We start from the raw sequence: 72,089 nt of genomic DNA on the forward strand, positions 1-72,089 counted from the left end.
AATATCTGGTTTAATACAGTGCAAACAAAAAGTCTTAACCAAGACACCAAACATCCCTCACTGTTAGGTCTAAATTCAATCATAAGAAATACATAATTATGTGACATAACTGTATATGAAATGTGTGCAATGAGGATACTAAATTACTAGAGAGATAATTGTGACTTGCAGGGTTTATTTTTCAACAAGTCTAAACATAAAATCAGAGCTACACAGGAGAGTCCAGAAAACTTAAACCCACTTATCATTAAATTTGTGGCAGGGCTTTCTATTGATTTTCAGCCCGATGAAACTTGAGAGATGTAGAACAGTTTTACACATGGACTCGGGGTTGTGTGGCTCGATTTATACGAACATTTAACTTAATTAAAACAGGAAAGCAATATTTACTAGTATTAGTTCTCGGATACCAAAGGGAATGTTTTTTGTTTTTGTTGTTGTTGTTTTTGCCTTTTAAGTTGCATGATTTAAACCCCACCAAATATTTAAAATTTATGGCTCTTCTTGTAAGCATTTCCCTACATTTCCACACAATAGTTATATATGGGGGGTGCTGTTATAAAAGAGCAGTGTAGCGTTATAAATAACTAACTTTGACTTTAAAAAATAAGATATAATATTTTTCTATTGTGGTTGACCAGTGTAAAAAATTATCTAGATTATCTAAAGTCAAAACAAGAAACGACGCATTTATCACATCACGCTTCTGTTAGCTAATAATCATCCTGCGTCACTCTGCAACTTAGCCGGCTAAGCTAACCTGTTAGCTGTTAACATTTAACGTCTGCTGGACTCTGGTACGTTAGAGATCGAAACATCACACAAGCATTAAAAAGACAAATGCGAGGACACAACACTGTCACAACTGACAAACAGGTAAACTTACGGACGCGAAAGTCTTGCTGCAATACCCAACAACCTGCCGACCTGCCTGTAAGTCGCCATGTTTGTTATGATTATCTAAAAGGAGCGGAAATTATCTGTCCTAATTGCGGAAGTGACGCAATATTATTGTACGTCTCCTAAATTTCCCCCCTGCACGTCTGTAACCATTTGCTGTGGTCAAACGCAATTTTGTGAAATCTCTGAAATAATATTGATCAGCATTAAAAATGCCGAGTGGTAAAAACTTTAGGAGGAGACAAGACTCGTCAGATGAGGAGGAGGATGAGACCACAGAAGAAGTCAGGTACAGAACTTTACTGAGACTCTAACATGAACAAAAACGCCACATAAACGTAACGCTAGCTAACGTAGCTAACTGCTCTATCAAAGTTTTAAAGCCTCTGTTTTGTCTTAGGTGTTTTATATATTTTTAGCTAATGTCATTTTATTTCTATGTATTTCTTGGTCCTTTAGATCAAAATTAGAGGAGGCTAAAGAGCTTCAGAGTTTACGGAAACGACAGACCGGAGTCAGGTAACGTGAACGTAACACTTGTGATGCTGTTTCTCAAGAAATGAAAACGTTTAAAAAGTTACATTCTTTGAGGTATAGCATGAGATATGAATTGATATTCAGATTTCTCTTTTGTTTAGTGTGACCGCCCTCTTGGTAGGAGAGAAACTGCCGCCAGAGGCAGAAATTGATGTAAGTGACTTTGTTAAATATTAATTTATTTTGCTCACCCGGAATATGTGTGTGCTCTTATTATATTTAACCTTTTATTACACAAACAAAAAAGTATAACATCTTCAAACAAACAAAAACCACAACCCACATTCAAAAATTAATTGTTTGACATTTTTGCTTGAAAAATGGCTGAAATGATTAATTGATCATCAAAGTAGTGGGCAGTTTCATTTTTTTTCTTTTTATGGATTAATCGACCAATTGTTGCAGTTCTACTTTAGAATAACGTAACCTCTGCATGACTTTGAGCTGAATCAGCTGCAACTATAGCGATTGTTGCTTCATCATTCAAATAAACATTTCTTACAGAATGACCCGTTTAAACTGAAGACTGGAGGAGTTGTTGACATGAAGAAAGTGAAAGACAGGAATAGGGACATGTAAGTAAATCTGTGACTGCTTTAATTATTTTGATGCAATGCTATTAATGTATTTTATATCTACTGGTGTGTCATTACAAAATGAAAAATGTCTCACATATGACACTGATGACCTCTGTCCAACATGCAGGACAGAAGACGAGACGGACCTCAACCTGGGCACGTCCTTTTCTGCTGAAACTAACAGAAGAGACGAGGATGCGGACATGTATGTCTGATTTTTTTCACTTGTCACATACAGACATACACATTAGGTAAAAAGGTTCACCCAGAACCTTGACTACAACATCTGTTTATTAATTTGTTTTTTACAACGTGCTTTCTAGAATTCTTTTCCATGAACTTGTCCTCACAGGATGAAATATATTGAGACAGAGCTGAAAAAGAAGAAGGGTTTGGTGGAAGCTGAGGAGCAGAAAGTTAAGGTGAAGAATGCAGAGGATCACCTGTACGAGCTTCCTGAGAACATCCGAGTCAATTCTGCCAAGAAGACAGAGGAGATGTTGTCCAATCAGATGCTGAGCGGGATTCCTGAAGTCGATCTTGGCATTGAGTACGTAATGAAGGTTTTCAAAATCATCCTGTAGATTTATCTTTTGGACTCTTCAAGAGTTGTCTTTTTCTGCAATTGAGAAAAATAGGCTGACATCCGGTTTCTGTCATTTCTTTCCCAGTGCAAAGATAAAGAACATCATCTTCACAGAGGAGGCAAAAGCCAAACTCCTGGCAGAACAAAGGAACAAGAAAAAAGACCACGGCACATCATTTGTACCCACCAACATCGCTGTCAACTACGTCCAACACAACCGCTGTGAGTTCTGTCAGTCTGTAAGCAAAGGGGTTTAAATGGTGAGAGGATACCAGAAGGTAATAAGAGGTGAGAGGTTGATTAAATTTGTAAATGTCTTTTCTCAGTCTACCATGAGGACGTGAATGCACCACAGCGGCACCACCGACACAGAGAAGAGCCTAAAGCGAGGCCGCTGCGTGTGGGAGACACTGAGAAACCAGGTCCAGAGGGTAAGACACTGCACAGCCACACTCTCATGAAAGAACCACACATACAAACAGATTAGTTCTTAACTGGTTTGTACGAGTGATTCACACCTCAGAACTTTGTTCTATTTTTAATTTTCTCTCAGGCAACATTAGTCTGTTTAACTCTAAAGTTTAAATTATAATATAATACTGTATTTATCCATATAGCCTGATGACATTGTTTACTAATTTAAATTGGCTACTAGCATCAGTATCAGGCGTGTTGGTCTTCATGTCCAAGTTGCTGCTTGTCTTTTTCTTTTCAAAAACGTGTTGTTTTTTTTTAATGAGTCAGCTTTCAGGAGCAGAGTTGTGTGACATCCCAGGTCAACACTGATAGTATGAATGATGTTTTTATTGGCAGGCAATTAGAAAGATGGACACGGAAATTAAGATTCCGATATATAAAATAAAAAAAAAAAAATTGCCATTTTGCTGAGGCCCCCACTATGAAAATCACTGTATTATGGCACAACAGTCCGTCCACCTCTCTGATTGACTTCCTCTTCCCGTTGCAGTCAGCGATCACCTTGCTATAGATGTTTTTTTTAAAGCCATTTTCATATGAAACCAGTTCTTTATATCAGAGACAGTACGACCCTTAGGTGACACAGCATAAACAGCACTCTTTACTGGCTTTAGCAGGTCCCTTAATTCCACTGCTGGCACTATTAAAATAATCGACTGGCTCTCTCAAAGCAGGACCTCAATCTCCAACACGTTCTTCTTTTTACTCTTTGAGGATGTTTTTATGATTGAACTCTTCCTAACACATGGGGCAGGATGTGTAACCTTGTATAATATTATTGGGCTGTTAATTGAACAAATTTCTCATAAACATGCACTCAAAGACACACACAGGAGGCATTCATGTTTACGAGGGTAATTTACAGTCATCTGAAGTTAAGGCGTGTTGAATCTGAGGTGGCAGACTCATACAAGCCTTCTGTATGAGAAAATTAAGACAAAATGTTTTTGCGTGAGGCCCATTGTTCACATAAACAGTGGAGTAGTTGGTTGTCCTATAATCTGATTTATACCTTCATCTGTTCCTCCACAGCATCGTCACCACCCAACTACCGCAAACGTCCAAACAACGAAAAGGCCACAGATGACTACCACTATGAGAAGTTCAAGAAGATGAATCGACGATATTGAGGAGCTGAATGTTTTTTTTAAAGGATAACTTAATCAACTTCATGTCCATCTTTATAAAAGATGAAGCCTCCAGATGAGCAGACTGGACTTCCAGGACAGTGTTGTAGTTTGTAAAGATTGTAAATAGCTCCCTGTGGTGATCTGTATTCAGTACATTTGCTTTGATATCTGTAACGTTAAAGGAAAATTTCACATCATTGACAAAAACATGTGGCTCAGGATTGTCTGAGGACCAAGCTGAGTGTTCTTCCTCCTGCTCTGATTCGTGAGAGACTTTGCTTTTTAGTTCACTGTTAAATGTTTTTTATAAATAAAAACTAGACCACAGGACTTAAGTTGTTCTTTAATGTGACCAGTGCTTGGATGAGAAAAAAAAAAAAACAGAAATAAAACATTACAAAAGTCATACTAAACAAATCTAAGAACATACACTCATATTCAATACTTAAACCAAGTCCAACATAAGAATATAAAAAATGTTTAAATGCAGCAAAGGTACACTAAAAATTCAGTTGTCAGCATATTGTACTTTAATCCAGACTTGAATATACAGTATGTAAGTCAGTGTCTGATGAGAGGTTCATATCTAATGAGTTTTAGATGATAGACTATCATCGTAGGTTCCCAGGAGTTCCACCAATCTCAGCAGACCCCTGCACAAACGTCATACGTGTAAGTCTAAGTGAACCAACTCAATGTTTTATTATTTAGTGTTTTTAGTTTGTCACGGGTGCTGAAAAAAACACAAGGTTTGTCAATTCATCCTTTGTGCTGTTTTGACTGAGTCTGAGTGGCAAAAACATTTTGCTTCCTTGTGCAGAACCCCCAGGTGCACATATTTTTTTTCTTTTTTTTTTTTTTTTTTTTTTACAAGAAAAGCATATTTTTAGGGCAATAGGGAATATTTTCATGATTAGTTGCTTGATCTATAAAAGTGGTAAAAACATGTTGATCAGTTTTTCCCAATGTCCTCATGTCTTGTTTTGTCCACAAGCCAAAGACATTCAGTTTACTGTCATACAGGAGTAAAGAAACCGTAAAATATTCACATTCAAGAAGCTGAAATCAGAGAATCCTGACTTTTTTTGCCTTAAAAAAATGACTCCGACCAATCAGTTACCAAAAATAGTTTACAATTAATTTGATAATCGATTAATAATTGCAGCTTTATATATTTTGTAAGATTTTTTGTAATCCTGAGCCTTTTTGGTAAGGTTACTCAGAACAGAGAGTAGTTTAATTTTTCTCAGGACAAGTTGCAAGTTTCACTTGCTCCCACAATTTCATGGCAGAAAACGCTTAAAAACATTGCAGCATGCATCACATTTTTTGTTTTAGTAAAGCTGCCATAAAATCAGGCATTTTAGGCTTCAACATGAGAAAAAGCCTGCAAAAACCTGGAGGGGCTGTCCAATGAGCTTTTCAAGTATTTTTTGTTTAGTAAAGTTTTATTTTACTCTTTTCCTTTAATACCTGTTTATGCAAAAGAAATCCTTAATACTAAAGTTTCAGTCCACTACACAGTGGCAGATGTAATCAGACACTAGTTCATAATGTCTAATGGAAACTAAATGAAACCACTTAAAGTCCAAACTGAGCACACGTGTTCCACTAAGTGTCCACTCTCCCCCTCATGGTTTCTCTATAGAGGACGTCCCGTGTCCGTTGAGGTGGTGTTGGGGGTTTGTCTCCTGTGAAGGAGGTCCCTCCACGTCCTCTCGGTCCCCCTGGGTAGAGCTGCAGCTGCTGCCCGGGGAGGCCCAGCTGTCTCGGCGGCGGTAGGCCTCGCACAGCGGCAGATCAGTGCTGTCCCACTGACTGTAGCTTTGTGGAGCGGAAACCAGTAGGAGGCAAAGAATCAGCGCAGCACAGAAAGAGAGGAGCAGACAAGAGCAGGAGGTCAGAATAAGCACATTCATACACATAGAGGAGCACATGAGGGCACACATACGATAGAAGGATGGAGGTTATGCAGAAGCACTGGAATCAACGCATAAACCAGCTGTTTATCAACTAGATACTGCAGTCAGAGGGGTGACTTATTAATTGGTGATTTTAAGTTCAGCAAAAGGTGCAATTAGTTGCTGATGGAGGAGAAAGCAGAGCGAGTGCAGCGAGGAAGGAAGGCCCACACCCAGCATGCTCCAAACAGGACTGAGAGACACTTCTTAATACGTTCTCACAGAAAACAAGACAAACTACCAAAGTGTTTTGTCTCTACTTTATTTCTTAATCATTCTGGGTCTGTTGGAACAGCTGGGACAAACTGATCACAAACTGGTACACATGTACAACCATGTACAACCACTCTGTGTGTGATGGTATTCATGGTTACAGCTTGAGTCACTTGGGGGACGGAATCAATTTAAAAGAACCTAACTGCTTTTACAGAAAATCTTTTTGATTTGACCTTGAATAAATAACAAACAGTCGTGTCTCAGGCTACGTTCACACTGCAAGCCTCAGTGCCTCAGTTCAGATTTACTGCTCAGATAAGATTTTTTTGTTGACATTATGATGTAAATGTGGCCAATAAAGATTCCAGTGTGAGCTGGTCACGGTCCTGAAATGACCCACATGCACAGTAGAACAACAACACTTCATATGGAGCTGAAAAGATTAGCCGATTGAAAGAAAATTAGTTTCCAGATATTTTAATAATTTCTTAAAGCAAAATTGCCAAACATTTGCTGGTTCCAGATTTTTAAATGTGACCTCAAGCGACTCTGATGCATTTTTGACTTCAACAGAAACACTCTTTATTTTAATCCATGCAGCTGTTCACATCAGCACCTCAGCTGCGTCTGACGGGCGTAAACACGAGCTGAAGCATTCATTTGGTGACAAATGCCCAGTAAAAAGGCACCGAAAATGTATTTTATCCACAATTTGTAACCTAAGCAGACAGACCCTCTTCACCCAGCAGCTGAGAAACCAAACACGATAACTTCTTAAACTTTTTCTGTAGCGTTATTGTGGGCAAACTGTACATTTTCTGCCAACAGACAACTTTATTGCTATACTTTAATCCCTCAGGTCCGAACGCCAACATCTGTTTGCTGTACGGCACTCTCTTTTCCTTTCTCTGTTTGGCTTATCCACACCCACCACGCACGTGGATGCTTCAAATGCACGGACAGGCAGATCCTATATATACAGACACTTCAGTGTGGCGTGAATGGCGTTGAATTGTGAGCATGCTGCTGATGTGACGGCTGTGGTCTAGATGGTGGGTAAGGATTTGCTGCTTTGGAAACAGAGAGACAAGTTTTAAATTCTGTCTTTTTGTGGAGCAGTGGGTGCTACTTTTGTAAGGAGGTGCGTGTGGATGTGGAGTCGTAGCCAGGAGTGGTAGGATTGTAATGTGAAAAGTTTCACAGAAACAGCTTTCATCCAAAATTTCAGGATGCCCAGGGTTACTTTACACTACATCTGTCAGCACCTCTTCACTCTCCAATCTTACAGCAGGACACTTTAGGCAAGTGAGGGATGTAAACGCATGACTGTTCAGACTGAGGTAGAACTGCTAATAAATCAGACCTGCGTCTGATTTAGGACCGCATATGAAAGTGTCCCACAACAGAATTAAAAAGATCAAATTCCATGTGACTTTTGCTCTTCACACTGTTAAGACAAAAAAAACAAAAAAAAAACAGATCTGAGTCTCATATGAGCAAAAAACTTGCAGTCTGAACATAGCCTAATTTTACAGTTTGTACCAGAACAATCATCCACAGTCCATCCTTAAAATCTATGATATAGGTCATCAGAGTTACATTAGGATTTAAATATTACATATAAATAATCTTCAATCAATGAAACATTTATAAAAATCTATATTCTGATAGTTTTAGTTCATTCAATGTGTAATTCTTCTTTCTCTACAAACTTTTGTGTTGCAAACCCCAGAAGCCTTCAAAAATTCATCTAACAGTCCATCCATGGATAAATTTAAAATATTTTAGCTATAAATGAAACAGGAGCAAAGGTCTCTTTACTTACATTACACTAAACCATGCATCTTCTCCCTGACAATATTTGTCAAGACCTCTCTGAAACCTAATGGACGCTGTGAGAGCCTGATCACCATTTACAAACAAACCCTGCAGAAGATCAACAAATCAATCCTTATCACCAGAAAATCCTTTTGACTTTTATACTGCATGACTAAAGTGTAACAAAAGCCCAAAAATACATACATGTAGTTCAAGGGCTCCAAACATTTACACTGCCGATATTCAGTTATATACCCCTTTAATGCTAAAATCTTCTCCACTTACTAACCAATAACAAAATTAAGTCACTTAGTGAGATGAGCTCCATCACAACAACCCTCAGCAGTGCTTTGTGTTGATGAATGGTGCAGTTTGGGTATGACGATGGGATAAATTCAACCCAAAATGTGTCACATTTAGATGTTGGCAGAACTAAACTCTGCATTGAGCTCAGCAGTGAATGGTAAAGGTGAGACAGTACATGGTGCTGGGCATGGGACAACAGAGGGGCGGTGGGATGGGGTCAAGTATGAGCCTACTTGTACCTGGAGGAGTAATATTCTTCCTCTAGCTCATACAGGTCGATGGCGATCTCGTCACGGAGCGACGTGAGCTTCTTGTCGCATTCCTCCTGCAGCGAGCGCAGCTGCTGATTCTGGAGGCTGATGGCGTCGTTCACGGAGGGAAAGTCATTCAGGATCAGGAACTGCTTCAGATCAGACACCAGCTTCATCAGGGACTCACCGGCTCGTACCTGAAACAACACAGGAGAACTGATTCGGACATCTAATGTTTTCTGTATCTGTTTCTGGACTAAAGACATTAGGGCTGCCCCCCAGAAAAGCTGTGTCATTGTACACAGAGCAAGAGCAAAGGCATGGCAGGCTATAAGCTTTAGCAACCGAGTCTGAAAATGACCACAAACCAAAAAACTAACAGTGGTAGAAGCAGAGGCTCTCTTCGGCTTACAGCACTGAAGCAGCCTGGCAGGAGAGACACTCTACGCTGAGCATGACGCACTATTTCAGTTTCTTTTACTGTGCGGAAATACTCAAAGGCTACCCTGCTTTGGAAGCAGATGCAACCCTCTCTTGCTGACCCCACCTCTCATATTTCCCTCTCCCTACTAAACAAAATACTAACAGTGTGCCTAAGCAAAGAACAGTTAAAAAAAAATAAAACAACTGATTGCATTGTTTATTCTGGACAACTGTGCTTGAATACTTACAATGTTGGCTGCTCTAACATGCATCTCATAATGGTCCTGCTCCGCTTGGGTTGCTCTGGAAACCTGTGTCTCATCCTCTATCTGGAGAAGGAAAACAGCGTGAGAATATTACATATATTTATGTGTTTGGAGGGCAAAGAGACAATAAGTTGAGAGAAATAAAAGGACAGGAGATGAGAGTGATGCTGGTAACAGCAGGAGGCATTTATGCTGTAATATCTCCAGACTTCCAGTTAGAAGTAATACACATACAACAGGTGGAGAAGTGCAGAGAAAGTGGTAGAATAACAGAGAAACAGTAGCTGCGTACCTTTGCAGTTTTGATGATTTCTGTGAAGTTGTCCAGGATGGACTTGATATCATCCTTTAGTCTCTTGTTGTAGTTCTGCAGCAGAGTCTCTTTGCTCTGAGGGAGAACTCTCTGAGTGGCCATGATGCTCAGAAAAAGGCAACTCAGCGACGTTACCTGTTCACATTAAATTAACACAGAGAACAACATTCAGGTGCAGAAGTTTATAGTAAAAATAGACAACACCATTCGCGAGCAACTAATGCTAGCTAGCATGAAAAGCGCATGCTTTCACTACAGGAACTGGTGCGAAAAAACGTTTATCTTTTGTGGTTTTAATATCTGTAAAATTTACTAATATGTTTTAATACATGTTCCGTAAAGGATATCACTCACTTTTTACCGCATACTTTGTAAACAATATCGCTATTGTATAAAACAACAGCCGCTACATTAGCGCCTCCTGTGCTTCTTCTTCTTGACATTTAATGGCGGCTGACATCCGCTGTGCTCGGTGCATCAGCGCCCCCCGGCGGAGAATCACTGACTTACAAAGAAAAACACTACGTGTCGTTTTCAAAAAGGAAAAAAACAGGTTTTATCCGTGTCATACTTTTTTTTTGCATAAAGAAATGTTCTTATTATAGCTCATATCAACGCATACAACGCTGAAAATCAATCTTCTAAGCACTGTTCAAGTGCTTTTTTACATATGAATATTTCTGTATATTTTGCAATGTTATTTTTAAACATTTGATTTTATCCATGTTCTTTCTTACTTTCTATCTATTCTTATTTATATGTTGAATTTGTTTTTCTTTATATTTCCACATTTTTACTTATTTTTTTCTCTTTATATTTCAATATTTATTTATTTTGTATTTTTACAGATTTACTATTTTTAATGTCACTCCTATAACTCCTGATAAAAAGCACTGTAAAGTTTGAAAAGTTCTCATTATGTAGTTGAATGCTCCCTGTCAGTGGTTGTTAAATTGGATTATTATTGTTGATACCATTAACATATAAGAAGCATGTTAATGTTGTAGTTTGCTAAGGTGATGCTATTATCAACTTCATGAACATGTATTGTAAGTAAAATCTAAATCTTTAAAGCACAGGAATAAGTTTTCAGATGAATTAGTGGAATAAAAAGTACAATGTGTCACACTGAAATGTGGTAGAATAGAGGAATAAGTTAATGTGAAATAGAAAATCTGAAATTAAAAGTGCCTCAATTTGTAGTCAAGTGCAGTGCTATGGTATATGTACTTATTTACATCCACAATTACGTTTCAGTGATGACAAATAACAGCAAAAATGGTGCAAAAAATTTGATTTACATTCATTTAATAGATTTTATTGACTTACAACATAGTTTTCAAAGGCAGGCTGTGCAGCATAACAAGTATTTCGAGTGCTTTTTATTTTTGTCCAACATGTTGAATCCTCCAAAGGCCTCCTTTACAACACTGGTCGAAATACATTTTACAGCTGTGTTACAATCAAAAAGACATTCTTAGGGAACCCTGACTCTGTGTCAGTGACTATGTGCAACCTTCATGTATACAAGTTGGGTGCGAAAAGTGAGCATTTATAAAAAAGATTGTACACTTCAAAAAAGAAAACTGAGGATTTTTTTTTACATTGCAACAGAGGAATACATGAATTAAACTTTGGGTTGAAACAGGTTGGATCCCCTTTCTTAAAAAGTGCCACGGTGGGAACCAAAAAGCGTTCCATGATTTTACAAAGCACAAAGACAATAAAATATTCCCAAATGGCGATGGAAATAAATTTAAAAAGGAATGTCATCAATCAGTCACCATTCAAGACCTCACTTACAAGATATTACAATCCCTGACTGGAACTGCGAAGCATAAGTGCTGTAGATATTTGTGTGACTGCAGGAAAGCATTTCTTTAAAGTTGCAGTGTTTAGTTTTCACTTCAGCTGTTCATAAGTCACAGTTAGTACACATTTGGAGTTTATAGAGGCGTCAACGACAGAGATGCATTAATGAACATCTTGCTGTATTAGCAGACTGCAGACAGCAAAAGGAAGATGTACGTGACAATACACAAGTATTTGGTGGTGAATGCAAGTGCAATAAAATGATGTAAATGCAGCAGTTTCTTTCAGGAGGGCACGAAAGGCAAAAGTGATTTGTGCTGTCTGATGTGGTCGGAGGGAAGTACTGTTAGAGTGTAAGGCTTCAGAGATATCATCAAATCAAGAAAAGTAAAACATCTACATTTATATAACATAAAAACTACTATAATGTATTTTCTATGCCTAAAACACTTATATACGGTTCGTACGTTACGTGGAATAAACACTGATATTCCATTTTTATCAGACAGGACAGTGACCACAAACATAATACATGTGGAAAAAAAAGCAAACATTTTGGAACAAAAAAAGTTACATTTTATATCAATAAATGTTATCATTAAAATGCATCATTATCCAGCATCTGCTTCATAACAAACGGTCAAGCATGAAGACCAAAAGGCCCAAAACTGTTTCTTTCAGGACGTAATTGTAAGGCCGTTCACACTGTTTGATGTAATTAAAGATAAACTCCTCGTCAGAAAAATTTCACAATAGTGTTGAGAGACTGCTGATGTGCTCTACTGTACAGTGTCTTTTCCTCTTTCAAGCTTCTGTGAAGCTATGATCTTGTAATTCAAGCTCAGCTTCTGAGAACTAAAACAATGGAGGAGTGAGGCGTTATTATCGGATCATAGTTTCACAGTAATGCTCAAACATTTTGGAAATGAAACTGCCAAAAAGCTGCTGACGATCTACAAACCCCCTCACTGTGTGGTGTTTTCGCGCTGACACAAAAAGTAACTGAGGTAGGCAAAAAAAAAACAAAAAAAACAATCAAATGCTTGACCACCATGTTGTCTTTGTGTAGATGTACGTACCAAACGGATTAAAGGGATAGTTTGGTTTATTTCAAGTGGGTTGTATGAGGTAGTCATCCATAATTAGTGTGTGACCCACAGTAGACGGCGGTCAACACGCTCCCAGTTTTGACAAGTCCCAATTCAGTATCAGTATCAGTTTAAGTGTACGCTATATTCAGAATATTTTAACCGCTTTACCTTGCCATCAGGCACCCTTTTCAGATATCTGCCAGGTTAGGCAGGTTAGTTGCTAGATTTAGATTTAGATTTGCCCATATTGGCATTTTACTTGACATGGGCAAATGGGAAAAAACGTTTTGTTGAGCTCTCTCCAAAGCGACCAAAGTCCATTGGCAAAAACAGTCATTTTACGTTGCAGAAGAAGTTGCTGATCTACCGCAGCCTTGATTAGTTAGTTTGTTTGCGTTATTGTGTGAATTTGGTGTTTAAAGGGTTAGTTTGGAATCACTGAAGTCTCACAATAACATAACTAAACTAACTGGTTGAGGCAGAAGTAGACGAGCAAGTCCTGTATTCTGTATGGTACAATTACTGTTTTGCCAAAGGTTGCTTTAGAGTGATCAATATTTGGCTTATAAGACGGCATGCAGTCCAATGGCATGCATCAGATAGTCAGATGCATCAGGTAGTGAGGAAGGAAGTTGGGGAATGTAATTAAAAGTATGTGCACGTTTAAAGTGTGGAAAATATTCTAAATATAGCATAAACTTATAGTAATTTTTTTTAGGTGGCTAAAATATGTTTTGATGCAGACTGTCCACAGTAGTACATTGTTTAGTTTCCTACACCAGTACTCTCCAAAGTGGGGGTGTGTCGACCGCCATCTACTGTAACATAAGTAACTGACTATAGATGAGTATCTCATACAATCCCACTTCAAAAATCCAAACTATCCCTTTACGAATAATTCATAAGGAAAAAGGAAGTGACGGTAAAAATGAAAAGTGAACTGGAGTCTGGGAATGATGTCAGTTTTCTTACTCTAACGGAGCATTCAAGTGTGAAGATGACGTTGCACTATCAGAACTAATTGGAGCCGGTTAAGAATGAGATCCATGCAGGCCTGCAGTCCAGCTGCAGCGCTGGTGACAGCATGCAGTGCGCCTGGTATAGTTTGCATAATTTAGTGGCCCGCTGCCCTGCCCTTTGTGTGTGTGCATTCAGGGCTTTTCTTGAGGGGCCTTGAGGTGAAAGGGCGCAGAGACGAAAGGGTCCACAGCGCTCACTTCTGAGGTCCATGAGTGAAGAGGTCCAACCGGGACTGACGCCACAGCGGCTTGCCTGCTCACGTTAGACACCACTCTGTGAGCTGCTACTGGCTGCTGCGGCACAGGTCCCTCAAAGTGTCGGGAATATTTGGCCAGAGCTTGCGGGCGGAACGGCTGCTGGGCGACTTGTCCCAACGCACCTTGATCTCCAGCTGCGTGAGGATACGAGGTCTTGGGCTGAGCTCCAGCAGCCTCCTTTCTTTTTCCAAAGGGAGCCTGAGAGAACACGTCAAGCTGCTGCTGAGCTGAAAGCGGGGCGCGTGGAAACGGGGCATTGGCAAACACGTCGCCGGCGTCTTCTTGCCCGATCCGAAAGGGCGCTTTTGAGAACACATCCGCGGCGACTTCTGCCCCCTGTGCTGGCTCATGTGCATGCTGGGAGTGATTCTGAGCGAAGGTGCTCGGAGCAGGTTGGTGGAAGGTAGTAGTTGGTTGTGTCGGTGCCGAGTGGAGGGCTAACTGAGGTTCTTCTTCGTCCTCAGAGTCCATCAGCAGAGGTCTGGAGCCGCTGCAGTCATGGGCTGCTACATGACTCTCAGTGGCTCCTTCCCTTTCCTGCTGCTCTTCCTTACAGGCTTCTTTCTCCTCGTCTTCATCGCTGGAGTGCACACATCTCTCGTTTGTTTGAGATTCTCCTTCAGGAGGTTCAGTCTCCTGTCCTTCACCAAGCACAGAGTAGCCATTAGTCTCCCCTTGCACATCTGTATCAGAGAGCAGAGATAGAGAAGAACATATCAGAGGTGAACAAAAACGTTAAAGGGATGGTTCGAATGTTTCTGAGGTGCGGCTGTATGAGGTACTCATCTATAGTCAGTGTATTAACTACAGTAGATGGTGGTCGGCAAGCTCCCAATTTCAAAAAGAAGTAGGGGTACTGGTGTAGGCAGCTGAACAGATTATTTTCCCCACTTTACCTCGCTGTCTGACAGTAAACCACAATTATGTCAGCCAGCATCTCCTGTGTTCTGTGAGATAAAATTATTGTTTTTGCCAATAAAGTTTGGTTGGTTTGTAAAGAGTGATATTCGGCTCACATAATAGTAGTTTACCATTGGAAAAGACTGTGTGACGGCAACGTATAGTGATGAAAACATCCTAAATATAGTGCACTCTTGAACTGGTATTGCTTTTTTAAGTGGGACAATTTTTAGGTAGCTACAACACATTTTCCCACTGACCCTATCCACAGTAAATTGCTTGTCTTCCGTTCTGGTGCCCCTCTCTGCTTCTCCAAACTGCGAGCACACTGACTGCCATCTACTGTAGGTAAAACACTGTAGATAAGTGCCTCATACAACCCCACTTCAAATAATCCAAACTATCCTTTTAAACAGTATATATATTGTACCAAAATTTTTCCACCTGAGGTCCAGCTGCCCGTTTATCTAGCAGACCATCAAACCTCAGTCACATGACACACTACATGACCAGTTGATCATCTGTAACATCTGTAACCACTGAAGAATCAATGAGAACGACCCAACAGTGAGAAACCAGCACACGACTACAACAATACGGACATATTCTACTCTGAACAGGTCACATTAGACAGACAAAGACTAGCCAGCTCTACCATTACAACATCAAATAACCTTGTTTCCACAAATTATTCCACAAATCGTTTCCACAGCTGCAGTAGCATCCTCAACCTCCAGAAACATATGAGGAGGGAAACAGTGGCAGCAGTTTTTGCTTTTGGTTAGAAATGACTGTGTTGAGGTAGAGGGAGTTCAGAGGGAGTCAGTGAGGTCTGTGGAAACAAGGACAAAGGGCCTTCACAGCAAAAGTAGAGGTAATTAGGGACAGACAAGGTTTGCACAGATGAGCAGAGACAGATCAGTCTTACCTCAGCAGTGTCGACAGCAGCTGTTAACTGGCAGCTCTTGGGAAGATGTTAGTTGCAGCCATTAAAGGAAAACACCAGCTTTTGCTTTTGTTTTGGGGAATTTTTCCTCCATCACTTGTCTGTTTTAAACTGTCCACAGCCCATTTCACAAACTATAAATTTTTCTATATGCATTGAGCCAAACTGAAAACGGGTCAGAGCTGACTACCAAAACAACAACTGACCGTGAGACTTCTCATGTAATCATGTGGAATAACAGCTATCAGTTCTTCACATTACAGCTCATAGACTCTAGGGTCTGTCTGTGGTACAATCCAGCAAAAAGGAACAGGAACTCAAAGTCCTTTATCAAAGCTTCTGGCCTGTAATCACAACATCAGTGAACAGTAATCAGGGTTCAGCATTAACCCATTTGTGGCCATGGTTAAAGGGACAGTTCACCCAGAAATTAAAATTCAGTCATTATCTACTCACTCTCATGCCGATTGAAGGTCAGGTTTAGTTTTTTAATCCGTAAAACACTTCAGTTTGAAAACTGGTCACCATTTACTTACACTGTTCGGGAGATTCTGCAAGGCTGTTTTCCTGTGAAACTCTAGCCGTGTTTTGTAGACTTAAAAAAAAACAACTAAACCATACTTTCAACCGGTATGAGGGTGAGCAGACAGCTCATTTTCCATCTGAAATTATGCCTTAAGGAAACACCACAGCACAATTCACGGGAAAAAAGAACGAGTGTCAAGTGTCACTTTTAGTAAGGCTGTATTTAGTTGCGCCTTTCTGTGTTGTTTTTTACCTATGTTTCAATTTGGGCCAGGAAAAATTAACTTTGTCCACAAAGTTTACAGGCTTGGTGTCTAACAACATCAGGGTCCCAAGCAGCTATGGATAATAAATGAATGTCTACCAACATTCAGGAAGCATAGAACATCTAAGATATGAGAGGCTCACAAAAAAGCCCAGAAACCCTAGAAAACACTGGAATAGTCCTTTAAAGTAACAGTACTAGGTGGAAAACAACTGTGCTAGTTGTCAGACAGACAAATGTCTGATGAGGTTTGTAGTAAGAGGTAAAAACATATCTCCATAGCACAAGACACAGTAAATAATGTTTCACTGACTGAACTGAAATCTGAGCAGAAAGGTCTCAGTGAAACCATCAAGTTAGATTACATCATCTGTGATCTAATTTGGCTCCCAGAAAGAAAAATGATCCGTCCGCTAATGAAAATGATGAAAATGGAAGAATGAATCTTCAGACTGCCAATAAAACCACCCGGCTCTTATTTCTTCTGCGCAAAAATCAAATAACGTGACCCAAACACTTAATTTACATTCACATTAATGAGTTTTATTCTGTCTCTCTCTTTTTGAACCTTAATTCATAAAAATAGAAGTACACACTCCATAATGGTCCTGCTTTGACAAATGAACATCTGCCAAACATTTTGATATAATCAAAGTCATTTTTACACCTGCCACCATAATCAACCCAACCAGCACAACAAGTACATCAGTTTCACACGGCAACACAAGTAAAAGTCTACGGCCAAGGCGAGAACTCTACAGGATACAGCACTGTAGTGTCTGATAAGAACATGAAGCATTATTGTAGGATTGCATAGATTAGCCACAGAAATGCAAATGACTTAACTGAACACCATCAGATGTAAAGAATAAAAGCATAGTTTTATTTACCCATGCCGGTTCTTACAGTACTGTCGATGTCTATGACTTACATTTACAATATGTCATACTGCAGGGAGGAGGAGGAGAAAGCTAGTTATGCCCCAAACTGTTTACTGTTTGTATGTACAGATCTAAGGTGATATGAACCCTAGACAGAGACGTGTGCCTATGCAAAGGACGTTCTTTGGCTAGAGAAAAGCCAGACTGAAAGGTAATACTTGGCTGGATTTTGACAGTAAAGGTGTAAAGTCAGTTGCACTGATTGTGATCAGATGTAATACCAAATTATGTGGCTGTTTTTCCAAGTCAAATAAGCCTTTCGGTTACACTTTCTATGATGCCAGTGTTTCTAATAATGCATTATAAACACACTAATAATGCATTAGAATATGTACATAGCACTGTATAGTTATAAGCACTGAAATATTCACAATGATTCATAACAAAAATCTTAACACATTATAAGACATTTTTATAATGACAGCCATGATACAATTTCTATTTGATTTTAACTGAGAGGACTGCAGTTAATATCAGATGAGAACATACGTCCATTTAATGGAAATTATAATGAATAAGAATTATTTTACATTATATTTCCTGTTCACTCACTTAAGTTTTTTTTTTGGCAGGGATCATAAAGTATTATCATAAGTCATTATAAAAAGCTTCATACTGAGTTATAATTACTGTCATAAAACATTGTGAATATCCAGGAGTGTTTATACCTATACTATACAGAGCAATATAAGTGCGTTTAAAATGCATTACAGGCCTTATAGAAAGTGTTAACAACCTTTCTTGAAATGAAAGAGACCTTCACGTATCAAAGTGAAAGGTGCTGCAGAGATATCAGGAAATAAGTTCTGTCATTAGCTCTGTGTTGCTGCCTGTTGGATGAAATCTATCCCAGTAATATTCATTAACTTACAAGAACCAGTAGTACGTGAAGAACTGCGGTGGAGAGATAGAAATACTACCCAGTCAGGTAAGTCATAAGCACTTCGTTTCATGTATCGATGGTGACGTCTAAAACAGAAGCTGAATGTTTGACATGGATGGAGAGAAAAGACAAGAGGGACTCTAGAGAGAGGAGAGGGTCAACATCTGTGCACTCTTAAATACAGCTTCATACACAAATATTTGTTTTATCTATATATCCTTATAAATTTTACATTTTTCATAATGGTACTCATACATTCATTCTAAAGCACTATCAATAATAATCACATTTATTCATACCATGATAGCTGAAATGCTTTTAAATATTACACACTAAAAAAATCTACTTTTACCAGTGCTGACAAGAGCGAAAATGAGAAGAAATTAATGGTGATTTTATGTACATATAAAGGAGTTTTTCTGAATTTCTCCCATGGCTGAGATGAATGTCACACTGGCCACATGTCCTCATGTATGTGGGAGGAACAGACTGGATAGATTAGACAGAGATATTTTCATGTAAAGCTTATTTGTATCTACACTGAAATCTACACTGTACCTCCCTCTCTGAAACAGCTGTATGCTGCTAAAAATCTGCTCATCTTCACCGAACCTGAGAGCAGACTGACACATGGCAAACATACCATAATAATAAAGTCTTTCCTTTAGCTTTGGCTTGGCTACAGGTCGAAATTAGCGGAATCCCTTTTGTTTCTACTGTGCTTATCTTGACAATGTGATTTTACGTTCCTGCACATAAAAAGATGTAATAATAAAATCCACACATGTACCATTAACGGTGTTACGAAGTGTTGTAGATAATGCTGACAGCGAAAGCATCCTGCCGTGGCGACGGAGCCGAATAAATCAGCCATGTTAACACTGACTTCACCAGTTTTGACGGATCTACAGGTGGAGTTTTTGAAGAAGTAATACCCTGCTTCACATCCAGAAAGATGTGACAACTACAATTAAGCTGAAGCTGCAGCTCTTAATACAGTACATTTGCTATGTTAGCTTAGATAAATAGCTGTTAAAACATGGATACTGGTCTCTGTGGGAATACTAGCACAGAATTGACACAGAATTTGGCTTCTTAAATTGCTGCAGACTGAGATTAGGGATGGGAATGAAGAACCAGTTCAAAATTGTACGATCCAACAGAATTGTGTGCCTCCAATCTTTTTTTGTTTGTTTGTTTGTTTACTGATGCAGCAATGATTTTCCTTGTAAATTACAAAACAATGATATCAAACATGTCTAAGCTGCCTGGAACTTGAAACAATAAGGATTCGTGGCAAATTGTGGCTTAATTTCACGATGAAAGATGATAGAAGTGCTAGTTGAAATGTCTGTAAAATTATCCTTTCAAGTGTGGAAGCACCATTAACACAACCCAGCAGCTTGTCTGTTACGAGGGTAAATATTCTGCTCTAATAATATTAGCCCCATGCAGGAAGGCTTACCACATTTTTCTCTTTGACTGAACCAAAATTAAAACAAACACTGTACAAATATTCTCTAATTTTAGAAATCAATAAGGTAATTGGAATCGATAAAGAACTGGACTGATGAGCTGAATCAATAATAGTGTTTGCATCAATAAAATATAATCAATTCCTATCCCTAAAACCCAGTTCAGACCAAAGACTCACAATGAGATGAAACCATTTTAGAACGCTGCCCCACTCAGCTTGAATCAAACCGACTGATGGTGTCGTCTGCCACTCAGTTTGTCAAATCGCCAGCGGCTGGTTTTAGAACGCTCTTGTTTCAACGGCCAATCAGCTCATAGCAAAGTCAGTAAACTGTCAGTAATGGCAGAACTTTGAAGGAGGAAAGAGAGGATCACCTCCTCAACTTGTTTGAGGAACAGCTATATCTTCAGGCCACTTTCAGAGAGAATCAGGCGTTGTGCAGTGGCCTGGCAGGTTTTTACTTGTGCTGAGAACATAAATGCTGTGAAATAATCAGAAAATAACTTTTTATTTCTCTAATTCACTGGCTCTCTCTTGCCAGTGCTCACTGGTCTGATAACCCACAGCTGCTTGGTGTATCTTAGTCATGTCTAGACGGGAACTGTGCGAAACTCTCACGAGATTTGTACGCATTATTTCTTATCTGTGCACCTTATACAAACAATTCATCTTTTATAATGTGAGAAAGCTGTGGTTAAGATCTGGGTCGGTTCAGGGACAGAAAACACTTGACTAGGTTTAGGGAAAGATCATGGTTTGGGTTGAAATGATCACTTTCATGAGATCTTTCACAGGTCTGGGATTGCATTTGAGACACAAATGTCTGTTTCTGTCTCTCCCTCTGCACACAGCTTGTATGTTTTGCCTTTAATCAATACCTGGGACTGCAGCAAGTAACTCACTATCACTGTGTTCATTTTTATTTTAAGACCCTACAAATTATACTGAGCTAAAAAAAAGAGCTGAAGGACAGACAGCCATTGTGATGGCTGTGACAGACCGTCTCATCTGGTCGTATTGGTGTAAACTAGCACGTTTTCAGAACATTGCAGACCAGTGCATTACAAGTAGTTGCAAGTTTCAACCCCTCTTGTCATGAATCTTTGGCCTGAACTGAGCGTAACTGAGATCATATCCAAACAAAACGTTTGGAAAAAGGCAGCCTAGAGGGCCATCCAAACCAAGAACTATAAATATAAAAATATCGATTTAAAAATCATTCAAACTCAAGAGGAAGGCAGAGTCCAGACCGCAGTTTTATAGTTGGAGTGTCGACTCCATCCACTTGAATTAGAATGATTTTTAAACATGATTTGTTATAGTTATAGTTCTTGGTGTGGATGGCCCTTTATTCTCCTTTCACAACTGTAAACTATAACAGTTATAGAAATCTGTACAGGCAGCCCAAAGCTGAGATTTTTTTTTCTTTACAAACTGGTTCAATCAGTGCAAACAGCTCTCAGTGGTTCCCTCAGGGTGCGTCTTTGTTTGATCAATTGTTTAGTTCAAAGCGTTCACAGGAAAGTGAATCACATGTCCTGCAGGTCTACAGCATTTTGGCTCTTCACTCTTTAGTCAGACCCCTGACACAAATGAGCATGCCTGAAGGTGGCTTGTTTAAATAAAGCTTCAACCCTGAACAAGTACACAAAGTGAGCACGATGCAGCTGTGATCAAGCGGTTTTACAAGTGCATACGATGACAGTCGGATCACCATGGCAGTGCACTCAATGGGGATATTAATGCAGGTATGAGGAAAGCATGAGGAAGACCATGGTGTGGCCGGCGGGAACAAAAGCAGACGATATGCTCAGGCGTTAATGAAAAGATTTTTACCAGCGTGGGAATGTCAACGGCCAGCAGAGATATATGAAACCAGCTGATCAGGCAACTAGAGATGGAGCTGAGGCCAAGGAGGCACATAAACAGAACGGTTCCACTGAACCGATCTATGCTGGCTCCTCTGTTTCACTTCATAAGGTGCTACATTAAGTGCCTCTGCTTCCCCATCTCTATCCCCCACCCTCCCTCTCCCTTTGTTAGGATTGCACACTGCCCCTTCGACCTCTCCCACCCCCTCTAGAGGTCGATGAGCTGATCCACCAGCAGAAGGGAGCGGGCCAAGTTGGGGATGCTGGACTCTGAACTGCCACTGTTGCTGCGCGAGTGACCACCTGAAACGTGCCAGAAAGAGAGAGAAAGAGACAGAGATGGACATGGAAGAGCCGAGGGAGAAAAGTGAAAAACAAGCAAAAGAATAAGTAATATTAACAAAGATGGTATGGAGAAATTAAGAGCGAGGGGTTGATGAAGATGAAAATGATGGCAGAGCAGAGAGGTGCATGAACGGGGGCAAAAAGAGAAAGAGAAACAGGCAGAGAGTGAGCTGGGATCATCTTTACACAGCTGCATCATTACAGGGGGAGAGTACGGGAATGCCTTTCTAACATGAGGAGTAGGGATGGGCGGATCGATTCTCACAAGCTACTCATTTTGTATTGATGAAAGATAATAACACTACATAAATATAAAATGTGGGTGGCTGCATCACTTCCAAATGTTTTCAGTAGCTTTGCATGTTTGAATCAGACTTGAGAGATGGCAGAAAGGAAATGTGGCAGGGTGTGGTGCTACTTTTAAGATGCACTATTTGTGACAACAAAGTCCCACACAGCAGCAACATGAGCAACCGATTAAAACATTCAAACAACACTGCCTGAGTCATAAGTCATAAGGAGGCTGAACGAAAAGAAGACATCCATTTTATTATCATTTTAGCAAACTATTTTTGTAAAATAAACTATTACTCTTACCCTTATCAGCACAAATATTTTTATATAATTGTACTATTTGCTTTGGAAATGAATTTGTTATTAAAGGGATAGTTCAAATTATTTGATCTTGGGTTGTATGAAGTACTTGTCAATAGCCATGTATTAGTACCGGTGTAGGAAGCCAAGCAATGTACTATTGTGGATGGGGTCCGCACTAAAAAGTATTTTATTTTGGACAGAGTCGTATTTTTCTTTTATAATGGCAGTTTCCTGTCAGAAAAGGCTGTCTGACCGCAAAGTAAAACAGTGAAAACATTCTAAATATAGCATACACTTATAATATATATATATTTTTTGTCTGAAATATGTTTTTCTACTGACCCTGTCCACAGCGGTTCATTGCTTAGCTTCTGTGCTGCTACTCCTCTCTGCTTCTCCTAACTGTGATTGAACTATTACCACTACTGTAGGTCTTGGTAGCAATGGATTACATGTAATTGGGATTATTTAATGAGATTATAAAAAATAAGTAACTATAATCAGTCTAGTGTCAAATATTAATTGATTACTTGATTGCATACTTAAAAATTGTGTTACTTTTTTTCAGGAGAACACTAGCAACTGATTAAAAGATTTCTTAGACAACTGTTCCACAAAAAAAGACCCTCTGCAAAAATCCACTTTATTTGCACTGGAAATATTGAGGTATTTAAAAAGAATTTTTGTGGAAATTTCTTTTCCCCCATAAAAATCACTATTATTTAAAAAAAAATTACATACCCATTTAAAATGATCAGTATCAAATATCTGTAAAACTGTTGCAAAAAGTATCATATCAAATTTTAAAGGTTTGGTATCGCCCATCCCTAATGAGGAGACTTTCAGGGTAAACTACAAAGAGCCAAGCACCTGCAAGGCGGAGAACCACTGGCAGTGTAACATTAAAAACAAAAGAGAGAAAGATGACTAATGTGAGAGTTTGATGGGATAAAAAAGCCTCAATGTGACAAGCACAGCACACCCATACAAGGTTTCTCACATCAGCAGTCAGAGGGAACAGCTATAGTGACTGAATCTGGGTGCTAAGTCATTCACCTCGGTGGCTAATGGTCTGGGCTTCAGCAGGTGTGAGTGCTCATCTCGGGGATTCTGGTAACCTTACCTTGATTTGAGTTTTTGGAGATGAGCACAGGAATAGGGTCAAACTCGTCGTCATTGCCCTTCTCCCCACACGACATGAGGAAAGCAGAGTCTGCGGTGAAGGAAGAGGAAGTGAAGGAATGATGGAGGGGGGGAAAGAAGTTAACTCAGCCAAAGAAAAGAGCAAAAAGAAAGGAGGATGCAAGTAGATTAAAAATAGATGGAGCCAGGGCAGTCACAGTATTTAAAAGCCATGCACTTTAGGTGGCTTTTGGCTCTTCTACACATGAGTCAAGGGTCTGTAAAGCCGTTCTGAATGTGTCTATATTTTATTCCATTTGTCATGTTTTTTCTCTGTTTGAACAGGCCCTCCTGTTTTTGGAAGGATCTGTAGTCTGTGATGGTTTCATCACGAGCCGAAACACCCAGCAGACATAAGGTTAGCTGAGGAGCGCTGCAAAGGCGGGAAGTCTTACCAGCAGCTGTCTGACCAGGCGGCAGCTCCTCCAGACAGGATCCAGAGCCGGAGCCAGGAGGAGCAGAGGAGGAGGAGGAGGAGGAGGAAGGGAGAGCAGAAACAGGCTGGTTTCCGTGAGGAGAAGTGTGAGATAACAGATCGCAACCCAGCAGAGAGTCCTCCCCAGTGAGAGAGTCTAAGACAGGATGAAGCAAAGCCAGAGAGACAAGGGGTCACAGTAAAAATAAGACTGTTAGCTTACAGAGCAAAGGAAAATGCATTTTGTTAGTTAAGACAGTTCACTGTTTTATCTCTGAAAGCTTATAATCAACAGCATCACAGGGAAGTCTTAGTGGAAATCCTATTTCAGGGGTTAGGGGCAGGAACTACAATTTAACCCCTTGTCTAGACTGCAAACGTCATGTCAGCATCACGCTCACATGACGACCTTGTTCACACCACAATGACACGTCTGTCTATACAGGATCTGTCTTGTAGCTGTCTGATTGAAGTATCAGCAGTCTACAGTTTTCTTTCAATATGTATGAATGCTCCCGATGTATTTTACCATCAACATGATGCATAGGCACTGCAGTGTGTGCATGCAGTGAGTGTGGATGAGCAAAAGAGGAAAAGGAAAAAAGGGAACACTGGTGGCTGCACTCAAAGCAGACGGGGGTTGGTAATCAGACCAGAGGGACTGAAGTTCAGCAGTGAAGTTGTCTAGTGACAGTAAATGTACAGGTACTGCAGAAAAACTTCATGGAATTCCCATGTCTTCTTTCATCTATTGGATCACAAACTGGAGCAGAGTGAGACATTGGCTCCACCTTGGTAACAAAATATGGGTAAAATATGTTTGTGCATTCATACACATATTGTTAAAAAATAAACATTTATATTTCAGACACAGCTAAGATGCGAGATGCACGGAGCTTGTGCAGACAGCTGCATAGTTTAAAATGAAAGTGTTCCAGATAGAGAACTAGAGAGCAGCAGCAAGTTTCATCACGATACGATATTATATGAATTCTTTGGACAACAATACAATATTTTCTGGGATCACAAAGTCTGTCACGATACGATTATGATTTGATTCAATTCAGGAGCCTGCAACCAATATCAGATAATATTGTGTGTCCATTTAACACACTGAGTTACATTTATGACCGAACTCCAGAACATTGAATGGATATATTGATCCAGAATAATGCATTGTAACACGCCTATTGTTCTGTGTCTTTTTATTGGACATAAATGTTTATGAGTGTATTGTTGAATAAATGGCTTCAGGTCGCAGTTACGCCTGTGAGACACAGACACAGTTGGGATTCGAGCCTGCATTGCTTTATCAGAGGGGAATGTGTGGCCATAAAAGAGCCGGTAAGATCCCATGAACCTGAAGAGACACATAAAGGCTCACCACAGATAAACTGAGGTAGGGTAAATGTTAAATTGTTTTTGTTCTTTATCTATATGGATTCAACCAGTAGGGCAGCGGTGTTTGGCTGTGTTTTGGATCATTCAACCTGTGTTTTTCTTCAGATTACAAAAAGATATAATCTTAAGGCACTTAACACAGGACTGAGACTAAGACTACATTAAAAAATAATGGATTTACACTACTTCACACTATGGAAAAGCCCAGGATTATGGTCCATATCTCTGTGCTACAACAACTGTTCCAGTCACTGAAGTTGGCCACTATTTTGAAAGAGCGACATTTTGTTCTGTTGTTGTTTTTGCCAGGACAGTGCCTGCAGTTGTAAAAAACCCTCAATAAAAACTTTGGGTCAAGTTGAAATGAACGAGTGACAAGGGGATCATGACCATAACTGGAAACAATTACTCCTTGATCAAAACACTGCAAAGAATTATGTGAAGATTTCCTATTCTGAGGTCCAGGATGCTAACCTGGCATGCTGGCAGGGATGAGCTCTGGCTGGCCTGCATGTCGCTGAGCCTGGGGGGCTTCCAGACCAGGAATCAGTGAATCCACACAAATCTCTGCCTTTGCTACAAGGAGACAGCAAGCGGAAAAAACAGTGATACAAAGACGTTAAAGAAAACAGATTGCCTTAGTAAGGATAAAGCTGATGAAGGCCATCTTTACTCCTTCCCCCAGTGGGTCTTTTTCTGACTTCATGCAAGTGAAAGAGGAGAAGGAAGGCAAGGAAGACGCATGCAGGGCAGACGGGGAATTTTAGGGCGAGGCAGGGGACAAAACAGAGCTAGTACCATTGGTGGAGCTCTCTGCATAACTACTGAGGGGGTCAGCCGGGGTTAAAAGGTCGGGGAGCAGCAGAGAAGTTTCAGAGGACTATAGTCCCCCAATCAGCTTCTCTGTGAGCGAGCCAGGGGAAGAAGATGGAGAGAGGTCGGCGACAACAGATGGTGAGACATACACAAAAGGCAGTGAGGGAGGATTTGGCATACGAATGAAGAAGGATCAGAAAAAAACGGTTCAGCGTTAATGTTCTTTACCACTTGTGGTCAGGCAAGTGGGCAACCCTTATTGTTGAACCCTGTCATGTTACTATACATTCACATCACTCAACAATCAAGTTGCTTGAAACGTCAATGAAATCATAATATAATGAGTGGAATCTCATGCATCCAAAGGACAAAACTCCACCAGCATTTACCAAACAATCACTGAAGAAGACATCAGAGTGTTTTTCAGGCCTCTGAGGTACAAGTTTTAACACCAGACATTTAATTATACAAAACAAGCCACAGCAGTCAGTGAGTCATAGATTGCCCTGATGCACTGTCTCTGTCCAACATTCTCAACTCATGTTTGGACCAGTTCAGACAAATGAGCAAAGGAAATCTTTGTTAAGTTGGCCTTACCAAAGCCTGCACATATATATATATATATATAAAAATGTTATTTTCTGAAAACTATGCAATTATAAAAAATTAGTGATTTGATTAAGCTCAAATAAAGTCCATGCATGAAACAAAAAATTACTTTTCGACTTTTCACTGCAGCTCATACTTACAGGAAACTGCTATGGGGTAAAATTGGGTGGAGGGCCTTAGACAAGGAATGTGTTGGCTCAGAAAATGGCACAGCAGATGTGACCTTTTGCCCCCCTCACTATAGGAAAGAGGCCAACACTGATGAAAAGCTTTTTACAAACCCTAAATGTCAAAAAGCTAATTTCCACAACTAAACTCAATAGAGAACATATGCAGGGCTGCAACTAACATTATTGATTAATCTTCCAATAATATTTCTAGATTAATTAATTGTTTGGTCTATAAATTGTCACAATAGTGACAAATGTTTCATGAAGTCAAAGGTGATGCCTTTGAATGTCTTAGAATTAAATTTAATGTCAACTTTATGACCATATTGGCAAAAGTATGAAAGATGTAATGGAAGATAAGTGTGGGTTTTAAGCCCTAGAAAACAATTATTTACCAAGTGCTTGAATTTAGTACATTACTGTAATACTCACATATTCATTTTGCCTGAAAAAGGCACACACAAATTCTGGATTCTGCTGCCACATTAAAAGGTTCCTTTTCATTACTAAATGACTGCCTTTTGAAAAAATATGTTTTTTTTCAAAAGGCAGCAACAATGTTTACAACAACAGAGGAAGAAGGGGAGAGGCTTCAGCATGACAATAAATTACGCCAAAGTGATACACATTTGACAATTATTTATGATGTTACAGTATATTATATAGTATATAGTATATAGTATATAGTATATATATAGTATATACTTATAATGCCTTACTTCAGATTTTTAAATTCAATATATTTTTTTAAATACTTTTAAGACCCCACGGGTACCCTTTACATATTTTACTTAAATCCAACAAGGCTGTCTTTATACTAGATGCTGCTCAGGTGGGGCTCTCAGCTCCACCAGCAAAAGGCCTGCCTGTGTTTGCTTGTGTGCATCCTATTTGAGTGAGCGACACAGAGAGAATCAAAGAGACAGCTTAGGCTGGGTGGAGAAGATTAACCACATCCTGATTATGTAATAGCCTCAACATTTTTATCCTCTCGGTTCAGGCCTTAAACAGCAACTTCACAAAGGTGGTTACACAGCTAAGAAGCATGCACATCCAAAAGGGCAAAAGGCTGAACTGAGGAGAACATAAAAGGCTGGGTCATCATTTTAACAAGGCAGCATGCTTAACTTTCTCTCGTTCTTAGGGCCACTGGTAAGCAGGCTCCTCCAGCAGTAAGGCAATCCAATTAACAAAGGAGAATTTGTCCTTCGTGTTGCCAGGCAACAGCAAAAGCACAGATCTGCAAATGAGATGCGATCTAGCTGTAGCTACGGACGGCCTCTATTCATGGAGGCTGACAAGGAGCCACTGTGAGGCTGCTTGCTATGTCAACAAGATAGAACCATGTACAAATTCAAACCACAAAACTAGACGTCATAAACTAACCGGCGGGAAGTGTGATATCCAGGAAACTACTTCGGTAAATAAAAAAATGACTCATGAGTACTGAGAATATTTGTTCAAGAGCCTATAAGGCCTGAGAGAATCAAAGGCATGGCCCGTTCTGTGTCATGTTCCAACATGAAAATTACCTGTGGTGTCAGAGAGGGTATTAAAAGAGTCCAGGACTGTCAGCAACACTGAACCTGCACTCATGATGTCTGCAAATCTTTCAGTTGCACAACATTGCACAGCAAATAAAGATGGAGGAGAACAAATTAAGGAAGGTGAGAGCATGAACAGAGGAAGACAAGACTGGGTGGAACATGAACTAAATACTTCTGATGTCATCAAGACAACAACACAAGTGGACATAATCCAGCTAAATCGGCTGAATTCCACCTCTGTCAATATGGCACGTAGATGAGAGAAATGTCCACATGATGACTGATACACTGCTGGAGAGAAGAGAGAGAGAAGAATCAGGCAAAGCCTCACCTGGAAAAGCACTGAGCCCTGGAATGAGGTTTTCACTGGAGCCCACCATCTTTTCTCCTGGTGCAGCAGCTGTGTACAAAGAAACAGCAGAATAACAACAATTTTAGAGATGAGCCCTAAAAGTTGCAGATCTGAATCATCAGTCAGAGACCTCTCAGTCAACTGAGATTCTTCAAGACAAGCAGTCGTGTTTTTGTTATGTTTTGTGTTTTATTGGTCAGTGTGCAGTGCACTTCTGGGGACATTTGGGGCCCTGGAAATAGCTGCAGAGTGAGTTGCTTTTTCTCTAAGTAAATTCATTCCACTACGTCAAGTTGTCCCACGTGCTCTAGGGGTGCGCCGATCAACCTTGGAATTGGACAGTTTTCAGCTTGACCAGACATGACTGGTGACCAGCCAGTCAGCATTAGATATCCAATGTACTGGTCAAATATACACAAATGCTTCCCAAGATGGTTACGACATGTACACAGCAACAAAGATGGTAACATCACTGCCATATTCAACGCCACTGGTCACAGCCACATATACTAACATGCTAGCAAGTCATCAGTGTTAAGAGGAGACCTCAAGAACGGGATAAACAGACAAAATGTTTCTCATCCAGACTCGTTTAACCTTCTACTTTTGTTTTTTTCTCTACGTTAAGCATTTCTAAAGCAGTACATCAGTCCCTGGTTTGTTTAAATCTGCTTCCCCATGAGCTCAAGTGAAATCAAGTTCTTCTTGAAATCACGCAAGACTGTGCTCTGTGTAATCTGGAGCTATTAAAATAATTTAAAAGTCAGTTTTGTTATGAACATATAATTTAATTTCCCATCAAAGAAAAGGTACAAAAATGTTTGTGTATTCTGTCAATTATAGTTCTTTGGAAGAAAGAAAATCAGAATTGGCCGGTTAGACTTTTGAAAAAAAGATGAGAATCTGCCAAGAACAGTGCACTCTGTGCATCTCTAGTCCACTCAGTGAAGATGTCTACGATGTGTGTAAAGGCAGCTGCAGACCTGGACCCAGGGTGAGTCTGAAGGCCTGAATACAGTCCCAAACAGACACGTACATGGATCACTGCAGACACCATGAATGCGTGGTAGTGAGTGAGACCAAAGCTGCTGCCTGGAGGAAGAGAGGCCTTTCCTGTTCTTTCCTGGTAATATGATGAAGTCTCTGGCTTTTGTTCGCTATGTAATTTTGGCAAAAAATGTACTTGGCTTGTTTATATATTACGTGAACATCACTGTCACCCTGGATGTCCTGCTGAACCCTGTTCAAAAATCTGGCAGTTCAATAAAGCGTTCAATCCAAATGTGATTCACCTTGAGTTGGGTACAACGCTAAATGATTTTTATCCAACAACGCTGCAGGTGTGTAAGTAAAGCTGAACTTACTCTCAGCAAGCTTTGCAAAGTCTTTGTTGAGCAGCTCCTCTGCTGTTAGTTTGGAGAAGTTGTCATCGCCAAAAGGGTTCCAGCTGGGCTGAGTGCTGGGCGCAGTGAGGGCTGCTTGGGCGTCACCATCACCTGGATGATACACACTCTGTTGGGACGAGCAGGGGGAGCCAGAAGGAGTAGTGCTGGCTGATCTGCAGTACACAAACGTGTAAACATAAACAAGAGTGCACAGTGAAATTTGATCATGGGCATTAAGTCTGCGGATACTGGCCTACTGATGTATGCAAATACGAGTGAGTGAACAGAGCTATTTAAAGACTGAATCGAGTGATTCTTCTTAAGCTGGATTCTCTGTGATGTAAAAGGGTCGTTTATCCTCCTTTGGGGTTCTGTCATATGAATGGACTGTCTATTGCCCTTCTCAGCTCACTCTGTGCCATGAATGGACAGTTCATCCTCAGATCACTCACTTGGACTTGTTGAGGCTGGCCTCAGCCGCGGCTGCCTGGAGTAGCTGGGTGGATTTGCTGACCGGGACCCCAAACACAGCACTGTGCGTAACATCGCTCAGGATGCGTCTGTGGCCGCTCTTCGGGGCCATCTTTGGTGATGAGGGGGGTGTCAATGAGCCGACTTTGTGAATCCCTCGGCCAGTCGTCTATAAGGAGAAGAAAAAGATGCAGAAACATAAGGGAAAATGTCTTTGATGTCAACAGAGAGAATTTCAGTTCAATGCATAAAGAGAAATAAATAAATCAGATCCCGAAAACAAAGAAACCAAGATCTACAGGAGAATAGACTCTGAAAAAGAAGATAGATTATATACAAAAAACAACAAAAAGAGAGAAAAACTGTCAAGGAAAAGGGAAGAAAGTATTCCCAGAGCAGAGATTCTGCAGAAACAGACCACTGCTAAGCCAACAAAGTTTAAAAAAATAATTTGAGAGGTGAAAGAATCAGTAAAGGATTTGGTTATAACATGATTCATACAGCAACTAACCGCAGTGTCTTTCTAAGAAAGACTGCATAAAAGGAAGCATTTCTAGCTACATGGCATTCACATTGTCTCAGATGTGATTGGTTAGAGACAAGCTGGTAATCAACTCCCTGGCTCAAAAGAATGGCAACAGGAGTAGGATGTTACCACGACCTCCAGGTTAGCTGCAGGACCATCGACTGCAGACTCAGGGATGGGGGTCAGATGAGAAGCTGCTGTTTCATGGACAGCAGCTACATGCTGTTGTAGTTGCAGGGTAACAACAGGAGGAACAGGCTTAGCTTTGGCGTGAAGCAGGGAAGACGCTGTTTGATGTTGCTGCTGCTGGTGAAGGTTCTGTACCAGTTGATGCTACATAGGAATACCACACAGCCAAACATGAGGAGGGCCCAGTTTGTCATGATTTATAACTCTTTAACAACTGCAGCAGTCTTTTATAGCATACTTTCATGGTTTATTTTCTACCTTTCTGATAGTACACAATGGGAATCAAGAGAAAAACAGGACAGAGGGAGGGAGACACACAGTGAGATAGAAGTGGAGGAGAGAGGGTGAAAAGAGATTTATTTTAGCTTATAATAAACAGTCTTTTGTCCCTAAAAGCACAGATTCCATCTGCAGAATGCACCAGTGATGAACAGTATTGTATGTATGCTAGGTCTGCACAATTAATCAAATATTAACAGCAATCACGATTTTGGCTTCCCACAATTAAATGAACATGATCAACTGTGATATTGTTCACCGAGATGTACAAATACTGTTTTTTCCTTCCTGATACTGATTCTGACATCTGAACTTTATGTATCAGCTGAGTACCGATACAATTCCAGTGCTTTAAGAAAAATATATATCATTATTTTCTAACAGCTGTATACTACTAGCTGTATGGATGTGATATGATTGCTATCATTGTTGTGTGGCCTGGCTCAGGTTGAACCCTTTGTAAAAATGAACAAACACATTCAAAGAACAGAACACGACTTGCCCATCATGGGTGAAAAAATGTATACAGGACGATGCTGTTTCTGGATTAATAAATCACATGGTTTCGGATTGGTGGACAGACTTTGCCAATATTGATACAAGCATTGTAATCAGTATCAGAGGCATTTTCCAATACTGGTATCAGTATTGGAGCAACCCTAATTATTAACATTTAAAATGCGTGCTCCACTCATAGACAGACAGGCAAAATGAAGATCAAATGTCTGTAACACAAGGCAAATAGATAATCCCTAAGGTAATCATCTGTTGTTTGGAAGGATTTTGGCTTTAGGGCGAGTGATGATAAGCAAGAACAATCATATGCAAAGAGTGCATGAGACTTGTCTGTCTGACGTGTCTACACTGCAACACAACACAACTAAATTGTTCAACCACTGGGAAAAAACACCACAAAATGAAGCACAATCAATGCATGAAGGCCATAAAGAATGAAATCACTAACACCACCTCATTGAATTCACTGCTCAAAGTCAAAGTGTTGTCAGAGTGCATTTAAGGTAAAGTTTTGGTCTGTATTTATTAATTTATAATTTGGGTCTAGGAGATGCACTGTGAATAAGACCCAGACTTATTTTAATGCCCAGATTTGTACATTAGCAGGAATGAAACATGGGAGTGAAAACATTTTTCTGTTTGTTTAAATGTGAAACTGCAATAAAAATGTTTTGTTCCTAAAATCAATCGATTATTATGATAAAGAATTGTGATTTTAATATGGATCATTTGCTCCATTTAGTCACAATGGTGCAGCCATAATGTTTGTTATAACTACACTAAACCACAACCTTCAGAAGAAAAGTCTTTAACAAGTTGGCTCAGGCTAAAACCATTAACCAGTAAGAGTGAATAATCAGAGTTGTCTCCTTACATTCATGGAAACTTAAATTAAAATGCAGTCACAACAAAGAAATCATAATAACTACATTTTACAGCCTAAACCACAAGATAAACAGATTCCATGTTCAAACAAATGCGTAGGCCAACAGCATGTGTTCATATGTTTGATGAGATTATGGCTCATTACCAGCTCAATACAGCAATTTGTCTGTGGTATTGCATTGCACATGTAATTGCATGGATAATGATATTGTGAATTGAAGCAGGAGGAGCTGAAGAAACTGATAATCCAAACTCTGTCTGTATTGTGGTCAATGACAGCTAACTAATTATGCAAATGGTCTAATACAAAGGTAAACACACAGCAACCACAAAGACTGTTCTAGGAAAAGGCATGACTCATGTACTCTACCTGCAAAATGCAAAAATTATATCTCAAACTAACCATTGCTTTTTAATCAGTTATTGGTCTAACACAAGTGTGATGTGTTGGAAAATAAAACATGACTGCTAAAGGAATAAAGGAACTTTTATTCCCCAATTGCTTAAAAAGCTTTGATTCTGGTTATTGGTTTGAAAATTAGACCTTCAGGCCAGAAAACGACACCGTCACACTCCATCCGACACAATTCCTGACTGAGATTTACTCAGTGTGGCCAAAAAAAATCCATTCTTGTTCTGCCAGGACACCTACCTGCTGGTTACTCTGTGGGCTTAAGAAGGCTGAAGCTTGCTGCTGCTTCATGAGGAGCTGCTGATGCTGCGGTGTAGCCTGTGGCTGCATGCTGGCGGTCTGAGCTTGCTGCGGTGCAGACTGTGCAGCAGGAGCCTGTTGAACAGGTTGGACAGCAGCTGCAGCTGGAGGTGGGACATTGATACCAACGCCTGGAAGAGAGAAAAATGAGAAGAAAAAGAAGAAAAAGGACACAGATCATTTACCTCATCAAAATGATCTTTTTTAAGATGAAACCACAATTACGGTGATTTGAAGAATCTGTGCAACAACTGCAAACCCCCACTGTCTAGGCATGTTGCTTGACAACTAGATATGATTGAAAAGACTGAAATCTGCAGGAAGGGCAATCATACAGAGCCCCCGCATCACTTAACAGTCTTGGGGTGTGGGAAGACATAAAAATGAGTTGGTTTTTTTTGCTCAAAACATTACCATGAAGGTTCTTGACATGTTTTAAGAATGAAAGATTAATTAAGTGTTTGTGTAATTGTAGGCTTTCGTGAATGTCAAAAAGAACCTCCAATTACTAAAAAGGAAAGTAAAAAGAAAATAGCTGGTAATATTTGGGCAAGCTGATGTTTTGGGCCATTCATCTGGAGACAAGAACAAGGAAATATTCTACAATGTTCAAGTTACAAAGCAACAATGAATGACAAGAAAAAATAGCATAAACATATGATTTATATTAAACCACATACATTACTTAGTTGAAGACAGAGACCCACCAAATGAGAGTGCTAGAACTGCATGTAAAAAATATGAGAGCGTGCTGCTTTAATTAATGAGACATCACGTCACCATCTATTCTGTCTTTGGGCCACAGACGGATCGCCTTGTCAAATGGTGAGTGTCAAAGGACTCATAAAAAGACAATTAAAAGCCTTTTAAGAATGGGATAATTGAACCACTGGGAATACAAGACCTTGACAGACTTTAGAGTCAAATTCTTGAGCAGTTCCCTATGCTGAAATCAATACAAGATGTTACTTTGAGTATAGTGTTACCAGGCTAACTGTTACCATAAACACAGACCCATATTACCCAGTAAGAATGACCTTAAACCTGACACACAGAGGTGTCACAGAGGTACTCATACCTATGGCCTGCGGTGCTCCAGCAGCCACATTAGGTCTCTTGCGAGGGGTGAGAGCTGGCTGGATGGGAAGCATCCCTGATATCGGCTGCGGTTGAGCCTGGCCAGCCTTGGGTCGTTGCCGAGGTGCAATTGAGGTTTCCGTGGTAGGAATGGGGTCTGTGAGCCTGAAGAAAAGAGATAGCTGACTGGTGATGTGGAAGTTTCTTGCAATTATTACAACATTGAAACGCTTTGCTTTTCACTCACCTGGCTTTGGTTTGACTCTTTTTGGCCACTGCTTCGCTGGCTCTGATAGGCTCAGGAAGTTTTGCAGGAATAGGTGAATTCTATAATAAACCAAACAACCAAAACAAAGAGTTAAAATTTCTTAAACAACCAAGGCAACAGTAGACCAGCAAATCCCATGTTCTTCAAGGTAAAATGATTTTGCTTTGTTTAGTTGCTTTGGAGAGATTCATATTTGGCAATATTTCTAAATATATCACGTAGACTTAAGACCCAGAGAAAATGGCCAGTCTTTTCAAGCTTTTGTGACCTAATTTCATATACTTAGCCATTTTTTTTTTAAATCATTCACATTTGTCTGAGTGCTTAATAACACATGTTTCTGTGGTGTGACAAACTCAGAACACACTTTTATTGTTGCTTTACACACTTTAAGGAGTGAGGTCAGAATTTTGGCTGAATCAGAAGTGCTGAGCTGCTTTGTGCATGCAACAGAAAAGCAGGATGACTGGAGGGCAGCCAACTGGCAAAAAGCTGGAAAGCAAAGATTCTCTTCAATATAATTATGTCTTAGATTACTTTCATTACAAAGCAATAAAACAACTGACACCACAGTACGTGACATGCATAAAATGGATCATTTATTAGAAAAAAAAGAGCTGATAATATTTAACTCTAAGGCTTCAGCATATCCCCATCTCAAAGTCCTGTCATTCCTCTCGCCATGGTGACTTACATGTACATTTGGGACTGGACACTCTCGTCGAGCCAGTTTAAAGGCAAAGTAGGATATTTGGTAGATGTCTGGTCTCTTATCTGGGTCAGGTTCCAGCATGTATCCTGAGAAATCAACAAAGGATGTTTAATTTGAGTCAGACACATTTGCAGAACATTTACATTCAAACTTACAGTAGCTGCACATAAACAGGATGTACATGCTGTATGTAGGACAGTGTGTGTATTCTGGGGAACAGGGATACTTACTGATGAGACAGTGCATGTCATGGGAGTAGCGGGAGTTGTCTGGGATGGTGAAACTTCCATCACAGATAGCCACTTGGCTCTCCCCAAAAGGGAGTGTGAAGTAGCACAGTTTATACAGCAGACAACCCATGGCCTGTTCAAGAGAAGAGAATCAACACACTTCATGTAAATGTCTCCTCGGGTACCAAAACTTGGTGCTAATTACGGTTGGACCGATGGACTCTGCCACTGTCCAGCGTGAAGGCTGACAGTCATCAACCACTGAGCCCTCTACATCATAACACTGTGATTTAAAAGCCTTCTGTATTTGAGGTGTCCCCTCAGAGTTGCAGAGTCTGACATTTTATAGATGTTGCAGTTATTGATTAGACATGACTATTAACTTGGGTCTTCATTGTTATTTGATAAAGGCTAATAAATAAAAATGCCAGCTGGCCATTAAAAACAAAATGTTGAACCCTGCAGTCAAAAGTGTGGCTGTATTTCACTCGAAAAAGATCCCAAAACCAGGTGAGACGTGCAACAAATGTGTAAAACCAATTGTGTGTTAAGGGAAGAAGCATCTGGGCACAGCTGACAGCAGAGGGGTGCGCTGTGCTCAACTGTTAGTGTGAGCATTGTACTAAAGAACTCACCCAAATGTCTGCCTTTGTTGTGATGATCTTTCCACCGTAGAGGTTGACCATCTCTGGGGCTCGGTATGACAGAGTGGTGTACCTGGTTTAAAGAGCAGACCAATGAGCTTCTGCATTTTAATGAGAACAGAACAGAAGGCACAATATCGATTCCCACAAAGTTGGGACATTGTGTGAAATGTAAATAAAAAAGTATGAATACAAGATATATACTGTTTTTATATGTGTACATAGTAGATGCATTCTGTTTTTATTTACATTTTCCAAACTTTTTTATAACTGGGATTGTATAAAGAGCTGAGAAAACTCACTTTTTGATTTCCTCCTCCACGACTGGCACCCCCTCTGTCTGAGGGTTTTGGAAGCGGTTAGTTGCACTTCCAAAGTCACAGAGGACATAGTGTCCCCGGTCGTGCAGAAGAATATTTTCCACCTACATGAGGAGGACAAGATGAGACGTGCCAGAACTGATGGTACATGAGGTAAACAATGTTACATTAAATTACTTCCAAATAATTAGTATGGTCATCAGTTAGCTAACCCTATGCAGTGAGTAGGATATGCATATGAGAAAATTACATAGACTTGCCTTGAGATCTCGATGTACAATTGGACTCTTGCATTGGTGAAGACGGGCGACCGCTTCACATGTGTCACAAAATATCTGTAACACCTCAGCTTCTGTGAAGCCTGTCTGTAACCGCTGGTTCATAAGGTTAACCACCTGTCCACCTACAAGAAACAGTTAAACAAAAGAGTAGACGAAATGTTAACATTGGCCCTAATGATGGCTATCAGTTTTTATCTTCTATCAAAGACTTCATACGTAAAAGTTAACTCCTCCTTTCTGATTACGTAATCAGATCAGAGCTGGAAAAAAACAGTGGACCGGTGCATTGGTTTGTTTCAGGGAACCTCAAAACAACCTGCAGACAACAATGCAACATGCATTCTCTGCAACATCATCTTTGCTTTCTACAGAACAACAAACTTGATCTTAAAAATTAAAGATGGAAGAACTGGTTACTTTAAACACTGCATTATCATTGGTGCTTAAAAAGACAATGTGTTTGTGATACAAACATTTTTTTCAATAGTGACAAGTTCATTAAATTCACATAAAAAAGTACTGTTTTCTGCACTCTTTTAACTTGATTCCACAGAGGCTTTAAAAGCTAGGCAGTAATGTTAAAAATTTCTATAAATAACACCACTCAGTTATGTATCGACTGAAACAGAAGTTCTATTGACCACGACAGCTATCAGTCGAACATTTGCCTTTGTACAGAACAGGATGCTGTGAGGAACCGAGGGTAATGGAGCTTTGAAAGGGATGGAGGGGGGTGGGCAAATTTACCTCGACAGAAGTCCATTAAGATTAGGACTTCCCACACATCGCCAGCTCCAACTGCTGTTATGCTGGAGTCCAGGAAACCAACTATGTTTTTGTTGCCCACTAGGTCCCTCTGTGTAAACAAATACAGAAAGCAACAATGACAAACAACAGAGACACAGTTTTCATAGATTTTACAGTCCCAAAACATTTGGCCCAGTGAATTACAAAATACATCCATGTTTGTAACTATTCAGTCTATTTTTATCTGCAGAGAGATTCTGATTCTCTGCCAAAGGTCTGGAAGTAATGACGATAACCATCCAGCAGTAGTTATGCCACCCAGGGTGTGGCTACAGGAACTGCTTAGTTAGTTTCACTTACAGTGAGGACTTCTGCTGGGAAATGGATGAGCGAGGGAGCTTAGATGGCAAAGTGCCAATTCAACATTTTCATGTGTTAACAGGGCTTTAATTACAATTCAACCCTTGAGCTCCTTTTTGTTGTAATCACTATTCCTGGTTCAAAGAGTATTTTCATATTATTGCCAGTGTTTGTATTTGAAGTACATGGGAAAGTCACATTCAGACCACAAAGTCCAGTGCAGCAACAACTAATGATTACTTTCGTTATAAATTCATGAACCAATGATTATTATTTATTCTATAAAATATTTTTAAAAATGTGAAAAATGCTCAACAAATTTCCTACAGGTCAAAAATTATGTCTTCCAATTACTTCTTTTGTCCAGCCAGCAGTTCAAAACCCAAGACTCTTCATTTACTGTCATAAGTGGGGAACAAAAGCAGCAAATTTTCATATTTAAGAAGCTGGAACAAGCGCGTTTGACATTTTGCTTGAAAGAAAAAAGACTGAAACAATTAATCAATTGTCAAAATAGTTGGCAATTAATTTTCTTTTGATGTAATAATTGACTAATCAACTACTGCAGCTTTACAGTTCAGAAAATTTAAGAAAGCATGTGATTGTTCTGTGTCTCTCTGTGTGTGGAAAGTTGCGTTATTTCAGTTAAATTTCCCAGATGTCATTAATCCCAAAGCAAGTTAACATTAACACACAATAACACACTCTGCTCTTACAAAACCATTTTCTTGTAGTGCCAAAAATTTGCTGCACTCAGCAGTCAGTTGCTGGACTGTCTTACTCACCATAATCTGTATCTCCAGTTTGCAGACTTGCAGATCGTGTTCATTGTTGACATACATCCTTTTTAGCGCACAACGTACGCCTTGATGAGTCCGCACCAAAAAAACTATGGCAAAACCTCCTGCAAATGAGCAGAGAGACAGAGAAGGAGAAAACTGGTTGAGCACATACACATTTCAGAAGTACATCAACCAAATACACTGTTATCCAGAATTACTAATTCAAAATATTATGTTCCACCCAAGTTTCAGCTGTAGCAGCAGCAATACCAAGGATGGTGACTTTTTTTTTTTTTTTTTTTTTTTTTTTTACATATGATGCGTAGTTGTTTAAAAGCCTGGGTAATTTGTATATGTGACAATAAAGTTGACCTTTATCTTTTACATTCCTTTACACTCTTTCTTGTTGTAAGTTTCCTGCAGCATTAGACATGAATTTGATGTCACAGTTTTGCAGTGCGCAACAGTCAGAAAAACATGCTGGCATCGATAAAAGGAAGTGATAAGCTCTGAGCCACTTGATTTCAATAGATCGGACAACCCATCCCTAATTTCACTTTTTATAACAGCTGCTGTGAACTGGTGATAGTCTGTAGTTCTCCACTAGCATAATCAGGAAGTACTCCCTCACTAGCATTATTAGTAGTGGAAGTTTTTGTCTGTCAATTAAAAAGAGATACCATAATTAATCCTTTCTGACACTGTCTTCAAGCCAAATGTCCCTCAGCTGTGCTCTGACCCTGACAGATCAGACATCTCTTAATCCTGGCTGCTAATGAGTATGACTGATGGAACAAAGGAACTGGCCTCCACTAAACTAAAAGAATTATATATGTATGTATTTCAACTTATCATAATGATGAGGTAAGCACAAGGGCGCTTAATTAAAGGGATTACTGGTATGTGATGAGTGCAGGGCTGGCTAGTGAGTTCCTGGGTAAGAGAGGAGCTTGAAAGAGCGCTGTGTGAGTCAGCAGTTGAGCTGAGGGGGAAGGATGCAAGAAGTAGACGACACAGACACAGGATACAGGAAGTGAGAGAATTTATCATATCACCTTCAGTTGAAGTGATGCTGACATGTGGGGAAAACCAAAAGATGACTGCATCCATCCATAGCAACTCAAACCACCGACAACCACACAGATGAATGAATAAAACACATATTTCTGTCAACAGATATGAATGAATATACCTGGGTCATAGCATTTACACATAAAGGTCACATCTCATGCTTTCTTGCTTTTTTTTTTTACTACTAAAGGGAAAAGGCTGTATTTTAATTATGTAATGATGCTCCAGAACTGGTGTCAGTCAGGTGCTCTTTGGATAAACACTCATAAAACCAAAGAAATAATCATGTGTAGTAAGCACTATGTTCCAGATTTCCCTGACGATTATAGGGCACCCTGTTCTGTTTTAAACACTCAGGCACAAACATCTATACAGAGATTACTCCTACTCAAAATGCTTAGTGACTTCAAGGTGAGTCAGAGTATTCTTGAGAATCTGGTGGAAAGCATGTGGTCTGTTGAATGTCACATGTAAAGGAAGACTGTCAAGAGTGGCTCATACAGCCAGTAAAATAATATGGAAACTACACATGCAGCTAAGCAGCAGACACATACTGAATGTCACAAAGAAACCACTTGACATGATCCATCACATCCATTGAACCTACAATTTGAAGTACTTCCCACAGGAAGGCGCTTTAGACAGCCACAAGCCACCAAAAATGTATGTAAGACATCATTTGTCCAAAGTGCAATTAAATTGTTAAATACATATAATCAATTCTGCACTTTAAGTATTAAATTATTAAATGCACAGTCAATTGTAAATGACTGCTCCACAAAGCATACTCTTTGTAAGGGGCCTAAAGGGTCTCTCTCAAATTAATAAGGAATAACAAAAAATGTCATTTTAAAATGCTGAGAAGTAGCATGGGATCATGGAAGTTATTTTCTTCACTTTAAAACAACCACCATTGCTGATGAAAAGCCATGTGACATGACTCAGACAAAAATCCTTTCCATGAGTGAGGTAATATTCACGTTCCATTTAGTCATGTGCGCCAACTTCCTTCCTCATTCCAGGATATGTTTTCCCAAAGTTATGTCAACTAGCTTGCAACGGCTACCAGGAAACACACTGTTTTCTTGACTAAATTATGAATTTCTCTGCATTTGACCATTGTTTGAAACAGTTGGGATAATTTAAGTACACAACTCAACAAAATATGTAGGCTATGTCTAGTGTTTTTAGACACCATAATGTGGAAATGTTACATATTATAGCTATAAAAGCCCTCAAAGCTGCCACAGAGTTGTTGCCAAAGTTACATTTTTGACATGTGAAAGAAACAATAAAAAGCAGCCATTGCTGCACTTCATCTCTAGGACATGTTGATCATTATTTTTTCTCCCTTTATTTTGAACACAACAAAGTTATGGACATGTGGTGCTGAAACGGAGACCCTTTAAGGCCTACAACTGATATAATCATCCACCATGATGGTTCACATTTGGTAGATATCTCTCTACCCGAATGCTGATGGTGGTGAAACTACGTACTTTCCAGCATGTAGGTGATTTATTGTTGTTTAATATGAAGTATTAGTAATTGCTACTGTCTTGTTTGTAACCACGTTGATTGTTGTGAAGCCAAAGACAATTTTCCACAATTTGAACAATAAAATTTAACCTAACCTAATCAATTTCTTCAAATTATAATGTAAAAAATGCATAACTTTTTGGTTGTACTAACTGTGAATAGTCTACTGTCTAAACTGACTTCTAGATATGAACTAACCTCAGCTTGCATTTGGTTTTCTCTTGATTTTATGTTGACAGCAAGCAGCAGCTTTCACTGACTGTAAAGGTCTGAATTTTGTTGTTACTGCAGCTCTTCTGTTCACAGCTTTTTTCTCTCACAGCTTGTGTTAATGCCATGCACTGGGCTGACTCATCCAGCTGGCATCACTAAGCCAAGGACAGCTCCACGTGACTGGTCTGGGTGTCGTTTGAAAAAAGACTGCCTTGGGCAACATTACTGTGAGCTGTATTATCAAAGAATTGAATGGAATTCAAAAAGTCAGCAAACTTGAATCATATTTTGAAAGGATTGCTCATATAGTACAATGAATACAATAACCCTCACCTATGAAATCATGTGTGTTTGTGTGCTTTGTCCTGTTGTGACAAGGTGGAGCTGGGTCACCACGGATGAAAACAAATCACAGTATCACTGATGTCATCAGCTATAAATTCAATACTGGAAATTTCATAATGAAGTGAAAAAATCTGCAACACATTGCTGCACCAAGAGACATGGTGCTGGCAGAGCCCTTGGCTGAGTAATTAGTGTTATTGAAAAACAAAACAAGCAAAGTGCTTGTGAAGTGGGTTTCAATATCAAGTACATCAAAATAACTGAGATCAGAATAAATTATAAATTAGCTATAAAATAATATGCAACTAACAACAGAAAATGTCAGAAAATGGAGAAAAACGTTGATCAGTGTTTTCTAAAGCTCAAGATTACATCCTAAAATGTCTTGTTTTGACCACAACCCAAAGATATTATGTTTACTGTCAGAGAGACCAGAAAATATTTACATTTGAGAAGCTGAAATCAATGAATTTGGACATTTTTTTAAATTAAAAAATGACTCTGTATAATTATCGATTATAACAACAGTTGACATTTAAGTTAATAGTTACTGCAGCTTTAAAATAATCAAAATAAAGAGAAGGAAGCATACTTCATTAGCACATGAAACACAGGCCTTAGCCTAGTGTGTGTGTTTGGTATGGCATGAGTTCAGACAGTTGAACCCTCGCTGTCTCGCACGGCCTAATCTGAGATGCCTGCAAGAAATGAGAAGGATTAGCAGCCTTCTTAAGCAACAGTTAACAGTGGTCTACAATCCCAGTAGACAGTGTGAACAAATAATTTTAAGTACGGCTACAAATAGCCACTGCCTCTTGACGTAAATGACTGTCAGGATTATACCACTCTAGCTGATGCATACACAGTCAAGCATATGGACACAAAAATACACCTTTAGGCACTGCTATGAAAAGAGCGCAGTGAATTGTTTAGTGTTCGGTCACAGTTTGTCATCAGTGTAATGGAACTTACATAACTGCCGTCTAGGCTTAGGACTACTACACATGTTCTCATGAGTACTATGCTGTTTACAAACATGCTTGCTGCGAGGTTACATGACACAGCAATGCCGGCAAGAAATACTAGCAGCAGTGTGACGGCTACTGGAGACAAAATAGCATGGCCTATTCTGTCATAATGAAGGTTTATGCATAGGAAACTGGAGTATTTTGGTTTGCAAATGAAGAAATGACTTGTTGAATCTGCATGTTGTAAGGATTTTCCCTGGAACTTTTTGAGACAAAGGTGGCAAAGGCTAAAGAACACGCATGGCCTGCCTGGTGGACACACTGAACTACAGCCAAAAGTGTCTGTAGGAATTTCAACGTTATATCAAGAGGGAACAAAAAGATTTTTAAAAAAACGCAAGGATTGTGACAAATGACAGTTACTTTTTGTGCAGAAATCAATATAAAAATATTCAGTTGCAGATAGACTTGCACCGATTAATCGGCAATGCTCGGAATCGGGCCGGTTTTCACCTGAGTGGCCTTGACCAGTGACCGGCCGGTCAGCATCACAAATCCGGTTCTGTGCCCGTCATTGTCACACACATGTTCTGCACGATGGTCACGTCATGCGCGCAGCAGACAAACTGACCGTGACATCAACACAGCGCTGATAACAGCTACACACTCTGACACACGTCTGCTTGAAGATGGTGTCAGCGACAGAATCCAAGAACAGGATAAAGAGAAGACAGACAGTCTACAACGAGACAGAGCAGCTGACAATGTCGCAAAACAGCCGTAAACTCTCTCGCGCTTCAGGCTAATCCTAGCAAGCTAGCAGCAGACTGCTGTTCACAGAGGGACAGTTAAAATCTCACCTCCTCTTGTGGCTGAAGAATAAACAACATGTGTTGATGTGTCTCCTCAAACATTTTCTCATCCAGACTCCTTTAACTTCTGTGTTTGTTTTTCTCACGGCAAAGTTTTACTTCAAACTGTTGCACCGCGTTAGTCTCCGGTTTGTTTACATCCGCTTCCACAAAAGATCACGTGAAATCTCGTCCCACGAAATCCCGCGAGATGATCTCGCGAGATCACATTCACCCAATTCATAATCTTAATATAAAATTATAATAAGGCCTGCTTGTAATCTGGATGATTTTGGAGAAAGTATTAAATGAATATTTAATAGTCAGTGTCTTATTATGAACATATTTACAAGAAAAGTTGCAAAAATGTTTGTGAATGCTGTCAATTACAGTTCTTAGAAAGACTGAAAATCGGAACCGGCCAAAATCGGAATCGGTAGGTCAGACCCCTCAAAAATCGGACATCGGAACCGGCTAAGAAAGTTGAAATTGGTGCAAGTCTAGTTGCAGATTGTGCAATCTCTCTGAGCACATTTCACTTTCCTGGCCCTATTTCTTTGATCAAGGACAGGAATGATGAAAAAAAGAACTTTCCAAAGTGGCTGTGATGAATAAAGAGGTACCTATAGGTGGGTTTGATAAAAATATTACATTAAATTATTTGACACACTAAAATCCAATAAAAGAGGCATGTCTTATTTGTCCAATATAGTAGGCCAAATAATGTTTGTTACTGATTTAGAGTCACAAGCTACTGGAAATACTGCAGTTATTTTCTTTTAAAATATTTGTGTAAAAATGAATTAATCACACATTAGCAATCAAAATAGGTGCGCTACATTAGGCCATTTTTAATCATAATATTCATGAATATGGAAAAAGTCAGGACAAAGGTATTTGCCTTTGCATTTTTGAGGGAATTTTCAACAAAGGCAGCCAATGATACCAAGGTGGCCCACTTTTGAGTTAGATAGGCAGGGAAAACCATGGTTGTGTAGTCGAGCAGGAACGGGACATATTCTCTGTTACAATGCAACATGTTATATACAGTACATCTCAAGAAGAGGTCTAATGTTACCTGCAGTAACTATAGACAGAAGACAACACATCTTATTGACAGTAAAGACAGAAAGCTGTCTCTCTGAAAATCCTCAGACAACTAGCTGAGAACAAATAACAGACGTCTGCCTGAAGGCCAAATATCTAAAATAAAACCTACAATAATGACATGAGTCAAACCATGTACCTTTGGGCTTAAAGCAACAAAAGCCAATATGTCCCTCTGCTGCTTTTGTCTGACTATCGTGAAAAGTGTGCTTATTTCAGCTAAAGGCAATAGAGTTCCACATTGACAACAAAGGGCGTAGAAAGAAGGACCAAAAAGCACCACTTCCAAATGGAGCAGCCAGCTAATAGCCAAAACCATCTGAATAAATAGGTCTAATGACACTGGAGGGAGTCACATTACAACTGCTTGAGCAAGAAAAAAAAATATGATCAGCAGGAAAACATTCCGACTAGCAGTTTGTGAAAGATTTAACATATTGGAGGAAATTATTATTTTTTTTCCTGACAAAGTACTACTGTTTCTGAAGCTTAACAATGACTACCTCAATGATGTCTCTCTCAAGTGAATGTCTGCATCAGGTCCAAAGTTTTTCTAGGACTGATAAGAAAACTAACAGAACAAATTCCACCAGAGGTTTACCCTGACATCTCAGTGCAGGGTAGGACTGAGGTTAGAGGTCTATCGCATTCATAAAGCCACGGTGTGGCCAAACAGATGGGGCCCATCTATAGTACTGATGAATTAATCAGTCTTCTTTCATCTATTATTTAGTAACAGCGCTCTTAGCTAACAGAGCATGGCAGACTCTCATTGCAGAGACAAATGACCACAGGAAACCTGTAAACCTCTATCATGAAGCCTGTTTAACTGTGTTCTGGTAAAGACTAACTTTAAGGTAGGTGTACAAAGGATTATTTTTATTATTGATTAATCTGCAGATTATTTTCACAATTAATCATTCAGTCTATAAAAGGTCAAAACATGCCCAGCACAATATCCCAGAGCCCAAAGTGATTTTTTCAGGTTGCTTCTTTTGTCCCCCCAACAGCCCAAAATCCAAAGACTCTTCATTTACTATCATAAATAATGAAGAAAAGCAGCAACTCCTTACATTTAAGAAGCTGGGACCAACAAACTTTTGACATTTTTGCTTGAAAATGACTGAAATGGTAACCAATTATCAAAACAGTACTTTTTGATTGACTAATCATTGCAGCTCTACTTTGAAGTTAAGACCACTTTCCAACAAAACACTCTCCTCCCTTGAGCGTGATTATTTAGAGTCACCTATAGATAACTAACATGATGCAAGACAGTTTTAATATGGAAATGTGCATACCCCCACTATGTATTAGGTACCAAAGACCCAGGACAAGAGGTCATGCTTTACATGGCTGCACAACCTAATAACCTTTACCCAAAAACTGTGCATCCAAACTTCTGAAATCTACAGTTCTTATTTGTCACTCCCTCTGTAAATATCAAGACAGATGACTCAGCACGGCATTGGTCCTTAACAGCACAGTAGAAAAACAAGTTATACAATGTTCCTCCCAGCCTTGAGGTAAAGAGTGCAGTGATGCAAACAGAAGCCAATCTGAACAACTATATTGCATGCCCTCTCCTATATCTGAAGTCTTGGAAACCTTGAAATTTTTTACTCATTTTAGTGATCACTACACAGGAACAAACAAGCCGAGGCCACAATAGAAAAGTCTGGAACAAGGCCACCTGGCAAGTAAATAAACATCAAAAGAGCTGCCAGGGGTAGTCAGGATTGATACTGTAATTGTTAAAGATTTATGCCAATATACAAGGCTGGCCAATGTATTGTTATTATATTGATATTTTGATATGAAACTAAATATCACCTTAGATTTTGGAAATCATTATGGCAACACTTGCTTAGTTTAATCTCCAGCAATGACTCACATTCTGCACAATAGTCATTGCAATTTTGTGAGCATTTACAGTATGTTATTTTAGAGAAAATGTGCTGGTTTACAACAAATATTTAGGTAATATTTACAGGCCATATCACTTAACCATAACACACCCTGTCCCATATTAAAAAATTCCAGCCTTGATATCCTGTTTTTCCCCACTTTTGTGATCAATTATACAGAAGTAAACAGGCTTAGGCCACAAAAGAAAAGTCTGATTGGAACAAGGCCACCTGGCAAGCAAATAAACATCAGAAGAGCTGCCTGAAGGGCTTAAAACTGATACTGTGACTGGTATAGCCGTGTGTCAATAAGTGTAGTGTATCAATAAGGTGATAGTGTATCATTACCTTGCTCTGGCAGGGCCATAGCTCAACACAAAAAGGCCCACTCTTTTTTTTCACCTAAGTTACCTGTCTGTCCATCCTCACAACAATGTGATACAGGTTAGATTGTGGTGTTTGTATGATATGTGTTTTAATCAGGGGTGAAAGTAACTAATTACAAATACTTAAGTTGCTGTAATTAAGTATTTTTTGGTTACTTGTACTTTTGTGAGTAGATGTTCAAGTCTGTCCTTTTATTTGTACTTTAATCTACTTAGTTACTTTATAAATCACAATTGAGTACTGATTACAATTTGAATTCATATCCAAACCATTCATCTGCATTTCCGTACCCAATAAGGTGAACTGATTGCAAACAGCAAATGAAAACCAGGACATAGAGATGATAAACTGAATCCTGCCGCAGCACAGGTCTGGAGTAAGGATGTTAACTGATTAATTGCCATAGAGAATATAATCAATAAAAAATGTATTCATAAATATTTAATCAGTAGTCTAGAAATGGCAGCAAATGCACCTCATCTGACATTGTTTTGTCTGGTGGAACCATTCATTGAATAAGGAAACTTAAAATGTAACATCAGCATATAACATTGAATCTTATACAGTATTAATAATTACATTTGTATAACTTTCAACTATTAGTTAAGGAAATTCACAGAATTTGCAATACTAGTTTAGAGGAGTGACTTTAGTATTTTTCTAGGTACTTTTACTTGTAATTGAATAACATTTTAGTAATCTAACGGTGCTTGTACTTCAGTATAGATTCCCAACACTCTTCCCCACCACAGGTTTTAATCCACACAGCAGAACAGAAAGCCACATAATTCACCTTCTGCGACAATTTCCTCGACGGTCACTTGATATCGTCCGATGGTGAAGACCCGTCCGATGAAGCTGCCACCACCGCCGGACCCAGCGCCTCCTCCACCGACTCCGGAGCCAGGCCCGGAGCTCACCAACTCCCGACGAGAGTCGAAAAATTTCTTCATCTCCCCCCGAGGTTATCCAAAAGCACAGTCAAGTCCAAAGTGTATTAGTCCTGTAACAACTATTATGACTGGATGTGACCAGCGAGTCCCTGTCCTGTCCGCTGAGGTGCTGCCGGAGTTAACACAGCAGCAGTTTTTTCAGTAATTGAATGAAAGCAGACAGCTAGCTCTAAGCTAACTGCTAGCTAACAAGCTGAACCTGAAAATATTTCAAACACGGCTCTAGGCTAACTCATAGTTTGAACAGCAGGCGGAGTCAAATATTATTGAGAAAATAATAAGATATATCGTTCACTGTGAACTGAGAGCAGCACTAGCAGTTGGCTAAATTAGCCAGCAGGCTACGAGCCCGAAAAAAAAAAACACTTGTTAGCCGTTAGCTCACCTAGCCAGCTAGCTTCAGCAGCTAGGTGCGGTGACAGCTGTCAGTTGATGGACTGGCAGCCAGGTAAGTCCTTAGTGTCCAATGCAGCTTATTACACATCTCCACCGATATCTCCCACCCGAAATGTTACTCAGTTCACCAGCTGCTCTACTCGTCTGTATCGTAATAAAAATGACAGACCTCCTCCGCTGCTTTAAATACGTCCAGCCGGCTGGAAGGAGGCTGGTCAACTAACTTAATGACAGACAGAGCTAACGGAGCTACAAACAGACTGGATGCTAGTGGGCAGAGTCCTCTCTCCAGCTCCTCTCTGCGGACTCCGTCCTGCCGGACTTCTCCTGCTGTGATTGGTCAAATGAACAACGACTTCCTGTCAGTCTACTCAAGTCCCTAGGTAAACTGGTTATTTGCACTATTCTCTGTTTCAGGGTGCATATCATATCATACTTTCTAATGTGTGTACATATCGCATTACCATGTGTTTTTGCATGCATACTGTTAAGTCTTCACATCTCTAATGTGCAATTACCTTGTGCAATATATTGTATATTTGCATTTTCCATGTTAAATAATTTTCTGTGCAATTTATATATTTTCAAAATGTAAATCATTACTGTGAAATTTTTGCTGCTAGTATTCTGTGCAATCCAATCTGTTTCTCTGTCCAATCTGCCTTTACAAGGCAACACTATTTACATTGTTTTTTCTCTAATTATAATGCTACACACCATGTGTGTATTACAGCTTGTTTGCAATTATCCTGCACAGTTATCAACATATACCCACATATCTGTCCTTGTATCTAAACATCATATATCTATACAACTGAAATGTGTGTTGTATTGAGTGTATCGTTTTGGCAGATTTAGTAGGCTACTTTTTACTTTATATTTTCTAATGGTTTTATATATGTTTTTTTTAATATATATTTTATCCTTATTTTACAAGTACTCTGCTGCTGTAACGTGAATTTCCCTGGTGTGGGATCAATAAAGTTGATCTTATCTTTATCTTATCTCATTTAAGTGAAAGTAGCAATACCACAGTGTAGAATTCCTGCATTAATGATAATAATAATAATGATAATAATAATAATAATAATAAGAATAAGAATAAGAATAATAAGAATAATAAGAACAAATGTATTAGCCTCAGAATATGCTTAAAGTCCTAAAAATAAAAGTATGCATAAAGACATGTTTTGTTTTGTCCACAGTGAACCTGAAACTGTGTTTTACATGAGACATGGAGTTGGATGCAGTGAATGTGCAAAAGGAAATTGTCAACCCTTTGTTTTCTTGCAGTGTCTTTGTGATGAAAACAAGTTTTACTTAAAAAACCTACATGTTTAAGTTCATGTTCATCATTGACAACACTGGTGCTGATTAATGCCAATTTGGTGGTCACAAATATTTTGAAAGTAATATAATTTCTATTTGTGTGACATTTTAACAATTTGGTTTTAAATTTATATTAATCATGCCAACATTAACATGGATTAATGCCAGTTTATGTTGCTTTGTACACAAGTAAGATGCAAGTTTGTATGTTGATCATTTCAAATGACAGATTTTGTTCATACATACAGCAGGGTTGTTAAGAAAAAAATTGAGAAAAGTGAGATATTTTAATCTGCTGAACTTGTGTATAAATGCAGGCACAAACAGACAAGAAGAACACAAAAAATTTTGGTGTTGCAACTTTCTCACTTCTCTGCTACAAACTTCTCCATTTTTGTTTGTGTTACCACTGATTCATTTTAGAAGGCTCCCCTTATTGTGTGACTAAAAATAATACAACACAGCATATTTCTTTGCCATATGACACTGTGAAAAACTCACTACAAAATACAACAAATTACTATACTCCTGCAGAACAAGATGAAGGAACATGAACAGTGGAAGAACAATAGAAAGAACAGTGTCACGATGAACCCAATTTACAGAAATCTATCTGAGAGGAACAGAGAGATGGGTTAACGAGGACAATGAAACATTCAACACTGCAATGTCACAATAAATATTGAGAGCTCCACCAGATAACATTTGCAAAAAAAATACTGATTTTGTTTACACTATTGTAGCTTTCAAAACACAAATCTTTTATTTAGGGGATTTAGGGTTTTCTTTATCTCAAAAATAAAATAAAATAAAACCCAAAGTCCAAAAAAGGTTCTCTTATGGGGGCAAGCCAAAGAACCCTTTATGGTTCTAGTTAGCACTTTTATTACGATTACAGTTAAATAAATCCTTTCTTGGCTAAAAATAAAGTCAAATGTGCTGATATTGTTATTCTGAGTCTTGCAGCAGAGTCAGTCTGTCAGGAATGTGATCTTCAGCTCCACATGAATGAGCTACAACGACTGTGTTTTTAGTCAAAATAATCTCATATGGCTTCAGCTTGTGTCATCACAAAAGAAAAACACAAAGAGTATTTAAATACCGCTCTGACACATGACACAAGAACTCAGCACAGGCCGTGACAACCTCACGGGTCCCCCTTGCATATTTAGGTAAACAGAGATACAAATCAGAATATTCCAACCCACCAGACTTCCTGCTGTCTGAGATGAAAATCTGCACCACAACATTTACATAGGCCACTGAGGGATGCATGCACATCACCTCATACTATATCTACAGGTTTTTCCAGTCTCTGGCTGACCTGTTTCAGATCTGACTCTGCTGGTCTAACAGTGTTTTTAAACAGAAATATAGCAAACCAAATTAGAATATCACTTGTACAGATCTCCTGCAAGCCCATATGCACAAGGTTCCAGTACCAAAACTTTTCTGTACACAGCAGCGATAGAGTGGAATAGACTTTCTGTGGAGATTAAACCATTTAAGTCCTGTTTTAGGTTTAAATAATCCTGTTATAAAGCAGCCTCCCTGACAAAATCTGGTGTTGGAGCACCATAACAGATTAAAGCATCATCGCTGTCTGAGCAACTTCTGCCACATAAAAACTAACTGGTGACAGCGCACCTTTACATTGATGAAAATACAGTAAATTATAACAGATGACGGTGCACCTTAAAACAGATGAAAATACAGTACACTAACAGGTGACAGTTGGCCCACTACAAGGCTTAATAGCCAGGAGTTTGATCTTTTAAAATATATTTTCCCAGCACAGTTGAAGAGTAAACATCTCAGTTTTTACCCAATGCTCAAGAATGAGTGGTGGAAGCATCGCTTTTGGGAAAATCCTGCATGCGTTGGTTCAAGTTGCCTTTGAGTAACTTAAACCAGTTAGATTTCATTTATCATCAGATGAAACATTACATCATTTCTGAGTATGTTTTACAGTTGAGGAGAGGCCTGCATCTTCATGACAGTGTGAGAGTTTCTCCTGCAGGGGTCACTGTTTCATCACTAAATAAATGTGCAGACCCTGTTTTTTTCACTTACCACCAACTTTACAAAGCATGAATCAAGGATATTGCCACCAATATTAATTCCTTACCTCAGTAGGAGAGTTGTATTTGTCTGGGTGCATGTTTTGAGCCATATTAGGCTTTGGACAAAGTCTGACAAGCGATGTTTCTCACTCTTTTTTTTTTTTTTTTTTTTTGAATTTAATTGGTAAACAGATTCCACAGGAGCTACCTTCCTTATTCATTCCCAAATTCCTGACTTCCAGTGCCACCTAAAATGTTTGCAGCACAGATGATAACTCAAGCACCAAGTACATGTGTTTAACATTTCTGCTGTAAGTGGTTTACATACTTAACATGTAATGGAGACGTTACAGAAACACGGCTTTTGATTCATATTATGCCCTTGTATCTCTCTTTGGCAACACATGTATGCATGATTATTTGTTTACAGAGCACAGGACATTCATTCTGGCACAGCTAATGTCTTGGAATCAATGTGGCCACATTTTTAAACATGTGGGGACCATTTTGCTAAAATAATTGAGCCATTAAGCTATTTGAGCTGCAGAGTTGTTAGTGCTTGGGTGATAAATGGCAAAGCTTTGATGCATTCTTTCCCCTGCGTTCATCTAAAACACACTAGATCTCTGCTGACCCAAAAGCTGAAGGTAAACACACTTTGTTCTCATTTTGTGTGGTCCCTCTGAGAACCAAAACATCCTCAAAATTTGGTGTCTGGATTTAGATAATGTGAAATGGCAGGGTCAAATAAGCAAGCATTACATATGCATACCAGCGAGTATTAGAGCAGAGTCTGATGGTGCCTGTGAGCTGAGTAGAGCTGCAGTTACATCATTAGAGGTCTTGGATCTGCCACTTCGCTCACTTTGATATTAAACATATTTTTGTGTGTCTTTGGTGGATTTTGTGGTCACATTAATAAACCTCTGACGCCCATATCCAAGATTTTGGGAAGGTTCCTGGATTACATGTAACAAGATGACATAATTAGGATGCAAAAGAAGGTAACTGTATTTCATTAAATGGGGATTATTAGCAGGTTTACACTTTTAAGATACATTTTAAAATAAATAATGTAATACTAGGCGCAGTGTGCACACATTACAACCCTTCACAAGTCTCGCAACACCAGTCTGGTCTGAGTGAAACCCGCTAATCTTACAGTTTCCAATTCATTAACATGGCTTACAGTGAAAAAAATGCTTCTACGGGTATGAATCAGTGCAGTGACAGTTCTGCCTTCCAGCTGTGAAAACACTGACATCATACAAGACCTCAACATCAGGACAACCGCTAACATTAGTGACACAGACCAACCATTGACGTTAGCTATGCAGAAATCCAGTTAGCTACATATTACTACTACTGCAAAATATTTTGTCTGTAGGTGGTGATGCTGGTGACCTGGATGGTGTGAGCAAGTTTCTGTCAGTTTACTAGAAGTTTGTGTGTGAAGTGTGAAAACCAAAAGTACAATTAAATACGAACAATTACCACAATTAATTTAAACGTGCATTCACACATAATTAAGGAAGAAATATCAGGACAAATAATTAATAAACTTATCGTCAATGTAAAGCATTACATTAAGCTGAATAATTTCACCATGAGGTAATCGAAAAGTAATGGAAAGTAATCAGGTTACTTTGCTATTGCAATACTTGGATTAGGTTACTGACTACATTTTTTTAACAGGTAGTTAGTCACTGTATTGATTATATTTCTAAAGTAACTCTCCCAAACTGTACTCCACCAGAAATTTTTAGAGTGTAACATTTCTATGCTGAGACCCCCCAAAATAGCATTAGCTTATGGTCAGGAACCCCCTTTTGGAAGATTAGAAACCAAAGCTGCTGAAAATTTGATGTGATTTTTGTAGGTTTGGATCCAAACTGCGGCTGCTGATGAAGACATCATTGGTTTCTCATTTATTATTTTTGATGACAGGCTGCCGTAGATATTGGTTATCTCTTTGTTAGTTTGTGGGTCAGACCAGATGTTGGTGCCATATGAGTGGGCAAAACCATACCTGTACTAAGTTGTTTTAAAGGGTTGTTACAGGTAAATTAATATATGATAGCCCTCCGCAGCTTTTCTTATTTACTGGACGCAACTTGAACAATCTCATACAATCTTGATCTGAAAGGCAACCAAATCATTTAGAAAGGTTTATCATGGAATAAAAACAGTGTATTTGAATCTGCTTACACATTTGGTGTTTTTGAAAATAAAAACTGCTGTTGATTACTCCATAAAAAGTCCCTATAATTAATGCTCAAGTAAACAATGCTGTGTTATATTGAAACATACCAAAGAAGTATGCATACTGCACTAAAGCATACTGCATATCTCAACCCAAACAAAGTTATTTTCCAGCACTTATTGTATCCTACTAAGAATTTGTGTTAAATTTAGTCAAAAGTAGCATCATGAATTCTTGAGTTGTGGCCAAAAATGTGTTTTGTGAGGTTACAGTGACCTTTGACCTTTATCGACCATAATCTTATCAGTTCATCCTCGAGTCCAAGTCACTGAGTCTGTACATGTTCGAGGATTTCCTTGATTTTCTCTGAGGTGTCTCTGTAAGCGAGGGCTTTATTGTGGAGCATGTCAGGATCACTTTCTTTTTGGTGATTATAAAATTTAAAGGCTCTCTTTTGAATCTTTATAATTAGAAGGTATCATCCTAATTCTGCTCTGCATACATTATTTTGAGTTTTCCGTTGGGCGTGGAGAATGGATTTCCAGAATTCTGCACTTAATAGGAAGATTTCTATCAAATTGGCATATGACGATGTCCACTGTGAAACATCACCATGGACAATGATGTCTTTGTATGTCTGTTTACGTGGTTCAGAAATAAAGCCAAACATAACTGAAATTTAAAAAATAAATACATTTTAAAATTTTTGAAAATACAAAAACGCATGCTGACTTTGTGTTCTAATGTGTCCCATGACAAATTCTTATTTCTTGGGCCTGTTATATGTATGGAAGCCTATATTTCAGGGTATATGTTTGTTTTGCATGGTTTGCTGAATTACATTTTCTTTTTTAATGATTGATTTGGTCCCTAAATATTTCAAGCTTTGCCTGAACCTACTTGTGCTCTTGAGCAGACAAAAGAAAAATGAACCCACTTACTTTTAATGACACAGGCTGACCTTTATCTTTGCTCAGTTCCAGGTAGCTGTTCTCATCAAGATGGCCTTTCTCAGGTTGAAATGACCTTTCATTATCATTCAATTGTTCTTAGTGTAATGTCATACAGTATATTGTCCATTGTCTCACTGTCACAACGGGGTGTTACAGCCAAGTGATGTAGCTATTAAATGGACAGTTCACCCCAGAATTAAAAATACATACCCCCCGACTTATGGACAGTTTTGGTGTGAGTTGCAGAGTTTTAGAGATATCGGCTCTGGAGATGTTTGCCTTCTCTTCAATAAAATGGGACTAAATGGCACTTGGCTTGTGGCGCTCAAAGCACAGAGAACAGTGTCTTTTTCCAAAAATGAACTGGTTACTCAAGATAATCCACAGATTACTGTTGTGAGCAGTTTCATATAGGAACTATTTTCTCTCTGTTTCTCGTTCTGGTAGATATTACTGCAGAAATAAAGTAGATCTTACATGAAACTGGTCCCAACAAGACCTGCTGATTATTTAGAGCGTTTCATGATTTCTGGAACGAGACATTGATGTTGAATTTATATTCGAGAGAGGGCAGACATCTTTACAGCCAATATCTCCAAAACTTTGCAACGCACACACAAAAAAAGTCTAAATACAAATATGTATTTTTGATTTTGGAGGTGACATGTCCCTTTAACTCTGGGACGATGGCTTTCATCAGCACAAACATTAGTCTCCCCTGATAAATTTGGTAATTTGATCTTCACTGATGTTCATAAATGCAGAATTAAATTACAGAAGAAAAATATAGCCTGGCCATACTGCAAGTAATCAAAGACACTCCAGCCAGCATCCAAATTTTGATTAGATATTCCATCAAACTTCCTGAAAAACAGAACAATGTGGTCATGTAGGGATGTCTGCATCTATTAAATCCATATTAAAGCAGCTGGATCTGGTTCCTGATAGATGGTCGTTTATTTTTAAAAAACAAATCTCACACGATTGTTAGGAGAGGGACCGTCAGATTCCTTCCTATTTGCCGGCTTGTCTTGGCTTTCACAACTATTTTAGAGGAGCTCATTTTTAGACTTTTGGAGTGTGTGAGACATAATATACCCACATGTGTGAGCGGCAAGTGCCCCTTTTCTCTCCAGTAGCAGACACAGTGCACATCTGGATCTCATCCCCCCGTAAGAGAAAGCCAATCATCACATACCTGAGCAAACACTCTTGACTTTCTTGGGACTCAGCAGTGGAGAGGTCCAAGGTGTAATTACTACACCCATTTGTCAGAAGTGTAAAGATTTTCATAGGTGAGGTCCAAACTCTGACATTATAGAGAGACTCTGGAAGCCGAGCAGGCACACTGTGAAGGAAATCTGGCTCCCTAAATGACGCTGACACTGTGCAGTGAAGTGCATCTTGAGTATCAAAGGGAAAATTGTAGAGGAATAAGATGATCACTTCCTTTCTGTGGCAGCCTGGTGCACGTCATGGTTCATATCACATAATATTGTTTTTTTAACCTGAACGCAGTCTGTCCACACGTCCTCTGCTTCAGTCTTCACCCTCTGACCTTCATCACAGACACACACTCGACTCAAATGTAGGTGGCGTAAAGGCACAAGATGGAGAACCCTTCATTCATGGCTCGGTCCATTTCCATATACTCCAGTGGGAACATATCTATGTTCTCAGGGTCATATGTTCTCCAACTCAATATCCTCTTAATATGACAGCAATGTTGTTTTCTTACACTGAAATAGAAGTGCTAACTAGAACCATAAAGGGTTCTTCAGTTTGTCCCCAGAGAGAAAAACTTTTTTTTGTTTCTGGTAGAACCTTTTACAAAGGTTTTACTTGGAACCCTTTCAGAGAGTTCTACCCAGATGTAAATGGCTTTACCTAGAATCATCTGTGGAAGGTTACGCCCAGAACCCTAAATTAGAAATTCTAATGGAGAACCCTTCTATGGTGCAGTGCTTCCCTTCCCATCTCCCTTCTTTTCTCCATTCTTTTGCAGATCACGAAGAACCCTGGGAACAGAGGGACAAGCCCAGTCTGGCATCATGGATCATGGCTGTGATCTTTCACCTGTATGTGCTTTTAACAGAATTTTCCTCACTTGATTTTGCACCCTTCTCCACCCGTGTTTCACCTTATTCACTTTTATAAAAGGAAACAAGGAACCTAACAGTGCAGAAAATTGGGAGCAGGTTTCCTTTTTGATTTAAAGTTTGGCTGTGACGCGTATCAGCTTCTTGCAATGCCTCATCGCCAGCCAACACAAGCTAATTCCATTTTCATTTCCCCTGAAGTGATAATTCAATGGAAACTATATTTTAACTCCTAGTCATGCGTTCAATGTTTTTATCCTTTGTCTATCCGTTTTCAGAATCTAACGTGGCTGAATTTTAAACCTGTTGACTGTATCCTGGCATCATGTGCTGCAGCTGCCATTGAGGTCATGTCCTTGGAAATATGTGCGGTTTAGCAACTTAAATCGTCCAATTAAAAACACACACACTTTGAGACTATTTTAAAATTCTTGTATATTTTTGGCTCAGTAACTTTAAAAATGACAGTTTTCTGAGCAACGTCCATGTCAGACGTGTGCATGCAGAGGCTATAGCACAAACATCCCTGAACTCATCTGTCAGGGTGGAGACGGAGACGGATGAACAGAGGACTGAACATGCCCGGCTGTATTTCCACTGCTGTATTTCTCCTGCACAGTTCACGTACAACACTGTTCTGGTAGTTGTCCATCCATTCGTCCAGACCCCCTCCATCCATTCAACCATCCCTCTGTCCATTTTCTTCCACTTATCTGTGGCAGAGTCACAGTAGCAGCAGGCCGAGCATGACGTCCCTCTCCTCTGCAGGTCTTTACAGCTCCTCCACCTCAGCTGGCTGCTTCCAACATGAAGCAGTGATGGATCTACTCCGCAGAAATATAACTTAAGCTAACTTTACCTTTTTTTCTAAAATATACACACTGATAAAAATATCTTGCTTTATCTACTTTTAAAAATTAAGCCAACTTTTTGCATCAGGTTATTAGATCAAGCAAGACTGGTCTTGTATGAAATACTTAATTTTTTGTACATAGGAAATAAAATTTCCAAGTAAAGTCAACTTATATTTAGTTGCAAAGTTTACTTGCTTAAAAACTTGGAAAAATTAAGCTGACTTTATTTGAAAAATGTATTTCTTACATACAAAACTATTAGTGTAAAAAGTTAGATTTTTTAAAAGACGATCAAGGACAATATTTTTCAGTGAAATATTGTGACAATCAAGTTATTACATTTTGTGATACCTTTTGTATAAATCTGACATTTTGGTTATGTACTTCATGGTAGCTTGCATTTAATACATTTAAGTGAAACTAATGTCTATTGATATACAGTATGTAATAATTAATAATATAGTACAAATGGCCTGTTGAGTTTAAATATAAAGCATTTCTGAGAATGATGAGGGGTTGCCAGACATGCAGTCGGCAGGCAGGAAAACACTGTGTTAACACCAACACAGACAGATAATCATTCATACATCAATCCACCTTACATGAATGGATTTAGACGGGGAAAGCCATGCAGACATGTTGTACCCAACCACCGTGATGATGGCCGCACTCTCCTGAATTAAACTCTGTCCAATGTTTGTGTGTCAGCGACTGTATAAAAGACACTCACCTGCTCTTCAACAATGTATTGAAGGCACAAATAGGGTTTGTGGCACCGGGACGTGCTACTTCGCACAGGTTTGTGTTGACAGGCAGCTATTCTGTCAGCCACAGACAATGCAGCAGCAGCTTTTGGATTAGTCCTCTGATTGCAGTGGCAGCAGGTGTTCTGACCGGGAGTGGTTGGTGTTGACGGCCGTGGTGACAAACAGCCGACCTGCCTGGAACAATCACGCTATCTGATGGAACTTGTGGCAGCTGCTAAAACAGTATATTTTGTAGGGGGAAAAAAATCTGATCAAATCCCCTGACCCTTGGATGGAGTGTGGATGTGTGGTATGAACTGTATGTTTTTGTTAGCTTTGAGATGGGCTGATGAACAATGCTGTGTGCACACAGTGACTATTTACTGCCAAAAAAACCCCATGAAATGTCATATTCATCTCCATGTAGATTTTCGTCAGTTTTTGTCATAGTTTTGTATGTTTTGTTTTGTTTATGTTATGTTTGTTAATTTATGATGACAAAAAATATGTTGAGATTTATTACATTTTTGCAAACGAATCAAAACGAGACAAAAATATTAGGTAGGGAATATAGTTAGGAAGAAATCCTGATCTCTCTCAAGAACAAGACAAGGGACAGTAGGGACGTGTCCCTACCAGTGTCCAGGGATTACTGAATTGTCCTTTGCAATACTTTTGATAAAAAAAAATTCAATATAATCACTGTTTTCTGTCAGTGTTAGTTGGTGAGTCAGTATTGTGACAAAGCACCTGTGCTAATTATAGATGCAAAACATTGCGTTTTCAAGTTTTGAAAGATTGCGTGTGTCCTCATTATGTCTCACACTGGTTTGCCTCTGCTTACCTCTAGACAGTAGAGTCTTTAATGCCAAAATACTTAATACAGAAGTTAAACAACTAGTGACAAATCTAGTGAGATATTCAGACTATTAGAGGCAAAGTGAGGAATGTACACAAATCTATTATTTTGTGATTTAATCTCATGCATGTGTAATCTTAGTCAGCCCTCCTCTGGCAGCAGCACAGCATCTTTCCATCTCCGCTTGCATCACGTTTGGCAGGAGACAGAGCTTTTACTATGATTATGTTGACATGCTGTGTCTCTGTCACTCTGCATTTTTACATTTGAAGGTTATGTTATTTTATCATTTTATTTATTTTACCTTGAGCTGCTGTGTTTTCACTACACTACTACTCCTGTCCTATAATCTGTATTTACTTTCTTTTTGTTACATAACTTATCTGTGTGAGACAAAGTTTCACACCACTAAATGTCTGAGGGTCTCCTCTTCTCATTAGCATCTCTTACCGGCCCGCCCAGCCAACAGCAATCAGTGGAGATCAGCGGAGGCAGGAAGAGTGAGGGATGAAGGGAAGAGCGGTGGGCACACTTCCTGTGGAATGTTCCTCTTTTCTCCGGTGAAGGGTGGAGTGCTTCTTACAGACAGAAGAGGGGAGCATTTTACCCTGTGTCTTTAAAAAAAAAGGTTGTGGTCACAGTACACTAAGCAAGAATACTTCCCTTTGTTAGTAAACAGAGACAGTCATTTCAGAAGATAAGATTTCTTTCAGGAATGAGGAAATGACCTTATGATGTCAAAGCCTTCAGTGTATCAGAGTACATTTAACTGAGAGGGAGTCGCCACTCAGATGATTCATTTCATTTCAAGTGGTGCATTTTATCATTTAATATACTTTCATCAGATTTTGCTGCCAACTCGAGCTGCAGATCCATGTCAGTCATGATCCCGAAGTCTCTCATTTCCCCTTGGCTAGCATGGTGTCTGTGCCTCCAAGTGAATAGTCGCTGTCCACCTATTACATAACAGGCATGTGATGTGACATAACCCTCTGCTGATAACAAGTTACACAGTTAAACTTGTGACTGAAGGTATAGTCTGGAAAAAATAATATAAAGATAAGTTCACAGTGAGATGAAACGAAAACAATATACAGTTAACAATATATGCTAAAAATACAATGCAATGCAATTTCTTTGCATTTTTATGTAAAAAGCCAATCATTTACAGTTTCAACCATTTTTTCAACCAATTTGCAGCCAATAATATGTTGTATTATTATTTTGTTGTAAAGAGATTTTCAGTCCCAATGGGGTTTCTTAGTTAAATAAAGGTAAAATAAAGTAATGACCGTACCATCAAAAACGGGGGTGTCTAAGCTTGCAGCAGAATGGTACATTGGCGTGTCTTCAGGTGTTCGCTACCTAACACATTATTTTGCTTCCTTAAATCACCATGGTTACAGGCCTGCTGGATTTTAGGATTTTATTCATTTTTAGGAAAGTGACATTTGTGACAGAAGTTTATGTGTAAGGCGTTTTACAGTCCAGTGCTTGCACAACTAGCTAGATTTGTACAAAAACACAATATAATGACTCTGTTCACTAATTTGGAGAAACTTGATCATATGTTATGGAGAAAATGCTTTCCGGTTTTCCCTCCGATGTCCTCCTATAATTAAAAGGATCTTGACTAAGTATGTGTGGTATCATTTGTAAAACCTGATGATAGGACAGCTGAAGATATGACAGGAAATGGGAAAAGAGAGTGAGGGAATGTCACGGAGCAAAGGGCCCGTAGGGGGAGTCAAACCCACAGCCACTGCAGAGGACTCATAGCCTCCGTACATGGGGTGCCGGCTTTACCAGCTGAGCTATCCAGGCACCCCAAGAGAGACATTTTTGACCAAAAAAAGAAGAAAAATCTGTCTGAAGCTGCAACTTCTAAATTCTCTCTATTCCCCAAAGGCTTTCGTTTTTTTTTGATTTGGCATCAAAAGCTAACTTATGGAGAGTCAAGAAGATGTCAACATTTAGAGGAAAAGCCACTGAGCCTTAGACGTAGGCTATGACATTTTAGTTGACGAAAAACTTTTTTAAATTCAGCGTACAAGCTACATATTTGTAGTTGGAGAATGTAAGAATCACTGTACATTGCACTATAAAAAAAATAGTTGAGACAACCCAAACTTAAGTCAGCTGTCTGCCTGATTTGTCATTATTTTGGTGCCTGGAAATTAAATGGTTTTAATGGAAAATATTAAAATTATAACCATCATTCACTTTCACTTAAATTAATTTGATGCATATTTTTTTCAGTTCCTCCTTGTAGGTGTCTAAAACTCAAAGCTTTAAGTTTATCTAAAGAAGAAAAGTAAATTTTCTAAACAAAAGCTTAGTAGTCAGTAAAACTTTGAGTTGACCTCAAAACTCAAAAAGTATACTGCCTTGAAATGTTAAGTTTTCTCAACTTTTTCATTTGCACAGTGAGATATGACAAATTAAAAATAAAATGCCATCCATCGTCTTTATTCGTTTTCATATCATTTTTGCCAAAGCCACAAGGAGCCACTGGAGAGAGGCTAAAGAGCCACATGTGGCTCTGGAGACGCAGGTTGCTGACCTCTGACATACAGTAATATGATGAGTTACAACAGTCAGTAAATCAACATCATCTCTCTGCCACAACTCACACCACAACGGAGCAATTATTGAAAAAGTTCAACGCAGATAAAAATAGAGAAACCAATGTCCATCATGTGTCCATCACTGATTTATAAAATAAAAATTCATCTAGGATATTCCCCAGTGCTGAATAATCTGTTTTGGTCTTGGATGTCTGATCAGAGGGGATTATAGAGCAAAACACAGTGAGAAACTGTACTGATCATCTCTGTGATAACAGATTGTCTCAGAGTTTATAGAGACGACCCTGAAAGCATGTCCCAGTGGGCAAACTGTCAGAGCAAAGGCCAGTTCAATCTATCTGTAGCAGCTCTCTCATATATTAAAACACAGTGTTTCAACATGTCATGTTTAAACCTCTGGATCCATAAAGAACTCACTTGAATATGGCTTAATACCACATCATTAATAACAGATGTAACTGGATATGCAATGTGTAACATTCACTGGTTCAGTACCTGTTAAGTTTTTAGTGGTTTAGGAAATAAAATTAGCACTTTGACAATTTCTTTATCCATAGTTTTAATTATCCTGATTTAATTTCCTTTATTTTATCATTAAATTAAGAGGGTGCACACCATCAGTTCAAATTAACTCCAGTAATTTCTGACAGATGGTGCAAGTGCTGTAATTATTTTTATATGATGACAAAAAGGAGAGACAGCAGTGCTTATTATAACAGATGCTTTGGAAAGTTCAGAGCTTCTGATGTGGTAAATTTTTTTTGCGCAAAGTTCACACCGTATTTAGACGCCACTTTCTCTAGATGAAAATAAAGCTGCTTGTTCCCCTGAGTGAGCGGAACTGATATCCTTCACACTTTTATCCAGCCTCCTGGCACAACAGACCGCATTCGTCAAATGTACGACAAACCCCTGGTGGATTGTAGTATCACACTAATGAGTCGGCGGCGGAGTCCTTGGGCCTGACCTCCAGCTCCCCGGAGCCACAGATCAACTGTAACAGCGGCAAAATGGATGTGATGGCACTGGACGCACATGGATGGTTTGCGTGTGTGACATGGCTGGTTTGAGACATCAGCTGTCATAGGGTCATCGTTCTGCAAAATGATGGTGCATGTAGTGGATAATCATCAGATATTCTGAGGTCTTCAAGTAGATTTGAGGGACAGACATCAGGCAGACACTGCAGGGGTTGGATTTCAAACCCTCAGCTTAAAAACCTGAGGTTGCTTTCCATACTGTAAGATTTACAGTGGAGATATTCAAAATAATCTCATTCTGAACTGAAATTAATCAGAGCTTTAAATCTCTTTTTATTGTACCTGGACTGACTGTTACAGCTGACCTGTTTAAGATTTAATCATATATGTATGTTTTTATCTCTGGCACAAAGGTAACTGATGCTGTGCAACAGCTTGTATGAAATGAAAGGGAACAAGTTTGACAGTTAGCAATAGAAATGATAAACAAGGTGACAACTTTCATCACCAGAAAATGTAATGAAACACTTTGTAATCACCCACAGAGAGGCAGGAGTGCCATAAAAAGAGAAAATTTTCTGATCCAAAATTAGAGTGGTTTCACCTTCTGAGATGAAAAGCACTGTGAGATGAGAGGAGACTGACAAGTCTGTTGTTTGTTGTTGAGTGATGGGCTGCAGTAGAAATGTTGTTTTTATATGGGTGGTGAGAGGGACTTTCAGCTTGGTATAAAAACGTTGTATTTATGTAGCTCCAGAATTATTGCAAGACCTCCATATTACTGCAAATCTCTGCAGGTTGCATCTGGCAGCTGTGGTGACATTGCAGCAGGTGCTTCAGCATCTGTTACCTGGCTGGGATCTGCACTCTACTGAGTGACCTCTTCCACTTTATTGTGAGTTTGCTATATGTTTGCTTTTAATTATAGACAAATTTCGTTTTTCTTCTTAAAATCTAAAATCTGATGCATGCACATTTCACCTGCACACGTGAGGGTCTTAATGGGTGTTAAATTAAGAGGTCATGAGATGCAGGTCCATCACTGAACCTTCATTGCGTACGTGCAGATCGGAGTTCCCTCAAAGTGGAGGCTCAGTCAAAGCCCACTTAATGCTTGGCTGAGGGAAAAGGTTGACAAACATAAGACAAATGACCAGTCACTGTAAAATGAGATGGATGGTGTGAATTGAAGCAGGCATTAAAGGGGTTGTCATACGCATCAGCAATGTTTCCTGCGCCTGACATCTCATCCCTGGTCTCCAAAATAACTCGCAGATTTCTGGCAGGCGATGCCCTCCAGATTGAAATAACAAACCGAGCCGCAGTAGGAAGATAATGCTTTCTCCTGCTAAGAGCCGCTGCACGATTTCATGGTAGATTGTTGTAAAGTGGAAAAATAACGTGCAGGATTTAGGTCTCAATTTTACCAATTTGAAAAGACTGTTTTATGACTAATATTTTTGAACTGACTGCTGTTATTACAACTTTTATTCACTGACTTTTGCAGAGATCTGGTAATCTGATCATGGCACTGCTCACCTCACTGTCTGGACTCCATTCTCATCCTGGGTCCCCAGGTATCAACAAGTAGTGAATTTGGAAGGTAAAATATTTTTATAACCAACAGAATTTATGTCCATAAGTATGAACCCAGACATGCGTTGAATAAATGAAATGGTTTTAATGCAGATGTTTTTATTTTTTGCTGAATAGGCTGTATGAGATTGCTTTGACCCAGAAAAAAAGTTTTTCATGTTGATATAAAACCTGATGATATAAAACTGTTAGTGTTACTAATATCAAGCCAGTTCTCTTTATATTTCTAGGTTTTATTTTCTTTAAAGTAAAAAAATCTGTAATATGTTTTCTGTACTAAATCCTAAAATAACCACATGTAGTCATCAGAGATCAAGAAAACATGTTAAGCTGAAATAGTCAAATAACTGTTTTTGTTTGCCTGTTTCGTTTAAATTACAGTTCAAAGAGGGAGGCTTCTACTATAAATCGTATGTTAAAGAGGATTTCAACCTACTTATGTGCAGTCTATGGCTCCAACCCACTATTTGGACTGGAGTACACATTTTTGCACTGGCAATTGCTACAAATTGCTCTTTCACAGCAACATCATGTAATTATTTTACCTTAAAAAATTCACTGATTTGTAATGGCTAAAGTTCACCAGGCGTGACGTGAGCTGGAGCTGATTGCAGCCATTCTACACGATGCTTTTGATTCCACCAGCAGCGCCTCATCCTGTCCCAGAAGTGGCTCTCCGCTCCGCTTCAAATACACGCTGAGTCTGTGTTTGACAGATGCCGCATCAAGTAGCACACAGCAGAAAAGGCAGGGAGACTATGTGTAATTTTCAAAATAAAAGACCTCTTGCGGACTCACGATCATGAGGACAGACAGAAAAGAAACCTTTTAACCATGTAGCCTGCTTGTCCATGACAGAGCAAGGAAAGAGGACCTAATTAACAAAGTCCGAACAAGTAAACGTAATGAGGCGGGCAAAACGCTCTCTGCTGCTGAAATGCTCCTGAAACGCTTGTGGTGTGGCGTACAGCTGTGCAGAGAATGGATCAGAACCGTGACCGTGCTTGGTGGAATCAACCAGTAATAGGATGAATGGTGCCTCTTCCATTACCATTCTTCACCCCAAACAACTGTTCTTCAACTGTGTAACTTGGGTTGTCAGATATGATCTCAGTGTGAAATGCTTTAAAGCAGTAAATCTTCATCATTTATGCACAAAATGTTTTCTGGCTTTCCCTCTGATATCCTCCGACTGCTCCGCCTCATCTTTCCATCAGTTGTTCACATCAAAATTCAGTTTAAGTCTTAAGAATTAGTTTGTTGGTGAACTCATTTTGGGTTTTGAAGTTCACCCCTGGTTTGAACTGAGATACTCAACAGCAGCAGTAATTATATACTGTGCATTTAAGTCCCATCGCTGAGAAACAAATGTTTTAAGTGCCCATTCACAAAGCTGCCATTTTTAACTGACCTCGAACTGGATCATAACGTCTTATCATTATGTCTGAACACAAGCAATTTACTGATGTATGTTATTGTGGGTATTGTGGGAAACTGATTACCTCAGTGCTTGGCTCCGCTGTGTGAACCTGAGTCTCTGGAAGCCAGTGTTTGTCTCCATGTTTTAAAGCCATTTTCATCAGCAAGACAGATAAGCTCGATCCAGAGGAAATATGGAAGAGTACTCACTGGCTTTTAGAAAGTTGGAAATAACTGGAGAGATTTTGTTTCTGTCTCTATTGACCCAATTCAATAAATCATTGTCTCCTACCATTAGCTACTATTTGATGGAAGAGATGTGTTTGTTTCCTTTAGAGGTCACTAGACTTCATCAGAGTAAACCTCACAGAAGCAATTTCCTTGCTTTTTTTCCGCTCAGCTGTGGCGGGTTATAAATCACAGTACCAGATGACAATTTGAAATAACCCCTCCACCAATAGATCATTGGCTGTGGGGAAGGATTAATGAAGTATGAGATTTGGCAGAGTGTCCTGAGTCACCACAGAAGTGGAAGCACCAGAAAGTTCACTTAACCTCGAAAGACACAGCTCACTTCATCCCCCTGTATCAGCTGACCTTTGACCTCAGGCATCAGCACGACACATCATCACATCATTAACGTTGCTTATCATGCTCAAACCAAAAACCGGCTGCTTTCAGCCGCTGACAGCGTGAAGTACGTGGTCAGCGGTGCTTTTAGCCTGGCCAGCTCTGCAAATGCAGCTGTCCGTGACCGAGCAGCAGCAGTGATTGAGATTAACCATTGGCAGGTTTATGGAGTAACGGATTACATGTAACAGCATTACATAATTATAATAAAAAAAAGTAGCTGTAATCAGACGGGCAAACTGTTCTGAAGTGTTGCTGGTGTGGGCATGCAGCCCTGTGGAAGACAGATCAAAACTGAAGAGAAAAAGTCAGTCTTTTTCTCATCTTAACATTTCCATAAAATCAAACAGGGTTAATATTTTCGGAAGGGTCGGTTCGCTCTCTTCAGCACCAGATAGGAAGCAGTAAACCAGGTAGTTACCTTGGTAATGGCCTAAAAAAAGTCTTCAAATACTGTCACACACACACACACACACACGATAGACTGTGAATCAACAGTTATGTGTCATAATTTTTTAACACTTCTCCTGTCATTCTCACAGGCTTCTCTCACTAAAAAAGTGCAGCCAAACAATGGAGACTGTGACAAAATGTAAAGTTTGCACAGAAATACAGTTTATCTTTATGGATTATATTGATGCTGAATTGACAAGAAGACTATATGAGAGGTTTTATCTTGTGTTTCTAGAGTTATGTGTTAACATTATATTTTTTTAAAGGGAGTTTAGTGTAATATTTTCCCTCGTGAGCTAAAGGTTTGAACTCAGTTCAGTCTTCTTAAATGAGTCTTTGTCTTATCTTGACATTTCCACAAAATTAAACATGTTTAAGATTATCGGAGGGTCAGTGCACTTTCCCCAGCACCAGGTTGGACACAGCGAACCAACGGAGGCTGGTAGACAGTATCTTTATTGATTATACTGCTGCCTGATTGACAAACACTGCTAACATATGACAAGCTATATCTTATGTTTCTACTGTTATGTATTTTTACAGACACAAAAGAAATTGTTAATATATATGATAATATTGTCCAACATTGGCTGCTGTTAGTTACTGATTTGATTAAAGGTTTAATAATGTGGGTATTGATTACTGACGAGGCTGATCAGGCTACTTATCAGCTATTGCACTGAGCTTCTGATGGCAGTGTGCAGTAAATGTTTGTCCTCATGTCTGTGTTTTTACACTAATGTCTAAATTGTGGACACGTGGCTCATTTATAGAGCAGAGGCTGAAAGAAAACAGGTCTCTGTTGGTCAAGAAGCAGTAAGAAGTGCATGTGGTTAAAGAACAGACTATTTTAACTTTTATCATGTTTTCTTGGAAGGTGGGACAACAAGGGAGGAAATAGGGTCATCACTGACTGACCATGAAGACCATGTTATCTTCAAATATATAAAAAATCAAAAATACATATTTTCTCTCCTGTCGAAAAGAGAGTAGTTCCAGTAGATCCTACTGCAGAAAGAAAAAGTAGTTCCCTCATGAAACTGCTCACAACAAGGTCTGTGGATTATTTTGAGTAACTGGGTCATGATTTCTGGAAAGAGACTCTGGTTCTGAATTTTTCACAAGTATTTTTTTGTTCTCCTGAGCACCACAGACTAAGTGCCAGGCCAGAGGCAGACATCTCTCTGGCTGGATTTTTGGCTGAACAGTCCTTTTTAAAAAATAGTTAGAGGGGATCATTTAAGACAAAACCCTCTCAAATCAGAATCTATTCTGTGACAACTACAAAAAATTGCAGGTGAGTATTTACTCTCCAGTGATTCAACGCTTGATGCTGTGAGACTACCGCTGTACGAAAGTGGCCACACCGACCAAACACGATCCAACCATGTACTGGGTTTTGATCTAGTCTTGTTCCAAAGTTACTCTGCACTCACAACGGCACGTATACAGAGCAATCCAATGTCCACGGAGAGCCATTTCCCAATCTAATCAAGAATGTCTAATATGTCCTGTCATCATGCCAATTACCATGAAGAGGAGCTGCTCTGTGGCAGAGTGCCAATGTGACACTGTTGATAACAGCTTTGTAGTGAACTCACATCCATTAATGGGATGTAGTCCCAAGGAGCTCTCAGATAGCTCTCCAGAGATTTCATCATGCTTGAATAACCGACCATTACAGGTCCAGAGATGTGATACACTGCGTCTGATGCATTACATCAAAAACATGGAACACGCACCTTACTGTAAATGACTCTTTCATGTGATCCTTTCTCTCTAAGTTGATTTTTTTCTCTGAAAAGAAGATGTGAATTATGGCGTGGTGAGGACCGCTGTAATTTGTCAGCCCAGTGCAGTCCCTCTAGGTTTTTTTGGGGGGATTGTTGCAGCCTAAAATGCCTGATTTTAAGGCAGCTTTTCTAAAAACACTTGTGATGCACATTGCAATGTTTTTCTTTTTGCAAGAAATGGCAAAAAAGTTTCATTATACATTTTTGTATAATTGTAAATGAAGTAGCACACCTGGGGAATATTCCTTTTTGGAGTTCAAACTCAGAACAACAAATACATTTTTTTTAAAAATATAAATGCATTCATAAATGTGTATGTTCTTTTCAGTACCCATGACATAATAATAAAAAAACAATAAAACATTTTGCATGGGGCACTGCTATGATTGGTGTAACTTGTGGGAAGACAGTGTTGGTTGTTTTAAGGAAGCATTTCAACCAAAACTATTTCCTAACCCCATCCTAAGTAGTTTGTTTGTCGTTGATGAATCACTTATATTGATATGATGTGCTAAAGGCAGCCCTGCTATGTTTTGTCTCATTTAAATGCCAGCCAGGTGTCTTGCTCATAGAACAGGGCAACCAGATGTTCAGGACAGTCCTTCAAGCAGTTGTCCCGACTCCTGCATCTTGTTCTGTTTGTCCCGAAAATTAACCGCTATTGTAACAAATAATATGAACAACATGTGACTTTGCAAAAACATTCTGGTCAAATCACTTATGTAGGCTATAATTCCTGCTTTTGCACTGATTAATGCTATCATAAATGATGGATTGTTGATGTCATTTTACCGTGTCCACTGGAGCCTATCCCAGTTTACACTGGCTGAGAGGCTAGAAGCAGGCAGAGGGGGGCTGCCAGTTCAGTGAAGGAGCTGTAGCTGCCTTGGGTTATTTTTTTGCCATTTCATTCACCATTTTTAATACTGATGTGACCCCACAGGCCAGGAGGTCCTGATGACCAATCGAGACGGATGGATGGATAGATGAGAACCAAAGAAATGTCAGGGTGAAGCATATGCCTCAGCTGAAGTATTAAACACAGACACAGTAGGACGTAATAACTAAGCTGTCAAAGTTAATATTATGAAAATGAAGCAGAGATGACCTGTGACAGCACAGCTACAGCTGTGCAGGACTGTCCTTAATTCTCGAATTACTGCAAAAGCTGAAAGTACTGATTTTTTTTGTACATTTCTTTCTAATTAGGTAAAGGTATTATGATGTAATGCATTCTTACTAAGCTGTCAGTATGAAGGGACTCAGAATTAATGGCAAAAATGTGTGTAATAGGGGAGATCCTACCTCTGAGTCAATAAGGATGGATACTTTAAGAGTGTGGTCAGTGTGCAGATTCTCAGATAGGAAAGAATAACTTGGTATCTAGCAGTCTAAGTAACATTGTGGATTATTTAGTCCTGATTAATAGTTATTCAGGGAGCAATTATTGCCATTAATTATCAGATAACGATATGATCTAACATTTACATGCTGCTGTTTTCACATAAGTTTGAACAAGTTCAGACAAAACAATCCTAACTCTCTGTCCATTCAGCTGTTTTTTCTGAGCACACAGTCTTTATCAGTGGATGGAGTTTGCTTAGTCGTGGAGATGAATCAGTGGATCAGTGACAGCTCAGTAGTTATATTTTAGTCCATAGTGAACAGATTGCCATATGACTTGCAAATAAAATGAAACTTTCCTTGACTTTAAAGGTTTCTTTTACAGTACAAGTCTGTTGTAATATGGCCCTAATAAGACTCTAAGGGAGGATTAATTTTTTAAACCTGACTAAATCATGTTTTAACTTTTTTTTTTTTACTCTGAATCTAGATTAAATTTAATTCCAATTTCAGATGTAATTTAGAATTAACTTTAAACTTACACTTGAGGCTTAACTGTTAAAATATCTTCTTTCATGAGTGGGCTAACTGGGCAAACCAACTGTCAGCCAGCTGGGAAAACATTACAACATACATTTTGTTAACTCTTAGCTAACTAGCTAACAACGTAATGATATCCCAGAACAGCTGAAAGTTAATGGTTTCCCTTATCCTCGGTACTTACTAGGTCCAGACAGCACTCAAATTTATCTTTGATTTATATCTTTTTTTCAGTTTGGGTAAGCAAGCATCTCCATATTGCTTAAACTCCAAAACTAGAATTAATTTAGAAACTTTGATCATTTTAATTTACATCACCAAACTTAAACTTACTG

General features: G+C 39.2%; 4 protein-coding genes across 9 annotated transcripts in view; 1 reads left to right on the forward strand and 3 right to left on the reverse strand.

Annotated features, from left to right (window-relative positions):
* nfu1 (NFU1 iron-sulfur cluster scaffold homolog (S. cerevisiae)) overlaps positions 1 to 1,039 on the reverse strand; it is a 4,908-nt gene extending 3,869 nt beyond the window's left edge. Inside the window, exon 1 of the mRNA XM_084728035.1 lies at positions 887 to 1,039. Within this exon, the coding sequence (XP_084584161.1) occupies positions 887 to 945 (59 nt within the window). The 5' untranslated portion in view covers positions 946 to 1,039. The remainder of the gene's footprint in view (positions 1 to 886) is intronic.
* Positions 1,013 to 4,301, forward strand: c10h9orf78 (chromosome 10 C9orf78 homolog). The gene is made up of 9 exons (XM_084728034.1): positions 1,013 to 1,189; positions 1,360 to 1,419; positions 1,539 to 1,590; positions 1,942 to 2,012; positions 2,143 to 2,220; positions 2,368 to 2,565; positions 2,687 to 2,823; positions 2,928 to 3,032; positions 4,111 to 4,301. The coding sequence occupies exons 1-9, from the start codon at positions 1,113 to 1,115 to the stop codon at positions 4,206 to 4,208; spliced, it is 876 nt and encodes a 291-aa protein (XP_084584160.1). The 5' UTR covers positions 1,013 to 1,112; the 3' UTR covers positions 4,209 to 4,301.
* A 1,336-nt stretch (positions 4,302 to 5,637) lies between these two features.
* On the reverse strand, positions 5,638 to 10,245 carry med22 (mediator complex subunit 22). Its single transcript, XM_084728036.1, has 5 exons — positions 10,117 to 10,245; positions 9,742 to 9,897; positions 9,432 to 9,512; positions 8,749 to 8,957; positions 5,638 to 6,032 (listed from the first exon to the last, which is right to left on the reverse strand). The coding sequence occupies exons 2-5, from the start codon at positions 9,862 to 9,864 to the stop codon at positions 5,840 to 5,842; spliced, it is 606 nt and encodes a 201-aa protein (XP_084584162.1). The 5' UTR covers positions 9,865 to 9,897; positions 10,117 to 10,245; the 3' UTR covers positions 5,638 to 5,839.
* A 3,100-nt stretch (positions 10,246 to 13,345) lies between these two features.
* Positions 13,346 to 49,634, reverse strand: aak1a (AP2 associated kinase 1a). Of its 6 annotated transcripts, XM_084728043.1 has the most exons (20): positions 48,750 to 49,634; positions 39,572 to 39,690; positions 38,427 to 38,535; positions 37,659 to 37,801; positions 37,381 to 37,502; positions 37,070 to 37,151; positions 36,435 to 36,567; positions 36,187 to 36,290; positions 35,472 to 35,551; positions 35,226 to 35,389; positions 34,088 to 34,278; positions 31,702 to 31,899; positions 31,022 to 31,209; positions 30,549 to 30,742; positions 29,164 to 29,232; positions 26,165 to 26,266; positions 24,270 to 24,446; positions 23,816 to 23,905; positions 21,954 to 22,053; positions 14,491 to 14,625 (listed from the first exon to the last, which is right to left on the reverse strand). In XM_084728043.1, the coding sequence occupies exons 1-19, from the start codon at positions 48,907 to 48,909 to the stop codon at positions 21,959 to 21,961; spliced, it is 2,520 nt and encodes an 839-aa protein (XP_084584169.1). In that variant the 5' UTR covers positions 48,910 to 49,634; the 3' UTR covers positions 14,491 to 14,625; positions 21,954 to 21,958. The 6 variants fall into 6 exon arrangements, with proteins under 6 accessions (XP_084584163.1, XP_084584165.1, XP_084584164.1 ...); XM_084728037.1 differs by lacking the exon at positions 21,954 to 22,053 and having other exon boundaries at positions 13,346 to 14,625; positions 48,750 to 49,630; XM_084728039.1 differs by lacking the exons at positions 21,954 to 22,053; positions 26,165 to 26,266 and having other exon boundaries at positions 13,346 to 14,625; positions 48,750 to 49,629.
* Between the last annotated feature and the right edge of the window lie 22,455 nt (positions 49,635 to 72,089).

Source organism: Lutjanus erythropterus, chromosome 10 (genome assembly GCF_056507025.1).
Source record: "Lutjanus erythropterus isolate fLutEry1 chromosome 10, fLutEry1.hap2, whole genome shotgun sequence".
NCBI lineage: Eukaryota > Metazoa > Chordata > Actinopteri > Lutjaniformes > Lutjanidae > Lutjanus > Lutjanus erythropterus.

Bases quoted from the DNA above. Each gene is read 5' to 3' on its own strand.
- c10h9orf78 (XM_084728034.1), top strand. From the start codon at position 1,113: ATGCCGAGTGGTAAAAACTTTAGGAGGAGACAAGACTCGTCAGATGAG. The intron at 1,591-1,941 runs GTAAGTGACTTT...CATTTCTTACAG, and splicing joins CGCCAGAGGCAGAAATTGAT to AATGACCCGTTTAAACTGAA. The intron at 2,824-2,927 runs GTGAGTTCTGTC...GTCTTTTCTCAG, and splicing joins CTACGTCCAACACAACCGCT to TCTACCATGAGGACGTGAAT.
- med22 (XM_084728036.1), bottom strand. From the start codon at position 9,864: ATGGCCACTCAGAGAGTTCTCCCTCAGAGCAAAGAGACTCTGCTGCAG. The intron at 9,513-9,741 runs GTACGCAGCTAC...TTCCTTCTCCAG, and splicing joins AAATCATCAAAACTGCAAAG to ATAGAGGATGAGACACAGGT. The intron at 8,958-9,431 runs GTAAGTATTCAA...GTGTTGTTTCAG, and splicing joins ATGTTAGAGCAGCCAACATT to GTACGAGCCGGTGAGTCCCT.
- aak1a (XM_084728037.1), bottom strand. From the start codon at position 48,909: ATGAAGAAATTTTTCGACTCTCGTCGGGAGTTGGTGAGCTCCGGGCCT. The intron at 31,900-34,087 runs GTAGGTGTCCTG...ATTCCTATGTAG, and splicing joins GCCCACAGAGTAACCAGCAG to CATCAACTGGTACAGAACCT. The intron at 23,906-24,269 runs GTAAGACTTCCC...CCTTCACCGCAG, and splicing joins GCCTGGTCAGACAGCTGCTG to ACTCTGCTTTCCTCATGTCG.